The sequence below is a fragment of the Oncorhynchus gorbuscha genome, linkage group LG09, assembly GCF_021184085.1.
Source record: "Oncorhynchus gorbuscha isolate QuinsamMale2020 ecotype Even-year linkage group LG09, OgorEven_v1.0, whole genome shotgun sequence".
In the NCBI taxonomy this organism is placed as follows: Eukaryota; Metazoa; Chordata; class Actinopteri; order Salmoniformes; family Salmonidae; genus Oncorhynchus; species Oncorhynchus gorbuscha.
Window position 1 is genome coordinate 75,683,830 of NC_060181.1, and position 69,110 is coordinate 75,752,939.

At 45.1% G+C, this 69,110-nt stretch overlaps 1 protein-coding gene across 1 annotated transcript; it reads right to left on the bottom strand.

Moving 5' to 3' along the window:
• Positions 1-23,086: 23,086 nt before the first annotated feature.
• Positions 23,087-50,063, bottom strand: LOC124044075 (ephrin type-A receptor 6-like). The gene is made up of 11 exons (XM_046363473.1): positions 49,784-50,063; positions 46,371-46,479; positions 39,346-39,416; positions 37,743-37,871; positions 36,916-37,101; positions 30,550-30,611; positions 30,217-30,426; positions 29,156-29,305; positions 26,039-26,232; positions 25,765-25,914; positions 23,087-25,229 (listed from the first exon to the last, which is right to left on the bottom strand). Exons 1-11 carry the CDS (start codon positions 50,061-50,063, stop codon positions 25,115-25,117), a joined length of 1,656 nt encoding a protein of 551 aa, XP_046219429.1. The 3' UTR covers positions 23,087-25,114.
• Between the last annotated feature and the right edge of the window lie 19,047 nt (positions 50,064-69,110).

Genomic DNA, 69,110 nt, shown 5'->3' on the forward strand with positions numbered 1-69,110 from the left:
CTGAGAGGAACCTATTCATCCATACCAGCCTGGGAGGAACTTTTATTTTTCACCAGCCTGAGAGGAACCTTTATTATACACCAGCCTGAGAGGAACCTATTTATCCTTGCGAGCCTGGGAGGAACCTTTATCATACACCAGCCTGGGAGGAACCTTTATTATACACCAGCCTGAGAGGAACCTTTATTATACACCAGCCTGAGAGGAACCTATTCATCCATACCAGCCTGGGAGGAACTTTTATTATACACCAGCCTGAGAGGAACCTTTATTATACACCCGCCTGGGAGGAAACTTTATTATACACGAGCCTGAGAGGAACCTTTATTATACACCAGCCTGAGAGGAACCTTTATTATACACCAGACTGAGAGGAACCTTTATTATACACCAGCCTGAGAGGAACCTTTATTATACACCAGCCTGGGAGGAACCTTTACTATACACCAGCCTGAGAGGAACCTTTATTATACACCAGCCCGAGAGGAACCTTTATTATACACCAGCCAGAGAGGAACCTTTATTATACACCAGCCTGAGAGGAACCTTTTTATCCTTGCCAGCCTGGGAGGAACCTTTATCATACACCAGCCTGGGAGGAACCTTTATCATACACCAGCCTGGGAGGAACCTTTATTATACACCAGCCTGAGAGGAACCTATTCATCCATACCAGCCTAGGAGGAACTTTTATTTTTCACCAGCCTGAGAGGAACCTTTATTATACACCAGCCTGAGAGGAACCTATTTATCCTTGCCAGCCTGGGAGGAACCTTTATCATACACCAGCCTGGGAGGAACCTTTATCATACACCAGCCTAGGAGGAGCCTTTATTATACACCAGCCTTGGAGGAACCTTTATTTTACACCAGCCTGGGAGGAACCGTTATTATACACCAGCCTGGGAGGAACCTTTATTATACACCAACCTGAGAGGAACCTTTATTATACACCAGCCTGAGAGGAACCTTCATTATACATAATCTGAGAGGAACCTTTACTATACACCAGCCTGAGAGGAACCTTTATTATACACCAGCCCGAGAGGAACCTTTATTATACACCAGCCAGAGAGGAACCTTTATTATACACCAGCCTGAGAGGAACCTATTTATCCTTGCCAGCCTGGGAGGAACCTTTATCATACACCAGCCTGGGAGGAACCTTTATCATACACCAGCCTGGGAGGAACCTTTATTATACACCAGCCTGAGAGGAACCTATTCATCCATACCAGCCTAGGAGGAACTTTTATTTTTCACCAGCCTGGGAGGAAGTTTTATTATACACCAGCCTAGGAGGAGCCTTTATTGTACACCAGCCTGGTAGGAACCTTTATTTTACACCAGCCTGGGAGGAGCCTTTATTATACACCAGCCTGGGAGGAACCTTTATTATACACCAACCTGAGAGGAACCTTTATCATACACCAGCCTGAGAGGAACCTTTATTATACACCAGCCTGGGAGGAACCTTTATTATACACCAGCCTGGGAGGAACCTTTATTATACACCAGCCTGGGAGGAACCTTTATTATACACCAGCCTGGGAGGAACCTTTATTATACACCAGCCTGGGAGGAACTTTTGTTATACACCAGTCTGGGAGGAACCTTTATTATACACCAGCCTGAGAGGAACCTATTTATCCATACCAGCCTGGGAGGAACTTCTATTATACACCAGCCTGAGAGGAACCTTTATTATAGACCAGCCTGAGAGGAACCTTTATCATAAACCAGCCTGGGAGGAGCCTTTATTATACACTAGCCTGGGAAGAATCTTTATTATACACCAGCCTGAGAGGAGCCTTTATTATACACTAGCCTGGGAAGAACCTTTATTATACACTAGCCTGGGAGGAACCTTTATTATACACCAGCCTGAGAGGAACCTATTCATTCATATCAGCCTGGGAGGAACTTTTATTTTTCACCAGCCTGAGAGGAACCTTTATTATACACCAGCCTGAGAGGAACCTATTTATCCTTGCCAGCCTGGGAGGAACCTTTATCATACACCAGCCTGGGAGGAACCTTTATCATACACCAGCCTGGGAGGAACTTTTATTATACTCCAGCCTGGGAGGAACCTTTATTATACACCATCCTGAGAGGAACCTTTATTATACACCAGCCTGAGAGGAACCTATTCATCCATACCAGCCTGAGAGGAACCTTTATTATAGACCAGCCTGAGAGGAACCTTTATCATAAACCAGCCTGGGAGGAACCTTTATTATACACCAGCCTGGAAGGAACCTTTGTTTTCCACCAGCCTGGGAGGAACCTGTATTATACACCAGCCTGAGAGGAACCTTTATTATACACCAGCCTGAGAGGAACCTATTCATCCATACCAGCCTGGGAGGAACTTCTATTATACACCAGCCTGAGAGGAACCTTTATTATAGACCAGCCTGAGAGGAACCTTTATCATAAACCAGCCTGGGAGGAACCTTTATTATACACCAGCCTGGAAGGAACCTTTGTTTTCCACCAGCCTGGGAGGAACCTTTATTATACACCAGCCTGGGAGGAACCTCTATTATACACCAGCCTGAGAGGAGCCTTTATTATACACTAGCCTGGGAAGAACCTTTATTATACATCAGCCTGGGAGGAACCTTTATTATACATGAGCCTGAGAGGAACCTTTATTATAAACCAGCCTGAGAGGAACCTTTATTATACACCAGCCTGAGAGGAACCTTTATTATACACCAGCCTGGGAGGAACCTTTATTATACACCAGCGTGAGAGGAACCTTTATTATACACCAGCCTGAGAGGAACCTCTATTATACACCAGCCTTGGAGGAACCTTTATTATACACCAGCCTGAGAGGAACCTTTATTATACACCAGCCTGGGAGGAACCTTTATTATACACCAGCCTGGGAGGCACCGTTATTATACACCAGCCTGTGAGGAACCTTTATTATACACCAGCCTTAGAGGAACCTTTATTATACAACAGCCTGGGAGGAACCTTTATTATACACCAGCCTGGGAGGAACCGTTATTATACACGAGCCTGTGAGGAACCTTTATTATACACCGGCCTTGGAGGAACCTTTAGTATACACCAGCCTGGGAGGAACCTTTATTATACATCAGCCTGGGAGGAACCTTTATTATACACCAGCCTGAGAGGAACCTTTATCATACACCAGCCTGAGAGGAACCTTTATTATATACGAGCCTGAGAGGAACCTTTATTACACACCAGCATAAGAGGAACCTATTCATCCATATCAGCCTGGGAGGAACTATTATTTTTCACCAGCCTGAGAGGAACCTTTATTATACACCAGCCTGAGAGGAACCTATTTATCCTTGCCAGCCTGGGAGGAACCTTTATCATACACCAGCCTGGGAGGAACTTTTATTATACACCAGCCTGGGAGGAACCTTTATTATACACCAGCCTGAGAGGAACCTTTATTATACACCAGCCTGGGAGGAACCTTTATTATACACCAGCATGAGAGGAACCTTTATTATACACGAGACTGAGAGGAACCTTTATTATACACCAGCCTGAGAGGAACCTTTATTATACACCAGCCTGAGAGGAACCTATTCATCCATACCAGCCTGGGAGGAACTTTTATTATACACCAGCCTGAGAGGAACCTTTATTATACACCCGCCTGGGAGGAAACTTTATTATACACGAGCCTGAGAGGAACCTTTATTATACACCAGCCTGAGAGGAACCTTTATTATACACCAGCCTGGGAGGAACCTTTATTATACACCAGCCTGAGAGGAACCTTTATTATACACCAGACTGAGAGGAACCTTTATTATACACCAGCCATAGAGGAACCTTTATTATACTCCAGCCTGAGAGGAACCTATTCATCCATATCAGCCTGGGAGGAACTTTTATTTTTCACCAGCCTGAGAGGAACCTTTATTATACACCAGCCTGAGAGGAACCTATTTATCCTTGCCAGCCTGGGAGGAACCTTTATCATACACCAGCCTGGGAGGAACCTTTATCATACACCAGCCTGGGAGGAACTTTTATTATACTCCAGCCTGGGAGGAACCTTTATTATACACCAGCCTGAGAGGAACCTTTATTATACACCAGCCTGAGAGGAACCTATTCATCCATACCAGCCTGGGAGGAACTTCTATTATACACCAGCCTGAGAGGAACCTTTATTATAGACCAGCCTGAGAGGAACCTTTATCATAAACCAGCCTGGGAGGAACCTTTATTATACACCAGCCTGGAAGGAACCTTTGTTTTCCACCAGCCTGGGAGGAACCTTTATTATACACCAGCCTGAGAGGAACCTTTATTATACACCAGCCTGAGAGGAACCTATTCATCCATACCAGCCTGGGAGGAACTTCTATTATACACCAGCCTGAGAGGAACGTTTATTATAGACCAGCCTGAGAGGAACCTTTATCATAAACCAGCCTGGGAGGAACCTTTATTATACACCAGCCTGGAAGGAACCTTTGTTTTCCACCAGCCTGGGAGGAACCTTTATTATACACCAGCCTGGGAGGAACCTCTATTATACACCAGCCTGAGAGGAGCCTTTATTATACACTAGCCTGGGAAGAACCTTTATTATACACCAGCCTGGGAGGAACCTTTATTATACACGAGCCTGAGAGGAACCTTTATTATAAACCAGCCTGAGAGGAACCTTTATTATACACCAGCCTGAGAGGAACCTTTATTATACACCAGCCTGGGAGGAACCTTTATTATACACCAGCCTGAGAGGAACCTTTATTATACACCAGCCTGAGAGGAACCTTTATTATACACCAGCCTTGGAGGAACCTTTATTATACACCAGTCTGAGAGGAACCTTTATTATACACCAGCCTGGGAGGAACCTTTATTATACACCAGCCTGGGAGGCACCGTTATTATACACCAGCCTGTGAGGAACCTTTATTATACACCAGCCTTAGAGGAACCTTTATCATACAACAGCCTGGGAGGAACCTTTATTATACACCAGCCTGGGAGGAACCGTTATTATACACCAGCCTGTGAGGAACCTTTATTATACACCAGCCTTGGAGGAACCTTTATTATACACCAGCCTGAGAGGAACCTTTATCATACACCAGCCTGAGAGGAACCTTTATTATACACGAGCCTGAGAGGAACCTTTATTATACACCAGCATAAGAGGAACCTTTATTATACACGAGACTGAGAGGAACCTTTATTATACACCAGCCTGAGAGGAACCTTTATTATACACCAGCCTGGGAGGAACCTTTATTATACACCAGCCTGGGAGGCACCGTTATTATACACCAGCCTGTGAGGAACCTTTATTATACACCAGCCTTAGAGGAACCTTTATCATACAACAGCCTGGGAGGAACCTTTATTATACACCAGCCTGGGAGGAACCGTTATTATACACCAGCCTGTGAGGAACCTTTATTATACACCAGCCTTGGAGGAACCTTTATTATACACCAGCCTGAGAGGAACCTTTATCATACACCAGCCTGAGAGGAACCTTTATTATACACGAGCCTGAGAGGAACCTTTATTATACACCAGCATAAGAGGAACCTTTATTATACACGAGACTGAGAGGAACCTTTATTATACACCAGCCTGAGAGGAACCTTTATTATACACCAGCCCGAGAGGAACCTTTATTGTACACCAGCCAGAGAGGAACCTTTATTATACACCAGCCTGAGAGGAACCTATTTATCCTTGCCAGCCTGGGAGGAACCTTTATCATACACCAGCCTGGGAGGAACCTTTATCATACACCAGCCTGGGAGGAACCTTTATTATACACCAGCCTGAGAGGAACCTATTCATCCATACCAGCCTAGGAGGAACTTTTATTTTTCACCAGCCTGAGAGGAACCTTTATTATACACCAGCCTGAGAGGAACCTATTTATCCTTGCCAGCCTGGGAGGAACCTTTATCATACACCAGCCTGGGAGGAACCTTTATCATACACCAGCCTATTTATCCTTACCAGCCTGGGAGGAACCTTTATCATACACCAGCCTGGGAGGAACTTTTATTATACACCAGCCTAGGAGGAGCCTTTATTATACACCAGCCTTGGAGGAACCTTTATTTTACACCAGCCTGGGAGGAACCGTTATTATACACCAGCCTGGGAGGAACCTTTATTATACACCAACCTGAGAGGAACCTTTATTATACACCAGCCTGAGAGGAACCTTCATTATACATAATCTGAGAGGAACCTTTACTATACACCAGCCTGAGAGGAACCTTTATTATACACCAGCCCGAGAGGAACCTTTATTATACACCAGCCAGAGAGGAACCTTTATTATACACCAGCCTGAGAGGAACCTATTTATCCTTGCCAGCCTGGGAGGAACCTTTATCATACACCAGCCTGGGAGGAACCTTTATCATACACCAGCCTGGGAGGAACCTTTATTATACACCAGCCTGAGAGGAACCTATTCATCCATACCAGCCTAGGAGGAACTTTTATTTTTCACCAGCCTGGGAGGAAGTTTTATTATACACCAGCCTAGGAGGAGCCTTTATTGTACACCAGCCTGGTAGGAACCTTTATTTTACACCAGCCTGGGAGGAGCCTTTATTATACACCAGCCTGGGAGGAACCTTTATTATACACCAACCTGAGAGGAACCTTTATCATACACCAGCCTGAGAGGAACCTTTATTATACACCAGCCTGGGAGGAACCTTTATTATACACCAGCCTGGGAGGAACCTTTATTATACACCAGCCTGGGAGGAACCTTTATTATACACCAGCCTGAGAGGAGCCTATTTATCCTTACCAGCCTGGGAGGAACTTTTGTTATACACCAGTCTGGGAGGAACCTTTATTATACACCAGCCTGAGAGGAACCTATTTATCCTTACCAGCCTGGGAGGAACTTTTGTTATACACCAGCCTGAGATGAACCTTTATTATACACCAGCCTGAGAGGAACCTATTTATCCTTACCAGCCTGGGAGGAACCTTTATCATACACCAGCCTGGGAGGAACCTTTATTATACACCAGCCTGGGAGGAACCTTTATTATACACCAGCCTGAGAGGAACGTTTATTATACACAAGCTGAGAGGAACCTTTATTATACACCAGCCTGAGAGGAACATTTATTATACACCAGCCTGGGAGGAACCTTTATCATACACCAGCCTGGGAGGAACCTTTATTATACACCAGCCTGAGAGGAACCTATTCATCCATACCAGCCTAGGAGGAACTTTTATTTTTCACCAGCCTGGGAGGAAGTTTTATTATACACCAGCCTAGGAGGAGCCTTTATTGTACACCAGCCTGGTAGGAACCTTTATTTTACACCAGCCTGGGAGGAGCCTTTATTATACACCAGCCTGGGAGGAACCTTTATTATACACCAACCTGAGAGGAACCTTTATCATACACCAGCCTGAGAGGAACCTTTATTATACACCAGCCTGGGAGGAACCTTTATTATACACCAGCCTGGGAGGAACCTTTATTATACACCAGCCTGGGAGGAACCTTTATTATACACCAGCCTGAGAGGAGCCTATTTATCCTTACCAGCCTGGGAGGAACTTTTGTTATACACCAGTCTGGGAGGAACCTTTATTATACACCAGCCTGAGAGGAACCTATTTATCCTTACCAGCCTGGGAGGAACCTTTATCATACACCAGCCTGGGAGGAACCTTTATTATACACCAGCCTGGGAGGAACCTTTATTATACACCAGCCTGAGAGGAACGTTTATTATACACAAGCTGAGAGGAACCTTTATTATACACCAGCCTGAGAGGAACATTTATTATACACCAGCCTGGGAGGAACCTTTACTATACACCAGCCTGAGAGGAACCTTTATTATACACCAGCCAGAGAGGAACCTTTATTATACACCAGCCTGAGAGGAACCTATTCATCCATACCAGCCTGGGAGGAACTTTTATTATACACCAGCCTGAGAGGAACCTTTATTATACACCAGCCTGAGAGGAACCTATTTATCCTTGCCAGCCTGGGTGGAACCTTTATTATACACCAGCCTGGGAGGAACCTTTATTATACACCAGCCTGAGAGGAACCTTTATTATACACCAGCCTGAGAGGAACCTATTCATCCATACCAGCCTGGGAGGAACTTTTATTATACACCAGCCTGAGAGGAACCTTTATTATACACCAGCCTGAGAGGAACCTTTATTATACACCCGCCTGGGAGGAAACTTTATTATAAACGAGCCTGAGAGGAACCTTTATTATACACCAGCCTGAGAGGAACCTTTATTATACACCAGACTGAGAGGAACCTTTATTATACACCAGCCTGAGAGGAACCTTTATTATACACCAGCCTGGGAGGAACCTTTACTATACACCAGCCTGAGAGGAACCTTTATTATACACCAGCCCGAGAGGAACCTTTATTGTACACCAGCCAGAGAGGAACCTTTATTATACACCAGCCTGAGAGGAACCTATTTATCCTTGCCAGCCTGGGAGGAACCTTTATCATACACCAGCCTGGGAGGAACCTTTATCATACACCAGCCTGGGAGGAACCTTTATTATACACCAGCCTGAGAGGAACCTATTCATCCATACCAGCCTAGGAGGAACTTTTATTTTTCACCAGCCTGGGAGGAAGTTTTATTATACACCAGCCTAGGAGGAGCCTTTATTGTACACCAGCCTGGTAGGAACCTTTATTTTACACCAGCCTGGGAGGAGCCTTTATTATACACCAGCCTGGGAGGAACCTTTATTATACACCAACCTGAGAGGAACCTTTATCATACACCAGCCTGAGAGGAACCTTTATTATACACCAGCCTGGGAGGAACCTTTATTATACACCAGCCTGGGAGGAACCTTTATTATACACCAGCCTGGGAGGAACCTTTATTATACACCAGCCTGAGAGGAGCCTATTTATCCTTACCAGCCTGGGAGGAACTTTTGTTATACACCAGTCTGGGAGGAACCTTTATTATACACCAGCCTGAGAGGAACCTATTTATCCTTACCAGCCTGGGAGGAACTTTTGTTATACACCAGCCTGAGATGAACCTTTATTATACACCAGCCTGAGAGGAACCTATTTATCCTTACCAGCCTGGGAGGAACCTTTATCATACACCAGCCTGGGAGGAACCTTTATTATACACCAGCCTGGGAGGAACCTTTATTATACACCAGCCTGAGAGGAACCTTTATTATACACCAGCCTGAGAGGAACCTATTCATCCATACCAGCCTGGGAGGAACTTTTATTATACACCAGCCTGAGAGGAACCTTTATTATACACCAGCCTGAGAGGAACCTTTATTATACACCCGCCTGGGAGGAAACTTTATTATACACGAGCCTGAGAGGAACCTTTATTATACACCAGCCTGAGAGGAACCTTTATTATACACCAGACTGAGAGGAACCTTTATTATACACCAGCCTGAGAGGAACCTTTATTATACACCAGCCTGGGAGGAACCTTTACTATACACCAGCCTGAGAGGAACCTTTATTATACACCAGCCCGAGAGGAACCTTTATTGTACACCAGCCAGAGAGGAACCTTTATTATACACCAGCCTGAGAGGAACCTATTTATCCTTGCCAGCCTGGGAGGAACCTTTATCATACACCAGCCTGGGAGGAACCTTTATCATACACCAGCCTGGGAGGAACCTTTATTATACACCAGCCTGAGAGGAACCTATTCATCCATACCAGCCTAGGAGGAACTTTTATTTTTCACCAGCCTGAGAGGAACCTTTATTATACACCAGCCTGAGAGGAACCTATTTATCCTTGCCAGCCTGGGAGGAACCTTTATCATACACCAGCCTGGGAGGAACCTTTATCATACACCAGCCCGAGAGGAACCTATTTATCCTTACCAGCCTGGGAGGAGCCTTTATTATACACCAGCCTTGGAGGAACCTTTATTTTACACCAGCCTGGGAGGAACCGTTATTATACACCAGCCTGGGAGGAACCTTTATTATACACCAACCTGAGAGGAACCTTTATTATACACCAGCCTGAGAGGAACCTTCATTATACATAATCTGAGAGGAACCTTTACTATACACCAGCCTGAGAGGAACCTTTATTATACACCAGCCCGAGAGGAACCTTTATTATACACCAGCCAGAGAGGAACCTTTATTATACACCAGCCTGAGAGGAACCTATTTATCCTTGCCAGCCTGGGAGGAACCTTTATCATACACCAGCCTGGGAGGAACCTTTATCATACACCAGCCTGGGAGGAACCTTTATTATACACCAGCCTGAGAGGAACCTATTCATCCATACCAGCCTAGGAGGAACTTTTATTTTACACCAGCCTGGGAGGAGCCTTTATTACACACCAGCCTGGGAGGAACCTTTATTATACACCAACCTGAGAGGAACCTTTATCATACACCAGCCTGAGAGGAACCTTTATTATACACCAGCCTGGGAGGAACCTTTATTATACACCAGCCTGGGAGGAACTTTTGTTATACACCAGTCTGGGAGGAACCTTTATTATACACCAGCCTGAGAGGAACCTATTTATCCTTACCAGCCTGGGAGGAACTTTTGTTATACACCAGCCTCAGATGAACCTTTATTATACACCAGCCTGAGAGTGTTATGCAGGTGAATGAGGACCCAAAAGCGACTTGGCGAAAACAGAGTCTTTAATCCAGTAAAGGAAATATGCAATACTCCTAGACAAATCGGAGCGGTAAATAAAGCATAAAAAACAATTCCACTCGTAATGACGAGAACAGACTGGAGACTCGATCATAAACTGTAGGTTGCCTCGGAAGGCACTTGACCGTTAGACTCAGACACCTGCTCACCACGCAGCATCTGAGGGAAACACGAGGGCGATACAAAGACACAGCACGGTGAACAATATACAAGGATCCGACAGGACAGAAACGGAAAACAAGGGGAGAAATAGGGACTCTAATCAGGGGAAAAGATAGGGAACAGGTGTGGAAAGACTAAATGATTGATTAGGGGAATAGGAACAGCTGGGAGCAGGAACGGAACGATAGAGAGAAGAGAGAGAGGGAGGGAGAGAGAAAAAAGGGAACGAACCTAAAAAGACCAGCAGGGGGAAAACGAACAGAAGGAAAAGCAAAATGACAAGACAATATAAGACAAAACATGACAGAGAGGAACCTATTTATCCTTACCAGCCTGGGAGGAACCTTTATCATACACCAGCCTGGGAGGAACCTTTATTATACACCAGCCTGGGAGGAACCTTTATTATACACCAGCCTGAGAGGAACGTTTATTATACACAAGCTGAGAGGAACCTTTATTATACACCAGCCTGAGAGGAACATTTATTATACACCAGCCTGGGAGGAACCTTTACTATACACCAGCCTGAGATGAACCTTTATTATACACCAGCCAGAGAGGAACCTTTATTATACACCAGCCTGAGAGGAACCTATTCATCCATACCAGCCTGGGAGGAACTTTTATTTTTCACCAGCCTGAGAGGAACCTTTATTATACACCAGCCTGAGAGGAACCTATTTATCCTTGCGAGCCTGGGAGGAACCTTTATCATACACCAGCCTGGGAGGAACCTTTATTATACACCAGCCTGAGAGGAACCTTTATTATACACCAGCCTGAGAGGAACCTATTCATCCATACCAGCCTGGGAGGAACTTTTATTATACACCAGCCTGAGAGGAACCTTTATTATACACCCGCCTGGGAGGAAACTTTATTATACACGAGCCTGAGAGGAACCTTTATTATACACCAGCCTGAGAGGAACCTTTATTATACACCAGACTGAGAGGAACCTTTATTATACACCAGCCTGAGAGGAACCTTTATTATACACCAGCCTGGGAGGAACCTTTACTATACACCAGCCTGAGAGGAACCTTTATTATACACCAGCCCGAGAGGAACCTTTATTATACACCAGCCAGAGAGGAACCTTTATTATACACCAGCCTGAGAGGAACCTTTTTATCCTTGCCAGCCTGGGAGGAACCTTTATCATACACCAGCCTGGGAGGAACCTTTATCATACACCAGCCTGGGAGGAACCTTTATTATACACCAGCCTGAGAGGAACCTATTCATCCATACCAGCCTAGGAGGAACTTTTATTTTTCACCAGCCTGAGAGGAACCTTTATTATACACCAGCCTGAGAGGAACCTATTTATCCTTGCCAGCCTGGGAGGAACCTTTATCATACACCAGCCTGGGAGGAACCTTTATCATACACCAGCCTAGGAGGAGCCTTTATTATACACCAGCCTTGGAGGAACCTTTATTTTACACCAGCCTGGGAGGAACCGTTATTATACACCAGCCTGGGAGGAACCTTTATTATACACCAACCTGAGAGGAACCTTTATTATACACCAGCCTGAGAGGAACCTTCATTATACATAATCTGAGAGGAACCTTTACTATACACCAGCCTGAGAGGAACCTTTATTATACACCAGCCCGAGAGGAACCTTTATTATACACCAGCCAGAGAGGAACCTTTATTATACACCAGCCTGAGAGGAACCTATTTATCCTTGCCAGCCTGGGAGGAACCTTTATCATACACCAGCCTGGGAGGAACCTTTATCATACACCAGCCTGGGAGGAACCTTTATTATACACCAGCCTGAGAGGAACCTATTCATCCATACCAGCCTAGGAGGAACTTTTATTTTTCACCAGCCTGGGAGGAAGTTTTATTATACACCAGCCTAGGAGGAGCCTTTATTGTACACCAGCCTGGTAGGAACCTTTATTTTACACCAGCCTGGGAGGAGCCTTTATTATACACCAGCCTGGGAGGAACCTTTATTATACACCAACCTGAGAGGAACCTTTATCATACACCAGCCTGAGAGGAACCTTTATTATACACCAGCCTGGGAGGAACCTTTATTATACACCAGCCTGGGAGGAACCTTTATTATACACCAGCCTGGGAGGAACCTTTATTATACACCAGCCTGAGAGGAGCCTATTTATCCTTACCAGCCTGGGAGGAACTTTTGTTATACACCAGTCTGGGAGGAACCTTTATTATACACCAGCCTGAGAGGAACCTATTTATCCATACCAGCCTGGGAGGAACTTCTATTATACACCAGCCTGAGAGGAACCTTTATTATAGACCAGCCTGAGAGGAACCTTTATCATAAACCAGCCTGGGAGGAGCCTTTATTATACACTAGCCTGGGAAGAACCTTTATTATACACCAGCCTGAGAGGAGCCTTTATTATACACTAGCCTGGGAAGAACCTTTATTATACACTAGCCTGGGAGGAACCTTTATTATACACCAGCCTGAGAGGAACCTATTCATTCATATCAGCCTGGGAGGAACTTTTATTTTTCACCAGCCTGAGAGGAACCTTTATTATACACCAGCCTGAGAGGAACCTATTTATCCTTGCCAGCCTGGGAGGAACCTTTATCATACACCAGCCTGGGAGGAACCTTTATCATACACCAGCCTGGGAGGAACTTTTATTATACTCCAGCCTGGGAGGAACCTTTATTATACACCATCCTGAGAGGAACCTTTATTATACACCAGCCTGAGAGGAACCTATTCATCCATACCAGCCTGAGAGGAACCTTTATTATAGACCAGCCTGAGAGGAACCTTTATCATAAACCAGCCTGGGAGGAACCTTTATTATACACCAGCCTGGAAGGAACCTTTGTTTTCCACCAGCCTGGGAGGAACCTGTATTATACACCAGCCTGAGAGGAACCTTTATTATACACCAGCCTGAGAGGAACCTATTCATCCATACCAGCCTGGGAGGAACTTTTATTATACTCCAGCCTGGGAGGAACCTTTATTATACACCAGCCTGAGAGGAACCTTTATTATACACCAGCCTGGGAGGAACCTTTATTATACACCAGCCTGGGAGGAACCTTTATTATACACCAGCCTGGGAGGAACCTTTATTATACACCAGCCTGAGAGGAGCCTATTTATCCTTACCAGCCTGGGAGGAACTTTTGTTATACACCAGTCTGGGAGGAACCTTTATTATACACCAGCCTGAGAGGAACCTATTTATCCTTACCAGCCTGGGAGGAACTTTTGTTATACACCAGCCTGAGATGAACCTTTATTATACACCAGCCTGAGAGGAACCTATTTATCCTTGCCAGCCTGGGAGGAACCTTTATCATACACCAGCCTGGGAGGAACCTTTATCATACACCAGCCTGGGAGGAACTTTTATTATACTCCAGCCTGGGAGGAACCTTTATTATACACCATCCTGAGAGGAACCTTTATTATACACCAGCCTGAGAGGAACCTATTCATCCATACCAGCCTGAGAGGAACCTTTATTATAGACCAGCCTGAGAGGAACCTTTATCATAAACCAGCCTGGGAGGAACCTTTATTATACACCAGCCTGGAAGGAACCTTTGTTTTCCACCAGCCTGGGAGGAACCTTTATTATACACCAGCCTGAGAGGAACCTTTATTATACACCAGCCTGAGAGGAACCTATTCATCCATACCAGCCTGGGAGGAACTTTTATTATACACCAGCCTGGGAGGAACCTTTATTATACACCAGCCTGAGAGGAACCTTTATTATACACCAGCCTGGGAGGAACCTTTATTATACACCAGCCTGGGAGGAACCTTTATTATACACCAGCCTGGGAGGAACCTTTATTATACACCAGCCTGAGAGGAGCCTATTTATCCTTACCAGCCTGGGAGGAACTTTTGTTATACACCAGTCTGGGAGGAACCTTTATTATACACCAGCCTGAGAGGAACCTATTTATCCTTACCAGCCTGGGAGGAACTTTTGTTATACACCAGCCTGAGATGAACCTTTATTATACACCAGCCTGAGAGGAACCTATTTATCCTTACCAGCCTGGGAGGAACCTTTATCATACACCAGCCTGGGAGGAACCTTTATTATACACCAGCCTGGGAGGAACCTTTATTATACACCAGCCTGAGAGGAACCTTTATTATACACCAGCCTGAGAGGAACCTATTCATCCATACCAGCCTGGGAGGAACTTTTTATTATACACCAGCCTGAGAGGAACCTTTATTATACACCAGCCTGAGAGGAACCTTTATTATACACCAGCCTGGGAGGAAACTTTATTATACACGAGCCTGAGAGGAACCTTTATTATACACCAGCCTGAGAGGAACCTTTATTATACACCAGACTGAGAGGAACCTTTATTATACACCAGCCTGAGAGGAACCTTTATTATACACCAGCCTGGGAGGAACCTTTACTATACACCAGCCTGAGAGGAACCTTTATTATACACCAGCCCGAGAGGAACCTTTATTGTACACCAGCCAGAGAGGAACCTTTATTATACACCAGCCTGAGAGGAACCTATTTATCCTTGCCAGCCTGGGAGGAACCTTTATCATACACCAGCCTGGGAGGAACCTTTATCATACACCAGCCTGGGAGGAACCTTTATTATACACCAGCCTGAGAGGAACCTATTCATCCATACCAGCCTAGGAGGAACTTTTATTTTTCACCAGCCTGAGAGGAACCTTTATTATACACCAGCCTGAGAGGAACCTATTTATCCTTGCCAGCCTGGGAGGAACCTTTATCATACACCAGCCTGGGAGGAACCTTTATCATACACCAGCCCGAGAGGAACCTATTTATCCTTACCAGCCTGGGAGGAGCCTTTATTATACACCAGCCTTGGAGGAACCTTTATTTTACACCAGCCTGGGAGGAACCGTTATTATACACCAGCCTGGGAGGAACCTTTATTATACACCAACCTGAGAGGAACCTTTATTATACACCAGCCTGAGAGGAACCTTCATTATACATAATCTGAGAGGAACCTTTACTATACACCAGCCTGAGAGGAACCTTTATTATACACCAGCCCGAGAGGAACCTTTATTATACACCAGCCAGAGAGGAACCTTTATTATACACCAGCCTGAGAGGAACCTATTTATCCTTGCCAGCCTGGGAGGAACCTTTATCATACACCAGCCTGGGAGGAACCTTTATCATACACCAGCCTGGGAGGAACCTTTATTATACACCAGCCTGAGAGGAACCTATTCATCCATACCAGCCTAGGAGGAACTTTTATTTTACACCAGCCTGGGAGGAGCCTTTATTACACACCAGCCTGGGAGGAACCTTTATTATACACCAACCTGAGAGGAACCTTTATCATACACCAGCCTGAGAGGAACCTTTATTATACACCAGCCTGGGAGGAACCTTTATTATACACCAGCCTGGGAGGAACTTTTGTTATACACCAGTCTGGGAGGAACCTTTATTATACACCAGCCTGAGAGGAACCTATTTATCCTTACCAGCCTGGGAGGAACTTTTATTATACACCAGCCTCAGATGAACCTTTATTATACACCAGCCTGAGAGTGTTATGCAGGTGAATGAGGACCCAAAAGCGACTTGGCGAAAACAGAGTCTTTAATCCAGTAAAGGAAATATGCAATACTCTAGACAAATCGGAGCGGTAAATAAAGCATAAAAAACAATTCCACTCGTAATGACGAGAACAGACTGGAGACTCGATCATAAACTGTAGGTTGCCTCGGGAAGGCACTTGACCGTAGCAGACTCAGACACCTGCTCACCACGCAGCATCTGAGGAAACACGACATTACAGGGCGATACAAAGACACAGCACTGAACAATATACAAGGATCCGACAGGAAGAAACGGAAAACAAGGGGAGAAATTCTAATCAGGGGAAAAGATAGGGAACAGGTGTGGAAAGACTAAATGATTGATTAGGGAATAGGAACAGCTGGGAGCAGGAACGGAACGATAGAGAGAAGAGAGAGAGAGGGAGAGAGAAAAAAGGGAACGAACCTAAAAAGACCAGCAGGGGGAAAACGAACAGAAGGAAAAGCAAAATGACAAGACAATATAAGACAAAACATGACAGAGAGGAACCTATTTATCCTTACCAGCCTGGGAGGAACCTTTATCATACACCAGCCTGGGAGGAACCTTTATTATACACCAGCCTGGGAGGAACCTTTATTATACACCAGCCTGAGAGGAACGTTTATTATACACAAGCTGAGAGGAACCTTTATTATACACCAGCCTGGGAGGAACATTTATTATACACCAGCCTGGGAGGAACCTTTACTATACACCAGCCTGAGATGAACCTTTATTATACACCAGCCAGAGAGGAACCTTTATTATACACCAGCCTGAGAGGAACCTATTCATCCATACCAGCCTGGGAGGAACTTTTATTTTTCACCAGCCTGAGAGGAACCTTTATTATACACCAGCCTGAGAGGAACCTATTTATCCTTGCGAGCCTGGGAGGAACCTTTATCATACACCAGCCTGGGAGGAACCTTTATTATACACCAGCCTGAGAGGAACCTTTATTATACACCAGCCTGAGAGGAACCTATTCATCCATACCAGCCTGGGAGGAACTTTTATTATACACCAGCCTGAGAGGAACCTTTATTATACACCCGCCTGGGAGGAAACTTTATTATACACGAGCCTGAGAGGAACCTTTATTATACACCAGCCTGAGAGGAACCTTTATTATACACCAGACTGAGAGGAACCTTTATTATACACCAGCCTGAGAGGAACCTTTATTATACACCAGCCTGGGAGGAACCTTTACTATACACCAGCCTGAGAGGAACCTTTATTATACACCAGCCCGAGAGGAACCTTTATTATACACCAGCCAGAGAGGAACCTTTATTATACACCAGCCTGAGAGGAACCTTTTTATCCTTGCCAGCCTGGGAGGAACCTTTATCATACACCAGCCTGGGAGGAACCTTTATCATACACCAGCCTGGGAGGAACCTTTATTATACACCAGCCTGAGAGGAACCTATTCATCCATACCAGCCTAGGAGGAACTTTTATTTTTCACCAGCCTGAGAGGAACCTTTATTATACACCAGCCTGAGAGGAACCTATTTATCCTTGCCAGCCTGGGAGGAACCTTTATCATACACCAGCCTGGGAGGAACCTTTATCATACACCAGCCTAGGAGGAGCCTTTATTATACACCAGCCTTGGAGGAACCTTTATTTTACACCAGCCTGGGAGGAACCGTTATTATACACCAACCTGAGAGGAACCTTTATTATACACCAGCCTGAGAGGAACCTTCATTATACATAATCTGAGAGGAACCTTTACTATACACCAGCCTGAGAGGAACCTTTATTATACACCAGCCCGAGAGGAACCTTTATTATACACCAGCCAGAGAGGAACCTTTATTATACACCAGCCTGAGAGGAACCTATTTATCCTTGCCAGCCTGGGAGGAACCTTTATCATACACCAGCCTGGGAGGAACCTTTATCATACACCAGCCTGGGAGGAACCTTTATTATACACCAGCCTGAGAGGAACCTATTCATCCATACCAGCCTAGGAGGAACTTTTATTTTCACCAGCCTGGGAGGAAGTTTTATTATACACCAGCCTAGGAGGAGCCTTTATTGTACACCAGCCTGGTAGGAACCTTTATTTTACACCAGCCTGGGAGGAGCCTTTATTATACACCAGCCTGGGAGGAACCTTTATTATACACCAACCTGAGAGGAACCTTTATCATACACCAGCCTGAGAGGAACCTTTATTATACACCAGCCTGGGAGGAACCTTTATTATACACCAGCCTGGGAGGAACCTTTGTTATACACCAGTCTGGGAGGAACCTTTATTATACACCAGCCTGAGAGGAACCTATTTATCCTTACCAGCCTGGGAGGAACTTTTGTTATACACCAGTCTGGGAGGAACCTTTATTATACACCAGCCTGAGAGGAACCTATTTATCCATACCAGCCTGGGAGGAACTTCTATTATACACCAGCCTGAGAGGAACCTTTATTATAGACCAGCCTGAGAGGAACCTTTATCATAAACCAGCCTGGGAGGAGCCTTTATTATACACTAGCCTGGGAAGAACCTTTATTATACACCAGCCTGAGAGGAGCCTTTATTATACACTAGCCTGGGAAGAACCTTTATTATACACTAGCCTGGGAGGAACCTTTATTATACACCAGCCTGAGAGGAACCTATTCATTCATATCAGCCTGGGAGGAACTTTATTTTTCACCAGCCTGAGAGGAACCTTTATTATACACCAGCCTGAGAGGAACCTATTTATCCTTGCCAGCCTGGGAGGAACCTTTATCATACACCAGCCTGGGAGGAACCTTTATCATACACCAGCCTGGGAGGAACTTTTATTATACTCCAGCCTGGGAGGAACCTTTATTATACACCATCCTGAGAGGAACCTTTATTATACACCAGCCTGAGAGGAACCTATTCATCCATACCAGCCTGAGAGGAACCTTTATTATAGACCAGCCTGAGAGGAACCTTTATCATAAACCAGCCTGGGAGGAACCTTTATTATACACCAGCCTGGAAGGAACCTTTGTTTTCCACCAGCCTGGGAGGAACCTGTATTATACACCAGCCTGAGAGGAACCTTTATTATACACCAGCCTGAGAGGAACCTATTCATCCATACCAGCCTGGGAGGAACTTCTATTATACACCAGCCTGAGAGGAACCTTTATTATAGACCAGCCTGAGAGGAACCTTTATCATAAACCAGCCTGGGAGGAACCTTTATTATACACCAGCCTGGAAGGAACCTTTGTTTTCCACCAGCCTGGGAGGAACCTTTATTATACACCAGCCTGGGAGGAACCTCTATTATACACCAGCCTGAGAGGAGCCTTTATTATACACTAGCCTGGGAAGAACCTTTATTATACATCAGCCTGGGAGGAACCTTTATTATACACGAGCCTGAGAGGAACCTTTATTATAAACCAGCCTGAGAGGAACCTTTATTATACACCAGCCTGAGAGGAACCTTTATTATACACCAGCCTGGGAGGAACCTTTATTATACACCAGCGTGAGAGGAACCTTTATTATACACCAGCCTGAGAGGAACCTCTATTATACACCAGCCTTGGAGGAACCTTTATTATACACCAGCCTGAGAGGAACCTTTATTATACACCAGCCTGGGAGGAACCTTTATTATACACCAGCCTGGGAGGCACCGTTATTATACACCAGCCTGTGAGGAACCTTTATTATACACCAGCCTTAGAGGAACCTTTATTATACAACAGCCTGGGAGGAACCTTTATTATACACCAGTCTGGGAGGAACCGTTATTATACACCAGCCTGAGAGGAACCTTTATCATACACCAGCCTGAGAGGAACCTTTATTATATACGAGCCTGAGAGGAACCTTTATTACACACCAGCATAAGAGGAACCTATTCATCCATATCAGCCTGGGAGGAACTATTATTTTTCACCAGCCTGAGAGGAACCTTTATTATACACCAGCCTGAGAGGAACCTATTTATCCTTGCCAGCCTGGGAGGAACCTTTATCATACACCAGCCTGGGAGGAACTTTTATTATACACCAGCCTGGGAGGAACCTTTATTATACACCAGCCTGAGAGGAACCTTTATTATACACCAGCCTGGGAGGAACCTTTATTATACACCAGCATGAGAGGAACCTTTATTATACACGAGACTGAGAGGAACCTTTATTATACACCAGCCTGAGAGGGAACCTTTATTATACACCAGCCTGAGAGGAACCTATTCATCCATACCAGCCTGGGAGGAACTTTTATTATACACCAGCCTGAGAGGAACCTTTATTATACACCCGCCTGGGAGGAAACTTTATTATACACCAGCCTGAGAGGAACCTTTATTATACACCAGCCTGAGAGGAACCTTTATTATACACCAGCCTGGGAGGAACCTTTATTATACACCAGCCTGAGAGGAACCTTTATTATACACCAGACTGAGAGGAACCTTTATTATACACCAGCCATGAGAGGAACCTTTATTATACTCCAGCCTGAGAGGAACCTATTCATCCATATCAGCCTGGGAGGAACTTTTATTTTTCACCAGCCTGAGAGAGAACCTTTATTATACACCAGCCTGAGAGGAACCTATTTATCCTTGCCAGCCTGGGAGGAACCTTTATCATACACCAGCCTGGGAGGAACCTTTATCATACACCAGCCTGGGAGGAACCTTTATTATACACCAGCCTGGGAGGAACCTTTATTATACACCCGCCTGAGAGGAACCTTTATTATACACCATCCTGAGAGGAACCTATTCATCCATACCAGCCTGGGAGGAACTTTATTATACACCAGCCTGAGAGGAACCTTTATTATAGACCAGCCTGAGAGGAACCTTTATCATACACCAGTCTGGGAGGAACCTTTATTATACACCAGCCTGGAAGGAACCTTTGTTATACACCAGCCTGGGAGGAACCTTTATTATACACCCGCCTGAGAGGAACCTTTATTATACACCATCCTGAGAGGAACCTATTCATCCATACCAGCCTGGGAGGAACTTCTATTATACACCATCCTGAGAGGAACCTTTATTATAGACCAGCCTGAGAGGAACCTTTATCATACACCAGTCTGGGAGGAACCTTTATTATACACCACCCTGGGAGGAACCTTTGTTATACACCAGCCTGGGAGGAACCTTTATTATACACCAGCCTGGGAGGAACCTTTATTATACACCAGCCTGAGAGGAGCCTTTATTGTACACCAGCCTGGGAAGAACCTTTATTATACACCAGCCTGGGAGGAACCTTTATTATACACCAGCCTGAGAGGAGCCTTTATTATAAACCAGCCTGAGAGGAACCTTTATTATACACCAGCCTGAGAGGAACCTTTATTATACACCAGCCTGGGAGGAACCTTTATTATACACCAGCCTGAGAGGAACCTTTATTATACACCAGCCTGAGAGGAACCTTTATTATACACCAGCCTGGGAGGAACCTTTATTATACACCAGCCTGAGAGGGACCTTTATTATACACCAGCCTGGGAGGAACCTTTATTATACACCAGCCTGGGAGGAACTGTTATTATACACCAGCCTGTGAGGAACCTTTATTATACACCAGCCTTAGAGGAACCTTTATCATACAACAGCCTGGGAGGAACCTTTATTATACACCAGCCTGGGAGGAACCGTTATTATACACCAGCCTGGGAGGAACCTTTATTATACACCAGCCTGGAGGAACCTTTATTATACACCAGCCTTAGAGGAACCTTTATCATACACCAGCCTGGTAGGAACCTTTATTATACACGAGCCTGAGAGGAACCTTTATTATACACCAGCATAAGAGGAACCTTTATTATACACGAGACTGAGAGGAACCTTTATTATACACCGGCCTTGGAGGAACCTTTAGTATACACCAGCCTGGGAGGAACCTTTATTATACACCAGCCTGGGAGGAAGCTATTCATCCTTCCCATCCTGCGATTGTGTTAGTTAGATGAATATGCAGCTTGCTATATTAGCCCATTGGTCTGGAGAAAATAGCTAGCTAAGCAGTTAGTGAAAGTAGCAGCTGTACTTGCTGCATTAGGTAGTTAGATTAAAAACATTAGCTAAATAGCCAGCAAGTTAATTTAGCTCCTTTAAAAAGGTAACTAACCAGCAAAGCAGTTTAGCAAATCTACAGTATATGTCAGCCTGTATCATTTGGAAATAGTCTAGCCATTTCAGTGTTTTTGGATGCCATGTGCTTACCTTTTTTATGTGCTAGCTGTGAATGTCACTGTGGAAAATTGTTATTTTTGCTGGAGCGGGCTTGCACGTTTGCTACTGTATTTGAATTTGATTGGCTGATGTGGAAGAATGGGAGTAGTTGCTTCAACAAGGGCTGCCTCACAGGCTGCTTTGAGGGCAAAAAAAAGTACCTTGTGCCACTGGCAGACACAAGACTTCCAGCCATGTTCAACCAAATACTCTTCTCATGGGGAGTCATAGTGTGATGGAACAGTACCGGGGGAGGCATCATCTAATAAAACAGTTCCATTAAACTATGCATCAGAACACACTTTACATGCAATGAAACAGTCAGTAATAAAAACACTACTTCTAACCACCAGAACTGTTCTTTATTTGCAAATAAATATCTGCTTTAAACTGCGTCTTACAGTGTGCAAGATCTACCACGTCTCTCTGGAAATGATAGAAAAATAAAATACAAGAATTATAAGTATACTTGTACTTTGTACAAAAGAGCATTCTCCCGTTGCTCAGCAAGACAGTAAGACATGCTAAACAGCCTGATCTAATCTTTCCTTCCAGGAGGAGGGAAGTGTGTGTGTTTGTGTGTGTGTCCTCCCCTCTGAGGGACACCTGAACGCTCTGTCTGTGAACAGCTGCTGGACAGGTGAGCTCCATTTAGAAGTTGTTCCGAACCACAGATCTAGGATCAGCTTAGCGTACCTCAATTCTTACCTCAACCATTAGGGGGTAAAATATTAAACTGATGTTAGATCAGTGTCTGGGGGCAAATTCCTCCTACTCTGTACAGCAGTGAAGGCTGGTTGGAGGAGTTATAGGAGGACTGGCTCATTGTAATGGTTGGAATGGAATTTTGGAATGGAGTGAAATGGGGTTCCAAGTATGTTTGATACCGTTCCATTGATACCATTCCAGTGAGCCCGTCCTCCTATAGCTCCTCCCACCAGCCTCCACTGCCGTACAGGCTCCTCAGGTACACTCCTTCTCCAGAACATACTGAACATCCAGAACATATTGTAGGTGTGTGTGTGTGACCGACTGGGTTTGAACCTGGGTCGTCTGTGCTCCACAAGACTATGTTAGCCTGCCGAGTTAAAGCCTAAGCATTAGCTAATGCAAGTCTTCAAGTTTCAGGCATATGCTTTTTGTGGTTCACCGAACCACCTACGTTAGTGTGGATCTGGAGAGGCTCATGGCTTATTATAATGCTGTTGAGGGCCTTCTAGAGACAAAGAGATATTACACTGGCGTTTCTGTCTCTATGTGTCTGTCAACCTGCAGAACATACCTCTGTCTCTCTCTATCTTGGAATACACGTGAGTCTTGACCACAAAAAACACATAATGAAACCAACTACTATATGCTCAACAGCCTTGAGTCCCCCTCATACTACATATTGTACATTATTTTCCAGCAACTTCCATAAGTCTTTAGCATTGCCAGACCGCCCTGTGTAGTTGGCATGTTAGCATGTTACACAGTCTGTTGAGGTTTGCTGACAATCTGCTCTCAATGTCTGTAGGTCCATAAGAGAGTATCATTTATGTATTTCTCTTATCTTAGTTACTGAGACGACTGCATATATTGCTGATTTCGATAAAATGGTAAATAAAGAGATAACATCCAGATTTACTAGGGCGCTCACATACAGGACTGCACATATATAAATATTAGTTTAGGATTATAATCCATAAATTGTCTATACACTTAAAACATTCAGAAATCCTCTGCACTTCAAAAACTGTCTCTTCATTTTCTTCAAGTATTAGCATACCCAGATACTCTGGAGAGGTTAAATCATGTAACAAGAATACCTTATGATGACGCTTACTTATCAAACTCCAAAATAATTCACATCATATTATTTAAGGACAATCCTTTTGATTGCTCATCTGTTAGCAGCTACATCATGGTCACAAAAACATGGAGAGAAAATGTACATTCCCAAGTTCTACTGTATAATAAGTAGTGATGCTGCAACAAGGCATAAATTCCCCAGGGGGAGCCAGGGGCAGTGTGTCTCTCAGAGTCCTGTCTCTGCTGTTCTGTCTCTGGCTGGAGCAGGTTCAGGTGTACAAAACAGTCTGGCTTTATTGAGGTTCTGCATTGAGGTCCAAATGTGTGGTAGTCTGTCTGAGAGAGGCCTCCAGGCTGAGACGGTCTGTCTGTCTGTCTGTCTGTCTGTCTGTCTGTCTGTCTGTCTGTCTGTCTGTCTGTCTGTCTGTCTGTCTGTCTGTCTGTCTGTCTGTCTGTCTGTCTGTCTGTCTGTCTGTCTGTCTGTCTGTCTGTCTGTCTGTCTGTCTGTCTGTCTGTCTGTCTGTCTGTCTGTCTGTCTGTCTGTCTGAGGGGTGAAGACTGAGGCACAGGCTGTGGCTGTCTGTCCGTCTGTTCTAAGGTCTCATACATGGAAGCCCTTCTCCTGTTGGTGTAGTAGCTGCAGTCGGAGGGTCTGTATGCTGCTGACGATCCTCCTCTGGTGGCCAATCAACACCACCCCGGTCCTTCGCACATCTCTAGGGGGAGAGAGAAGACACACACACACACACACACACACACACACACACACACACACACACACACACACACACACACACACACACACACACACACACACACACACACACACACACACACACACACACACACACACACACACACACACACACACACACACACACACACAATTGGTTAAGGGAAATTGTTGGGTTAACTTAAGGTAAGGAAGGATAAGTTTGGGAGGCAGTGCCAGAGTAATGTTTAGTTGAAGTTAGAGTAACATTAGGGTAATGTTTAGTTGACGTTAGAGAAACGTTAGGGTAATGTTTAGTTGACGTTAGAGAAACGTTAGGGTAATGTTTAGTTGAAGTTAGAGTAACATTAGGGTAATATTTAGTTGAAGTTAGAGTAACGTTAGGGTAATGTTTAGTTGAAGTTAGAGTAACGTTAGGGTAATATTTAGTTGAGTTAGAGTAGCATCAGAGTAATGTTTATTTGAAGTTGGAGTAACATCAGAGTAATGTTTAAGATAGTGAACAGTCCTCCACTCACTCAATGCTCATCTGGGCCACAGAGTCCAGTGTGCTGAATCCTGCTGCCACAAAGCTGCTCTTGTATTGGCTCATCTTGATGGAATCCAGCCAATCCCCGATGGAGATGAACATGGGGTAGTCCACCACCTCTCCTGGGGACTCTGCTAGACTGACAGATGGATCAAACAAAATAGAATATAATAAGAACTAAAAACTTTCACTTGCAAGTGAAATTAGTGCCATCAGTAGCTCTGGATAAGAGTGTCTGTTAAATGAAATGAATGTAATTGTACCCCTGTATATCTTCCACCAGAGCCAGCAGGCTGCTGGGGTTCCTGATCAGCTTATCCAGGAAGGAGACCACATCAGTGAACTTGGGCCTCTGGCTCCTCTCCTTCTGCCAGCAGTGTAGCATCAGCTGGTGTAGAACCACGGGGCAGCCCATAGGAGCAGGGAGACGGTAGCCCTCCTCTATGGACAGGATCACCTAGGGGTGGATGAAGGGAGAGAGTCAGTACACACACTCTTCGCTTCATGTCATCCAGCCATTATGTCTCTACAACGCCAGTATTATCTGAGCTACAGTAAGCATGTCTCTAGGGTGTGTTAGAGGGCTGTGTGAATATAACAGCCCCTACAGCGAGCCTGTAGCCTTGATGTCTTCTCTGAGCCCTGACGGGTGAGGCAGGATGGGGCTGAGGGGTGAGGAGGGAGTGAGGAAGGGGTGAGGAGGCAGAGACAGCAGAAGTCAAGGATTGGCGGTGGCGTTTGTCTTGGAAAGCACTTCTAAGCAATTCCCCAGCATCACAAATCCCCATGAAGCTAGGGGCTGTGTGTGTATGCCATGTGAGGTGCTGATGGGGATTACCAAGGAGCTTTCACACTCCACAGGGAGACGGGACGAATCCCCTCCATCTATCCTCCAATTGACCGAAGACCGTGAGGTCACTCAGACAGGTTCTGAATCCACAACTTTTAAACCCCTTCGTTGGCCAGTGGCTCTCCCTTCACATCTCCCTCAGTATGTCGGTCTTTCTGTCTCTCCGTCTACACTGCAATCTCAAAGCTTCAGAGCAAAACACTCCACAGAAACGGCCAACTGCTTTCTTCTGGAAATTGGGAAGAGTTGGAACGGTGGAGTTGTTGGGGCTGTATTTCTAGACCTGAAGAAAGGTTTTGATACTGTTAACCATGAGGTTCTCATCACAAAACTGTCCAAGTTCAACTTTTCCCCTGATGCCTTGAGATGGATGAAATCATACCTTGAAGGCAGAACCCAGTGTATCAGGGTGATTAATGAGCTTTAATGAGCTCAAGTTGGTATCCGATTTCATGTACCTTGGCATCTTACTTGATTCCAACCTCTCTTTTAAAACGCTGGTGAAAAAGGTAACTCAAATAACCAAATTCAACCTAGCTAATTTCCGATTCAAATGAAATTGTTTGACTACAGAGGTAGCAAAACTGTACTTCAAATCTATGATACTTCACAACTTAACATACTGCTTGACTAGTTGGTCCCAAGCTTGCTGTACAACATTATAACCTATTCAGTCTGTCTACAAACAGGCTCTCAAAGTGCTTGATAGGAAGCCCAATAGCCATCATCACTGTTACATCCTCAGAAAGCATGAGATCCTGAGTTGGGAAAATCTTGTGCAATACGCTGACGTATGTCTTGTATTCAAGATCCTAAATGGCCTGGCTCCTCCCCCTCCACTCAGTATTTTTGTTAAACAGAAAACCCAAAAGATCGACAAGGTCTGCCATGAGAGGTGACTGTATAGTTCCCAAGGAAAAACACATTAGGTTAATCTGCTTTCTCTGTGAGAGCTTCCCATGTCTGGAACACACTGCCATCAGACACATACAACTGTACCACCTATCACATCTTCACAAAAACATAAAGACACGGCTAAAGGCCAATCAGACTTGTGAAAATAATCCCTAGCTGTGTATTGCTGCTTTCCATGTTGTCTGTTGTCTCTATCTTGTGAGGTGTGGAAACACTTTGTTGCTTTTATGTATTTTGTTTTGTTGCTTGTTCTATGTTTCTCTGTCTGCATGCTACGTGTTGCTTGCACTATGTTCTCTGTCTGCATGCTACGTGTTGCTTGTTATATGTTTCTCTGTCTGCATGCTACATGTTGCTTGCTCTATGATCTCTGTCTGCATGCTACATGTTGCTTGCTCTATGATCTCTGTCTGCATGCTACATGTTGCTTGCTCTATGTTTCTCTGTCTGCATGCTACATGTTGCTTGCTCTATGATCTCTGTCTGCATGCTACATGTTGCTTGCTCTATGATCTCTGTCTGCATGCTACATGTTGCTTGCTCTATGATCTCTGTCTGCATGCTACATGTTGCTTGCTCTATGATCTCTGTCTGCATGCTACATGTTGCTTGCTCTATGATCTCTGTCTGCATGCTACATGTTGCTTGCTCTATGATCTCTGTCTGCATGCTACATGTTGCTTGCTCTATGATCTCTGTCTGCATGCTACATGTTGCTTGCTCTATGATCTCTGTCTGCATGCTACATGTTGCTTGTTCCATGTTGGTCTGTCTGCGTGCTATGTGTTGCTTGTTCTATGTTTCTCTGTCTGTGTGCTACGTGTTGCTTGTTCTATGTTGGTCTGTCTGCGTGCTATGTGTTGCTTGTTCTATGTTTCTCTGTCTGTGTGCTATGTGTTGCTTGTTCTATGTTTCTCTGTGTGTGTGCTAAGTGTTGCTTGTTCTATGTTTGTCTGTTTGCGTGCTACGTGTTGCTTGTTCTATTTTGATCTGCATTGAAATTGTTTTTAATAACCTGCCCAGGGACTGGCTAAAAACAGTCCCTTTTACTGTAACGTTGACTCAAACTCAACTCATACAGTATGGAGATTCATAAGAAAGGACTTTCACAATCCCCATTAAGACTCCCAGGTTAACACCATAGAACTCGCCAGCTTGTTGTCCTAAAACATGCAAATGAGTTACCTTTGGTTCGGTCGGCTATTCCTATGGGGGAAATGAATAGGAAAAGAGTGTGGTTTTGGGATAAACACAGAAAATAGGCTTTGGAGATCTTATATGTTATGTTCCATGAGATAATATCAGCCAGTTAACATGAACTTTCTGAATTATGAAGCCTTTAAGTACTTTATGTGCTTGTTTTGATTACATAAATGCTTCACAATTCACAAAAAGTGACGTTAGCTGATGAAGATTACAGCATACAACAACACCTATAAGATTTCCTAAGCCTATGTTTATCACAGACGTAATTTGCGTCATTTATTCAAAAACTGTACAAAAAAAACATGAATTTCCCCATAGGCTTTGGAAAAAGAACCATGGTGGAGTTAGTGTCTACAAAAAGACGCCATTACTATTGCTCTCTATAGTGAAGACCTCATTCACAACTCACGTCCTGATTGGACATCTCCCAGTAAGGCCGCTCCCCGTATGACATCACTTCCCACATGACGATTCCGTAGCTCCAGGCGTCGCTGGCTGATGAGAACTTCCTGTAGGAGATGGCCTCTGGAGCTGTCCACCTGATAGGAATCTTACCTCCCTGTTCTCACACACACACACACACACACACACACACACACACACACACACACACACACACACACACACACACACACACACACACACACACACACACACACACACACACACACACACACACACACACACACACACACACACACACACACACACACACACACACACACACACACACACACACAGGTTCCATCTGCTTTGTAACAATACATGCTTGAGGAAATATGTGCAATTTATAGACCATATGCTACAGTCTCACAGTGTGATTGCACTTTTCTGAAGTCTCTTTAGATGTACACACACATTTTCACAGTTTGAGACTTTGTGTCAAGGTACAAGTAAAAGCTCTGAGGTGCTTTAACAGCAGAACTAACCTCCCTCCTCTCTCCCTTTCCCTCTCTTTCTCCCCCACTCTCTTAAAATGAGGGCAGAGTAAAATCACCAGTCGGCACAAATCCTTAGCATGTATTCTGGCTGTAACCCAACCCCCTGCCCCCTAGCCCTACCAAACCAAAGTCCTTCCAAGTGGAAAATGGTTTACAGACCCGTGAGTGCCCCCAAAAGCAACATGTCCTATTCTGTTCTCTCCCTCTTTCTCTCCCCTCTCTCTTTTCCAGACCCCAGAAAGCACCACTTCCCCTCAGCGTGACTCTGTAACCCAGAGAATAGAGGTCACCAGGAGGCCAGGCAGTCAGAGAAGCGCTTTAACTTTCCACTGAAACACTGTGTAAGTGTTTTCTTTGAAGCATACAGCCTATACACTCCAGAAAGAGGATAAAAAGAACAACAGAGGATTTATGGAGGTTTTGCAGGGAAATAAATAAAAGTAGCAACATATGACTTGTGTTTCTCTTGTTTGTGTTTGTGTAGGGGTAATTTAGGAGTTAGAGGTCAGGGGTTAGAGATCATAGTTACCGTGGTGGTGTAAGCAGCCTCTGGGTCGTCCTCCAGGACTCTGGACAGGCCGAAGTCAGACACCTTACACACCAGGTTGCTGTTGACCAGAATGTTGCGGGCAGCCAGGTCTCTGTGGACGTAGCCCATGTCAGACAGGTACTTCATGCCCGATGCAATGCCACGCAGCATGCCCACCAACTGGATCACTGTAAACTGGCCATCATGCGTCTAATAAAGAGAGGGATACAAGAGAGAGAGCTTTTCATTTGTGATGTCTATTTGTTTGTTTAGAATTGAAAATAAATAAACAATAAAGAAAAATAAAGAAAACAATTGTTCTTCGCTTCTCACCCTCAGGAAAGAGTCCAGAGATCCATTCTCCATGTACTCCACCACAATCATCACAGGTCTGCCTGAAATCACAGCACACAGCACCACCAGGTCAGTCAGATCCCAGCAAACATGACTCCATTGGCCCCATCTGGGTGTTCGGTGGGCACGGACTAGCCCACATCATGCCCACACCAGCCCAACACGGACTAGTCCACATCAGCCCAACACAGGCTAGCCCACATCAGCCCAACACAGGCTAGTCCACATCAGCCCAACACAGGCTAGCCCACACCAGCCCAACACGGACTAGTCCACATCAGCCCAACACAGGCTAGCCCACACCAGCCCAACACAGGCTAGTCCACATCAGCCCAACACAGGCTAGCCCACACCAGCCCAACACAGGCTAGCCACACCAGTCTAACACAGGCTAGCCCACACCAGTCTAACACAGGCTAGCCCACACCAGTCTAACACAGGCTAGCCCACACCAGTCCAACACAGGCTAGCCCACACCAGCCCAACACAGGCTAGCCCACACCAGCCCAACACAGGCTAGCCCACACCAGTCTAACACAGGCTAGCCCACACCAGTCTAACACAGGCTAGCCCACACCAGTCTAACAGAGGCTAGCCCACACCAGTCTAACAGAGGCTAGCCCACACCAGTTCAACACAGGCTAGCCCACACCAGTCCAACACAGGCTAGCCCACACCAGTCGAACACAGGCTAGCCCACACCAGTCTAACACAAGCTAGCCCACACCATTCTAACAGAGGCTAGCCCACACCAGTCTAACACAGGCTAGCCCACACCAAGCCCAGCTACTTCATAATGTAGAGGCGATGACTCATTAGCATATGTGGGGGCATGGCTTGCTAATACCCCAATTCATGTTGTTAAGTTAAAAAAGAATTCAAGATAAAAATTGCTGACACCATTCAAAACAATTAACTTTAAAGCCAATTATCTCATAATCATATTTTTTCAGATAGAACCTTACAGTTTGAAGTTCACAAGGTATTTTGGTGAAATCGTTACTGAGAGTGTCGTTCCAGTTTAAGTGTTCCGTTGTGTGACATCAACAAATGAATGATATTGTTCACTGCCAATGACAAAGTCTGTAACAACTTTGTTGTTTTTCATTCCAGTTCTCTGCTGCCTGTGACTGGAACGAATTGCAAAAATCGCTGAAGTTGGAGACTTATCTCCCTCACCAATTTCAAACATCTGCTATCTGAGCAGCTTACCGACCGCTGCAGCTGTACATAGTCTATCGGTAAATAGCCCACCCAATTTTACCTACCTCATCCCCATACTGTTTTTATTTATTTTTCTGCTCTTTTGCACACCAATATCTCTACCTGTACATGACCATCTGATCATTTATCACTCCAGTGTTAATCTGAAAATGTTTAATTATTTGCCTACCTCCTCATGCCTTTTGCACACAGTGTATATAGACTCTCTTTTTGTCTACTGTGTTATTGACTTGTTAATTGTTTATTCCAAGTGTAACTCTGTGTTGTCTGTTCACACTGCTATGCTTTATCTTGGCCAGGTTGCAATTGCAAATGAGAACTTGTTCTCAACTAGCCTACCTGGTTAAATAAAGGAGAAATAAAAAATAAATAAATAAATAAAAATGTTTTTCTGAAATGACATACCTGGATGGCAAACCAACAGGGTGGGCTTGTCACAGGTGAGAGACGGGCCACCTGCTTTGGGGCCAATGTAAAGCTGATGAGCAAAGGTTCATTTGTCCAATGTGGGCAGCCTACCTACATAGATCCAATATTTTAATCAGCATTAGGCCCACATCATGACAATGTGGGCATGTTTGTTGGGAAAAGATGGGCTTATTTCAGGCAAAGTGAGGGCTGCCCTCAGCAGATATGGGCTGCCCTCACCAGATATGGGCTGCCCTCACCAGATATGGGCTGCCCTCAGCAGATATGGGCTGCCCTCACCAGATATGGGCTGCCCTCACCAGATATGGGCTGCCCTCACCAGATATGGGCTGCCCTCACCAGATATGGGCTGCCCTCAGCAGATATGGGCTGCCCTCAGCAGATATGGGCTGCCCTCACCAGATATGGGCTGCCCTCACCAGATATGGGCTGCCCTCAGCAGATATGGGCTGCCCTCAGCAGATATGGGCTGCCCTCACCAGATATGGGCTGCCCTCACCAGATATGGGCTGCCCTCACCAGATATGGGCTGCCCTCAGCAGATATGGGCTGCCCTCAGCAGATATGGGCTGCCCTCAGCAGATATGGGCTGCCCTCAGCAGATATGGGCTGCCCTCAGCAGATATGGGCTGCCCTCACCAGATATGGGCTGCCCTCACCAGATATGGGCTGCCCTCAGCAGATATGGGCTGCCCTCACCAGATATGGGCTGCCCTCACCAGATATGGGCTGCCCTCAGCAGATATGGGCTGCCCTCACCAGATATGGGCTGCCCTCACCAGATATGGGCTGCCCTCACCAGATATGGGCTGCCCTCACCAGATATGGGCTGCCCTCACCAGATATGGGCTGCCCTCACCAGATATGGGCTGCCCTCAGCAGATATGGGCTGCCCTCACCAGATATGGGCTGCCCTCACCAGATATGGGCTGCCCTCAGCAGATATGGGCTGCCCTCACCAGATATGGGCTGCCCTCAGCAGATATGGGCTGCCCTCACCAGATATGGGCTGCCCTCACCAGATATGGGCTGCCCTCACCAGATATGGGCTGCCCTCACCAGATATGGGCTGCCCTCACCAGATATGGGCTGCCCTCAGCAGATATGGGCTGCCCTCACCAGATATGGGCTGCCCGCACTGGGCCAATACCTTGGGGACCAATGTGGAGCCGACGAGCAAAGGCAAAACAGAGCAAAGGCAAAAAAGCCTAAGTGGGGCCAATATTTTTGCCCCCATTGGGGACACATCATGCCAATGTGGACATGTTTGCTGGAATATGTAAGAGATATGGCTAACAAGCCTGCACACCCAGTAGGTCTCCAGGACTGGAGTTGGAGAACCTTGCTCTACAGTAATACTACTATAATCCCAAACAGAAGTTATCTTCTGCATACTGGGTAGATCACCATTGTGTCAATAGAAGAGTGTAAGGAAGAGTTTCCCTGTGTTTCATTAACCCCTGTTTGCTGAAGGACTCAGAGTGGAGTCACTCTCTCCATACAGTGGTTAATAAGAGATTAACCACAGGATAGAATACATACTTTATTCTCCATTTTTGTGTTATATGGAAATTTGTCCCAACCCCCACAGCCACTCAAACGTTGAGAGGAAGTAATCCATGGTACAGCACCATTGGAGCAGATTGGGGTTTAAATCTAAGGGTTGGTACTCTCTCTAGCCTCTAGGCTACCTGCTGGCCCCATTTGCATTAGCACGGTGTTTCACAGTCAGAGTCTATGGGCCTGGGGAGAGGTTAGCGTTAGCCTTTAGCATTAGCATGCTGTTCCCGGTCAGAGTCTATGGGCCTGGGGAGAGATTAGCGTTAGCCTTTAGTATTAGCATGCTGTTCCCGGTCAGAGTCTATGGGCCTGGGGTGAGATTAGCGTTTCCCTTTAGCATTAGCATGCTGCTCCTGGTCAGAGTCTATGGGCCTGGGGAGAGATTAGCCTTAGCATGCTGGTTCACTGTGAGGGTCTATAGGCCTGGGGAGAGTGGACAGTAATCCACCACTGGATTAATTAACATCCTGTTTGATTAACAGCCTGATCTAATTACTGGCCACTGTTATCACTCTTTAGTCACACCGGAGGGGAGGAGAGGGAGACAGGCGGGAGGTCAAGGGAATAGAAGGTAAGGGCAGAGAGATAGAGAGGGGGAGCTGGGCTTGAGGAGTAAGGACATAAGAGAGAAGTAGAACAGGGGTTGAAGACAGAGGTCTCCCCCTGCCTCCCATGGGTTCACCCATCTCCTCTCTGTGGTCCCCCAGTGGGTGAGTGTGCTGCAGACTGCACTAATTACAGGATTACACACAACACTGTTGAGGGAGAAAGAGAGAGAAAGAGAGAAAGAGAGAAAGAGAGAAAGAGAGCTATGGGCAATCTAATATAGTTTAATAATGGATTAAAGACAGCAGACAGATGTGTTCCATTAGAAATCATACGGCCAAATCCATAAAACTACACATTTATAATAAAACAACGTTTTTCAGAGCCCATTGATTTGTGTGTAGCCCATCAAGGACACAGAGTGAGTGTCATGGCTCCATGGTAATGAATGAGAGTGAACACTATAGGAAACCCCACTGTTCAAACTCATCAGACATTTCACAGCCCCTGATCCACACAGACAGCTGACTGGTTCTGCCAATCGCTCGTTTAGACACGCTAAAGAGACATTCTGTTTATTCCTTCCAGTATCCTGTTAATCTGGGTAATTGGCCCAACAGACTGGCAGTAACGACAGGCCCGCTGTGAGGCTGTAATATCGGAATATCAAATCTGAGATGAGAAAAGAAACGGGATGGGAGGTTAAAAAGCGTGACCCCGCCATGGTTGAATTAGAACTAGGCCTCATTGTCATGGTTACTCCGTTTCCTGTCAAATGTGCTATTTCAATTGCATCACACTTTCTGGAGGACTTAGTTTCAGTTAACAAATAGCCATTTCAGTGAAGTGAAATAACCTTGGCGCTGATATCCCTGGCCTGCTATTTGACTCCGGTGACTCAGTTAGCCAGCCAGGACCTGAATGGAGCTCTGTGGGGGAGACGGCCAGGCAGAGAGAGAGAAGAAGTGGTGAATGGAGCAGCAGGCTTGCAGAGTTCAGGGGCTGTCTGTCCATGGTGTTGACCAAATTATACTTCTCTCTCTATCAGGTCAGCAGCTGAGAATCAGTGTGGACCAGGCCTGCTGCCTTCTCTACATAAATACCTCTCTCTCTTCTCTCTCTCTTTCTCTACAGAAGACCATCCATAGAAAAGAATGAAAGTGTCAAGTGGTGATGAGTGTGGAGCTTTACCTGGTGTTTCTGTTCAGGTAAGATACAGTCACACCCTGATACCTCTCTCTTTTAATGAGTCTCTGAAGAGGTTGAGGAGAAAACAACAGATGGAGAGAGACAGAGGGAGAAAAAGAGAGAGAAAGGGAGAGAAGAGTGTCTGAGAGTAAAGACAGAGATATAGTTGGGAGAAAACGATGGAGAAAGTGACAGTGTGTGTGGAGTAGCTATAGAACAGTAGACTAGTGTGGAATGGCTGCTCGGCATTGTGCTGTAGTGTGTGTGGAGTCGCTATAGAACAGTAGACTAGTGTGGAATGGCTGCTAGGCATTGTGCTGTAGTGTGTGTGGAGTCGCTACAGAACAGTAGACTAGTGTGGAATGGCTGCTAGGCATTGTGCTGTAGTGTGTGTGGAGTCGCTACAGAACAGTAGACTAGTGTGGAATGGCTGCTCGGCATTGTGCTGTAGTGTGTGTGGAGTCGCTACAGAACAGTAGACTAGTGTGGAATGGCTGCTTGGCATTGTGCTGTAGTGTGTGTGGAGTCGCTACAGAACAGTAGACTAGTGTGTGGTCCTGTGTAGCTCATTTGGTAGAGCATGGCACTTGTAACGCCAGGGTAGTGGGTTCGATCCCCGGGACCACCCATACGTAGAATGTATGCACACATGACTGTAAGTCGCTTTGGATAAAAGCGTCTGCTAAATGGCATATATTATTATTATTATTATATATTTAGTGTGGAATGGCTGCTCGGCATTGTGCTGTAGTGTGTGTGGAGTCGCTGTAGACTAGTGTAGAATGGCTGCTCGGCATTGTGCTGTAGTGTGTGTGGAGTCGCTACAGAACAGTAGACTAGTGTGGAATGGCTGCTCGGCATTGTGCTGTAGTGTGTGTGGAGTCGCTACAGAACAGTAGACTAGTGTGGAATAGCTGCTCGGCATTGTGCTGTAGTGTGTGTGGAGTCGCTACAGAACAGTAGACTAGTGTGGAATGGCTGCTCGGCATTGTGCTGTAGTGTGTGTGGAGTCGCTGCAGAACAGTAGACTAGTGTAGAATGGCTGCTCGGCATTGTGCTGTAGTGTGTGTGGAGTCGCTACAGAACAGTAGACTAGTGTGGAATGGCTGCTCGGCATTGTGCTGTAGTGTGTGTGGAGTCGCTACAGAACAGTAGACTAGTGTGGAATGGCTGCTCGGCATTGTGCTGTAGTGTGTGTGGAGTCGCTACAGAACAGTAGACTAGTGTGGAATGGCTGCTCGGCATTGTGCTGTAGTGTGTGTGGGATATAAAGCCATATGCAGCCATGGGGAATGGCTGGTTGTATTGACTCACTCCCTGTGTCAGAGGCAGCTATCCCACATAAAGACACACTTCCATCTGTCTATCTGTCCATGCAATTCCCATGATCCTCCTTACTTTTGGTGACCACGCCCTCCAGCCTGATGATGTTTGGGTGGTCAAACTGTCCCATGATGCTGGCCTCTCGGAGGAAGTCCCGCCTCTGGCGCTCCACGTAGCCGCCCTTCAGTGTCTTTATCGCCACGGCGATCTCCCTCTTCCCCGGTATCCGCAGACGACCGCTACACACCTCCCCGAACTCACCTGGAACGCGCGAGCACACACACACACACACACACACACACACACACACACACACACACACACACACACACACACACACACACACACACACACACACACACACACACACACACACACACACACACACACACACACACAGTACCAATATGAAACCACTGGTGGGCACTGTTGCAGTGCAGAGACAACTCCACAACACATTTAACTCTCTGAATGATTAAACTCTCTAGAACAACCCTGCAATCTATTCATAGTCTCTCCTCAGTTCTCTAAAACTCTAACACTTTTAATTTCCCCCCTGTGAGGGTGTGTGTGTGTTAGGCTTTTAGATTGTTATACTGAGCAGAGAGAAATGACACTTAAATCAGGTGCTGGGAGAGAGAGCATAAGCTTTCTACTGTACAGGAGAGATATGATTAACTTCCTTTCTGTAAAATGAAAACAGATTGCTTCATATGGCATATTACACTATGTTAATATCACACCCAAATGCCAGACCCTTTCACACCCAGTAGGGTATATATAGAGCACACTGTCTAAAGGAGCTTCTGTAATGGTAGAGAATAAACACTACTGTATATATATTGTTACCATACATTGCTTGTTCTTTCCATGCCAATGATAATTGAGGATAGTGCGCCAACCTGCTCCAATAACTCTTTCTATGCGGATCCGGGTCGGGTCAATCTCTTTGGCAAACTCATGGACAGCCTGGGTAGGATCCTCATAGGTGTCTGGATCTACATAGGCCTTTACTCCCGGGAACGGGAGAGCTGAGAGAGGACAAGAAAAGACAGACAAAACAAGAGAAGCGAAAAGAGGAGAAGAGAAGAAGATAATGAATTCCAGGGACAAAGGTCAAGAGAAGAGAGACTGGTTTCTGACTTTGGTTACTTTGCTACCTGCCTCCTTCTGCCTTTCTTGTCTTTGCTAACCTCTAGCTGTGAGATATCAGTCTCTCTCTCTTTCCAAACAGAGCAATCCATGGTCATACCAAACAGAGCTCCAGCAGTAACCTGAAGACAGAATCAACCTCGAAAACAGCCACTTCTGGACGAAACTAAACTCTGAAGGTTGGAAAGATACATCAATATATCACTGGAGAGAAAGAGAAGGAGGAAGAAAGAGAACAAAATAGAGAAGTAGGAGGAAAGTGAAGAGGAGAAGGTGTCCTCTGTCCTCCACCGATGAGCAGGGCAAGGATAGCTCCGAGACACATAGACAGTCTGTATGGAGTCAAGGCAAGCTGTTAACAGAGAGGGAGGGAGAGAGAGAGGAGGAAGATATACTCACTAGGCAGTAAGAGGCCCTGCCAGCCTGACTCTCCTGGGTGTGTTTTCAATCTCAGAGCTCATCCTGCTGTCTGTCTGTTCCTTTATCACTGGCCTCAACACCCCCCCATCCCTTTCACCCTCCCCCTCTCTATCTCCTTCTCCTTCCGAGTCATTTCCCTTTTTGTCTATCTGCACCTTTCTCTTCATGCATCACCCCGCCTTACCCCTTCTTACCCTTTCCCTCTCTACCCCCCCTCTCATCACAGGGATAAAACAGTGGAGGTGGAGAGAGAAAGAGCTGTAACTAGATTCAGCCAAAAGGCAGGACACATAGAGGACTTCAAATGGATTTTGAAGAGGAAAGAAGTATGCAGGAGAGGAGGGAGAGAGAGAGAAAGAGAGTGAATGAGAGAGAGGGATAGGTGGAGGTGTTTCAGAGCGTTTTGTTCTGTGGATATGTTTAAAGGTGCCTATGTATCACTCCTTCTGACATCCCTCCCTCCCTCTCCCTCCCTCTTGCTCTCTGTCTGTAGTGTAAAACTGAGAGAGGGGTGTTACCAATCTCTCAAAGCCTGCTACGGCCAGGGGTTAGGGACACACTTCATCCACATTCATATCTAAACGAATAGAGGCTTGGAAATGGCAGACATGGTTAGAATTGATTGTATGCAAATCGTCCACACAACGTTTCTCTCCAGGGTAGTTCTCTTTAGCATGAAATGGACAGAGAAGCTCAATAACGTAAAGTGTTTGCGTGGAAAATCTATTTTAAGCTTTAAGTCTCGCCACAGTTTATCTTCATCTTTCAACACACAAACTCACAGAAGGCTGAAATAATCATATTCAATTTGTCTGTACACCTCGAATTGATACAATTTAGAGAAGTGATGTGAGTCTGTGACAGAAAGAGAGAGATGGAGAGAAGACAAGTAGAGAAGGAGAAAAGAAACCAACACAGAAAGAGAAGTCCTACCATGTCCACTCTGATAGTTGGTCCTCCTCTTCTCCTCTGAGCTCATCTTGGATTTGATGTACCACTGACACCTGGGAGACACAATGACACATTCTGTTACAAGGAACAAGGTTATGAAAAACCACATGCTAAAACTGAAGGAGTTCACCTTGTCCATAGAGAGATGAACTAAACCAAACTTGGTCTTTTATCTGTGTGTGTTTGCCAGGGATGGCTTGTAGAGTGGTGTGACAATTTTTTCATCAGAGAAACTTTGATCAACACATTTTTATTTATACGTTGGATTCGCCAGCGCAGTCATGTGTGTTTTAATGTGTTTGGGTGTGTATGCATTGGTTAATCACCGCTCCTAACACACTCACACTCTGCCAGATGGGCTGAGCTATTCATAGCCCCCTCTTAGCTCAAACACCACTCTCTTTTAAACAGCCTCTCCCCACACACAAGATAAACACACACACACACAGCGTGGAGAAGATCACAGGTTCACACACCAGCCAGTCAACTTCATTAGCTTTATCATGCTGGAGGAACAGGAAGTAATTAACATCTTGTCTACAGATCTACAGGAGAGAGAGAGAGAGAGAGAGAGAGAGAGAGAGAGAGAGAGAGAGAGAGAGAGAGAGAGAGAGAGAGAGAGAGAGAGCGAGAGCGAGAGATGGAGAGAGATAGAGAAGGGGAAGAGAGAAAGAGAGAGAGAGGAGGGGAGAGGGGGAGGGAGAGGGAGAGAGAGAGAAGGGGAGGGAGGGAGAGAGAGAGAGAGGTAAGGTTTATCTATAGTGGTGATTAGATAATTAGGTGACTATTAACAGACACACAGAGGATGTAGCTGTGGCCACCATGCCCCACGGCAGAGTAGGGGAGAACTAGAAAGTGATAGAGACAGAAGAGGAAGTCAGTGCTGGCACCAGTCTGAGAGCTCCATAAAAGAGAAGAGATAAACAGATAGTGAGGCAAATACATGGAGAGAAACACACACACACACACACACACACACACACACACACACACACACACACACACACACACACACACACACACACACACACACACACACACACACACACACACACACACACACACACACACACACACACACACACACACACACACACACACACACACACACACACACACTAATGAGGCTGAGGTGTGTGTGAGTGTGTGTGTGTGTGTGTGTGTGTGTGTGTGTGTGTGTGTGTGTGTGTGTGTGTGTGTGTGTGTGTGTGTGTGTGTGTGTGTGTGTGTGTGTGTGTGTGTGTGTGTGTGTGTGTGTGTGGTATTAGTGAGAGACAGCTTGTCAGCTGGTGTTGGCAGAGTGACAGATAGGAACTGACAGATTTCACCTGGATGAGGAGCAGAGAGAGGAGGAGAGGGGAGGAGAGAGGAGGAGAGGAGGAGAGGGGAGGAGAGATGAGGAGATAGGAGGAGAGGGGAGGAGAGAGGAGGAGAGAGGAGGAAAGGGGAGGAGAGAGGAGAAGAGAGGGGAGTAGAGGGGAGGAGAGAGGAGGAGAGGGGAGGAGAGAGGAGGAGAGAGGGGAGTAGAGGGGAGGAGAGAGGAGTAGAGAAGAGGAGAGGGGAGTAGAGGGGAGGAGAGAGGAGTAGAGAGGAGGAGAGGGAGTAGAGGGGAGGAGAGAGGAGGAGAGGGGAGGAGAGAGGGAGGAGAGAGGGGAGTAGAGGGGAGGAGAGAGGAGTAGAGAGGAGGAGGGGGAGTAGAGGGGAGGAGATAGGAGGAGAGAGGAGTAGAGAGGAGGAGAGAGGGGAGTAGAGGGGAGGAGAGAGGAGGAGAGGGGAGGAGAGAGGAGGGGAGAGGGGAGTAGAGGGGAGGAGAGAGGAGTAGAGAGGAGGAGAGGGGAGGAGAGCGTCAGGGGCTTGGTTAGCCAATTTTTTAAAGTTGAAAAGTGAAAGTTCTCCATTGTCCATGAGTCTGACATTAAGAAGGTTTAAATGACGCTGATTGGGATGAGTCAGAGGCCGAAGCAATCAGCACACTCATTACTGAGCGGGGAGGGGTCAGCGTGGGAGTGCACAAGCCTGCATGTTGGTGTGTGTGTGTGTGTTTGTGAGTGACTGTGGTTTCCAGTTAGCCAGATCAGAGAGGCTATCAGAGCGCTGGATATCAGTGGGTTGCCAGGTTGGGATCCTGCTGTGTGAGGTCTGAGGCCTGGACACTGACAGAGAAGAGATAGCAACGAAGATAGAGGAGCAGAAGAGAGGGAGAGGGTTATAGGGAGAAGAGGAGGAGAAGATAGAAGAGGAGCAGAGTAGGACGAGAACAGACAAGATGAGAGAACAGGAGAGGAGGATTTGTGTAATGCCAGTAGCCCTCCAGTGATGGGGTCAGTGTGTTGATTAAAGCTACAATCCTGTCCTTCATCAGACCAGTCCAGCACCACTCTATCACTGACTCACTGGCTTTCATGTCTTGCTGCTGAAAAGAAGGCACACACAGACACACACAAAGGCTGAATACACACACACACAAAAAGACAGAGGCCCACTCTTAAAGGTGTCCTCAGAAAGCAGGGTAAAGGATAGTGTTGCGGCTCTGAGGCTTTACGAGGATATTCAGGAACACACAAGCACACCTACCCACCTCTCGATATCAAATCCTGCCTTTAATCTAAAAGTCAATGTAAATCAACATCCTCTCTCCCCTAATATTCACTGAGTCATTACTACATGCTGAAAGTGAAATTTCATATTCATCCTCTCCAGCACCACATCAACATAGAGTATGTGAAAAGGGCGTGTTCCAATGTTTTGTAGTAAAAAATCATAATCAACTCAGTTAGTAGCCAATGCCAACTCATAATTGGTTCAAATCACAGGATGCACACCGATGATGTCATTGGAAACTCTTATCTTCCTCCGTATTTTTCACTACAAAACCAACAAACGTGACATTTTCACATATGTTGGTGTTGGGGTGGTGCTGGAGATGATGAGCGGAGGAGAGAGGGATAAGAGGATGAGAGGAAAAAGACGAGAGAGGCGAGAAAGGAGAGTGTTGAAAGAGAAAGATAACCCTGAAGATGAAGTGGAGAGCAGCAGTGTGTGTTTAGAGTAGGCTGTATGAAGGCTGTAAAGTACAGAGATAAACCCACTCCTACACAGGCCAGATGGTCACATATACATACACAGATCTACAGTTCCTTTGGAAAGTATTCAGACCCCTTGACTTTTTACCACATTCAATTGATGAGGGGAAAAAACTATTTAATACATTTTTGTTAGGTTACAGCCTTATGCAAAAATGTATTCAATCATTTCCCCCCTCACCAATCTACACACAATACCACATAATGACAAAGCAAAAACAGGTTTTTAGAAATGTTTGCTAATTTATTTAAAAAAAAACTGAAATATCACATTTACATACAGTGGGGCAAAAAAGTATTTAGTCAGCCACCAATTGTGCAAGTTCTCCCACTTAAAAAGATGAGAGAGGCCTGTAATTTTCATCATAGGTACACTTCAACTATGACAGACGAAATGAGAAAAAAAATCTTCAGAAAATCACATTGTAGGATTATTTAATGAATTTATTTGCAAATTATGGTGGAAAATAAGTATTTGGTCACCTACAAACAAGCAAGATTTCTGGCTCTCACAGACCTGTAACTTCTTCTTTAAGAGGCTCCCCTGTCCTCCACTCATTACCTGTATTACTGGCACCTGTTTGAACTTGTTATCAGTGTAAAAGACACCTGTCCACAACCTCAAACAGTCACACTCCAAACTCCACTATGGCCAAGACCAAAGAGCTGTCAAAGGACACCAGAAACAAAATTGTAGACCTGCACCAGGCTGGAAAGACTGCATCTGCAATAGGTAAGCAGCTTGGTTTGAAGAAATCAACTGTGGGAGCAATTATTAGGAAATGGAAGACATACAAGAGCACTGATAATCTCCCTCGATCTGGGGCTCCACGCAAGATCTCACCCCGTGGGGTCAAAATGATCACAAGAACGGTGAGCAAAAATCCCAGAACCACTCGGGGGGACCTAGTGAATGACCTGCAGAGAGCTGGGACCAAAGTAACAAAGCCTACCATCAGTAACACACTACGCGGCCATTGGGAGAATGTCATATGGTCAGATGAAACCAAAATAAAACTTTTTGGTAAAAACTCAACTCGTCGTGTTTGGAGGACAAAGAATGCTGAGTTGCATCCAAAGAACACCATACCTACTGTGAAGCATGGGGGTGGAAACATCATGCTTTGGGGCTGTTTTTCTGCAAAGGGACCAGGATGACTGATCCGTGTAAAGGAAAGAATGAATGGGGCCATGTATCGTGAGATTTTGAGTGAAAACCTCCTTCCACCAGCAAGGGCATTGAAGATGAAACGTGGCTGGGTCTTTCAGCATGACAATTATCCCAAACACATCGCCTGGGCTACGAAGGAGTGGCTTCGTAAGAAGCATTTCAAGGTCCTGCAGTGGCCTAACCAGTCTCCAGATCTCAACCCCATAGAAAATCTTTGGAGGGAGTTGAAAGTCCGTGTTGTCCAGCAACAGCCCCAAAACATCACTGCTCTAGAGGAGATCTGCATGGAAGAATGGGCCAAAATACCAGCAACAGTGTGTGAAAACCTTGTGAAGACTTACAGGAAAGGTTTGACCTCCGTCATTGCCAACAAAGGGTATAAAACAAAGTATTGAGATAAACTTTTGTTATTGACCAAATACTTATTTTCCACCATAATTTGCAAATAAATTCATAAAAAATCCTACAATGTGATTTTATGGATTTTTTTTCTAATTTTGTCTGTCATAGTTGAAGTGTACCTATGATGAAAATTACAGGCCTCTCTCATCTTTTTAAGTCGGAGAACTTGCACAATTGGTGGTTGACTAAATACTTTTTGCCCCACTAAAGTATTCAGACCCTTTACTCAGTACTTTGTTGAAGCACCTTTGGCAGCCATTACAGCCTTGAGTCTTCCAGCTTGACACACCTGTATTTGGAGTTTCTCCTATTCTTCTTTGCAGATCCTCTCAAGATTTGTCAGGTCAGGGGAGCGCTGTTGCACAGCTATTGTCAGGGCTCTCCAGAGATGTTCAAGTCCGGTCTCTGGCTGGGCCACTCAAGGACATTCAGAGACTTGTCCCGAAGCAACTCCTGCGTTGTCTCAGCTCTCTCTCTCCCTCTCTCTCCCTCTCTCTCCCTCTCTCTCCCTCTCTCTCTGAGCACTCTGCAACAGGTTTTCATCAAGGATCTCTCTGTACTTTGCTCCATTCATCTTTGTCTCAATCCTGACTAGTCTCCCAGTCACTACCACTGAAAAATATCCCCACCGCCTGATGCTGCTACCAACATGCTTCACCGTAGGGATGGTGCCAGGTTCCCACCAGACGTGACGCTTGGCATTCAGGCCAAAGTGTTCAATCTTGGTTCATCAGACCAAACAATCTTGTTTCTCATGGTCTGAGAGTCTTCAGGTGGGACTCCAAGAGGGCTGTTATGTGTCTTCCGTCTGGCTACTTTACCAAAAAGGCCTGATTGGTGGAGTGCTGCAAAGATGGTTGTACTTCTGGAAGATTCTCCTATCTCCACAGAGGAACTCTAGAGCTCTGCCAGAGTGACCATCGGGTTCTTGGTCACCTCCCTGAACAAGGCCCTTCTCCCCCGATTGCTCAGTTTGATGGCGGAGCTTCAATGCTGCAGAATTGTTTTGATACCCTTCCCCAGATCTGTGCCTCAATAGAATTCTGGCTCAGAGCTCTACAAACAATTCCTTCGACCTCATGGCTTGGTTTTTGCTCTGACATGCACTGTCAACTGTGGGACCTTATATAGACAGGTGTGTGCCTTTCCAGATCATGTCCAATCAATTGAATTTACCACAGGTGGACTCCAATCTAGTTGGAGAAATATCTCAAGGGTGATCAATGGAAACAGGATGCACATGAGCTCAATTTCGAGTCTTATAGCAAAGGGTCTGAATACTTATGTAAATAAGGTCTTTCTGTTTTGTATTTTTTGTTTAAATGTGCAAAAATGTCTAAAAAACTGTTTTTCACTTTGTCATTATGGGGTGTTGTGTGTAGATTGCTGAGGATTAAAACATTTTTTTTTTTGAGAATAAGGCTGTAATGTAACAAAATGTGGAAAAAGTCAGGGGGTCTGAACACTTTCCGAAGGCACTGTATACATGAGGATAGAGGGACAGGAACATGCACAGTTCTGCTTTTAACTGGTTCTTGTTTGAAGCTACGTCTCTGTTCACAGTGTCTCAGTTCTCTCCACATACAAGCTTTTCAGAACAGATAGAACAGAGAGAGAGAGAGAGGCTCACACCTACACAGATTGAAAGGTCATCTCAAAGGTTTCATCACACACTGAAACATCCTACTTTTAACTGTTCTTTAAGTACTTTTATAACTGTTGTACTTTTCTGTGTGCAATGCCCAATACAGTTGTATTACTGTATGTAGGTCTCTCAGTAAAGAGGGAGCTGTCCACATTTAGTGCTGTCCATGGTGCTGAATTCTTATTCAGTCCTGTCTGCGGTGCTGGTTGTTGTCTGTGGTGCTGTTTGTTGTCTGCGGTGCTGGTTGTTGTCTGTGGTGCTGGTTGTTGTCTGTGGTGCTGGTTGTTGTCTGTGGTGCTGGTTGTTGTCTGTGGTGCTGGCTGTTGTCTGTGGTGCTGGTTGTTGTCTGTGGTGCTGGTTGTTGTCTGTGGTGCTGGTTGTTGTCTGTGGTGCTGGTTGTTGTCTGTGGTGCTGGCTGTTGTCTGTGGTGCTGGTTGTTGTCTGTGGTGCTGGTTGTTGTCTGTGGTGCTGGCTGTTGTCTGTGGTGCTGGTTGTTGTCTGTGGTGCTGGTTGTTGTCTGTGGTGCTGGTTGTTGTCTGTGGTGCTGGTTGTTGTCTGTGGTGCTGGCTGTTGTCTGTGGTGCTGGTTGTTGTCTGTGGTGCTGGTTGTTGTCTGTGGTGCTGGTTGTTGTCTGATGACCTATTAGTCCCTTGGGACATCTCCCAAGTCCCCAGGAAATCTGTGTGTGTGTGTGTATTCATCTTACCGTCCGGTGATGAGGAAGAAGAGGGTGAGGATGATGAGGAGAGTGAAGCCACCCACGGCTGCCGTGACGATCACCAACACTTGTCCCTGGTCTGAAGCCATGTCCGACGCTACAGGGAGGGGACAAATTAATTGATTGTATATTGATTGGTGATTTACAATTCTAAACTGGGTAGTTTGCGTTCTGGATGTGAAACGGCTGAAATCTGTGGTATATTATAAATTATAAATTGGGTGGTTGGAGCCCTGAATACTGATTGACTGAATGCACGGGTATAACAAAATATATACCACGGCTAAGGGCTGTATCCAGGCACTCAGCTTTGCCTCCGGCAGTATTGTTTGAGTGTACACATACAGCCATATCCCTTGTAGAGAGGTGACATCACAAAGACTATATACATTCATATGATTAAGTCAGAAATGTTTTTGCAAGACAATTTTTTATTTAAAAATAATAATAATTGTACCCCCTTTTTCTCCACAATTACGTGGTGTCCAATTGTTAGTAGTTACTATCTTGTCTCATCGCTACAACTCCCGTACGGGCTCGGGAGAGACGAAGGTCAAGAGTCATGCGTCCTCCAAAATAAAACCCAACCAAGCCGCACTGCTTCTTAACACAGCGCTCATCCAACACGGAAGACAACCTCACCAATGTGTCGGAGGAAACACCGTGCACCTAGCAACCTGGTCAGCATGCACTGCGCCCGGCCCGCCACAGGAATCACTAGTGCGCAATGAGACAAGAATATCCCTACCGGCCAAACCCTCCCTAACCCGGACAACGCAAGGCCAATTGTGTGTCACCCCATGGACCTCCCGGTCGTGGCCGGTTGCGACAGAGCCTGGGCTCAAACCCAGAGTATCTGGTTGCACAGCTGGCACTGCGATGCAGTGCCTTAGACCACTGCGCCACCCAGGAGTCCCAAGACAATTTAATTACACAACTATTTCTATTTCTTTTTCTAAAAGCATTTCATTCTGAACAGAACCAATATTTTATTAGTTTCGTTTCATTGTTCTGACCAGAAAAATACAGTTTTGAACTGGTTCGCACCAAAAAGAAAGTAATGGTTTATATTGTTTCCTTCTAACCCTTTGATGTTAATAATTTTTTATATTTCACTCAACGTTAAATTACTTTACTAATGAAGAGAGCAGCTTGCTATGGAGCGGGAAAGCTATGTACATGCATTGGACAGACAAGGTGACAGACAAGGTGTGAGATGCGGCTGAAAACATTCAGGTGAGGAGAGCGCTGGGCATGATCCGCTGGGCATCTTGTTGTTATGACATGCATTATCTGAATTAGGCCAAGATAATTATACCTTGGAGTGGCTTCTATGAAGGAACTTTGAATGTCTTTAAACCTGGCTTAACTAACGTTGGACCAGAGCTAGCCATTGACCATGACTCTCAGTTCCATTACATAACACATAATGAGAGCTAGACCACAGCTAGTTAACAAGCTTGTGTGTGCAGAGCGGCACCAGAAGTAAAGTAAAAACACATCTTACCTTTTTGTAGTTAATTAATCGAATGTGAAACCTGATAACTATATTATCCTTAATTTAAGGCTTGAAAAAGTTAATCCATTCTTCTCTACTTAAAAGTCTCTCTCCCTAATTTCTGAATCACGCCTATAATGTCAGTAGCTGCAGTAGACTATGCATGCTCTGGAGGGAGGGCAGATATCCTACACACACTGGCAAATATTTTCAGTTCACAGACAGGCAGACACTGAAATAAGTTTCTGAGTGACAGTGAGGGCTTTACATAGGTGCTTTGTTAATTTTTTTTGTGGGACTGGAAAAAAAAAAGTCTGGAACGTAAAATAATTTTATTAACTGGTTCCCATGCTTTTAAAATAACTATTCTGTTCCGGAACAGTATATATCACTTTCGTTCTCGGTTCTGGTTCTGTTTCTCAAAATATATATATATTTTTTGGATTTTGGTTCTGTTCCGTGAATCGGTTCCAACAAAAATCACTTTTATTAGTAATAATATAAATTGTTAGTATTAACTGACTTGAATTCAATATGGAGAGATTGTTGAACTCTTTGTCTGAAAAACAACCATCTTTTAGAAGGAATAATTTACATGCTTGGTGACATTTAATTAATATTAATCATTCAAGAAATTTGCATTTAGTCTCTGATCATTTGCCTAAATTGGCCCCATTTGATATTCATGATTTTCCCTTCTCTCTGTCTCTTTACAGGACTAACAAATCCCACATAATAATTGAAAGATGATGGCTATTAGCAAACTTATTTCTACAATATTTCAAACTTAATGAATATGAATTGGAGATCAGGATGTGTGGCCCCCAAAGCAGACCCAAATATGAGAGAGAGAGAGAGAGAGAGAGAGGGAGAGAGAGGGAGAGAGAGAGAGGGAGAGAGAGGGAGAGAGAGAGAGCTGTGAGCGTGTGTGTGCGTGTTTTTATGTGACTTTCGGAGGGAATATAGTTGAAAGTGTGTGTCTACGCGTGGTTGTATGAGGGTCGGAGCATGTGTGTATGTGTGTGAGAATGTATGTGTGTGTAGCTGGGGATGGGTCTAGACAGAGGTACGTGAAGAGAGGAACAGCTGATCTGAGGGTTAGATGACTTTACAGGACCGTTCTCCTAACTAACGATTCACATACTGTTTAACACACACTCTGAAGCCTTAAGTAACCAGACGGGCCTGATTAATGCTGCACTAATGGGACCGAGGTGAGCGTGTGTGTATGTGTCTGAAATTGGGGAATCTAAAGGGCTGTAATGAGAGGGATTATGTAAGGGATGGGTAGAGATGGAAGGAGAGGCAGAGCAGGTAGGGAGAGACAAGGTAAAAGCAGGAAGCGAGGGATAAAGGTGAAAGAAGGAAGAGAGTGCAGGAAAGGGGAGGGAGAGGAGGGTATTTTCTCCTAGATAAAAGGGCAGAACAAAGTCAGGCCCGGACTATCTGATCCACTAGATAAAGAAAGCTCTTCAGCTGGATAGATGAGAGGACAGGGAGAAAAGAGGAGAGGTCAAGAGACCAGATCAGCAGTTAGAGTGGGCCGGCGCTGACCGGTACATATTTCTACTGCTTGAGTTCTAGCACCTCTTCTAAAATACGTCTGCTAAAATATATAGAAGACCTGGTACAGTCAAATTACAGTGAGAACCCTGACAAGAACTGTCATCAGGACAGAAAAACAAACACACGTCTGGCTCTGTTAGAATTCAGCATGATCACCGTGAGGGAGGAAATTAAAGCCTCTCTAAAAGTCAATAGAAATACAACCAACATCACCAGCACATTGACGAGTTCATGTATTGCTGTTTTAATTGATTACATCTAGGGTTAAGTGTTTGGGGTCAAGGGTTAAGTGTTATGTGTCATGAAACAGACACAGAGGGAGTTAAGAGGTACTTACTGTCGTCCGTGGTCTCATACTCGTATTTGGGGCTGTAGGCGCTGTGTCCAGAGGAGGTGCGTGTTCTCAGGCTGAAGATGTAGCAGGTGGAGGGCTTTAACCCTGTGATGACCACACTGGGGGCTTTGGTCCGCGTCGACGAGTAGCTCAACTCCTCATGTTCCTTCTCGTAGTACTTGACCTCATAGTCGACCACCAGGAGGGAGGTCTGTTCTGGCTCCAGCCACGACAGGGCAATGCTGTTCTGAGATGCCCAGTCCTTCTTCAGCACGCCCACCATAAAGGGACCTGGAGGGGCCGATTGGAGAGATCGTTAGAGGTCACGGGTTCAACTACTAACATTTAATCTCATTAGAGATGGAAGGCTGACACTAGCTTCTGATTATATGCTTAAGCATAATGAATATGTTTCATCATTTCACATGAAAGGCTTTGCTTTCCCAGTAAAAGCCTGGAGCATCCATGCTCAATCATCTATAAATTAATAGAAAATATATATAATCTACCATAATTATTTAGACCACAGTTACAGTGCTAAGGGTGTCACTGTCATCTATGGATCCTTCAGTGACAGCAGGTCTACCACGGAGGAGCGGTTAGTTAGCTGTGTTTATTTAAATCATATTAGCCGTGTGCTGACTACATTAGTTCTGTGCAAATATTGGCCCAGGGCTTTACTACAGCAGTCAACAGGTGATATCAGCCTCTCACTAATTAATATCTCATTAACTCAACGTGGTAAAGAGTTGGCTAAGATTTATCTACATACATACCGGTATTATTAAAACCCTTCAAAATAGATGTTGAACATGTTCTATTTGGGTTTGTACCAGGGTACCGTGTCTCATGGCCAAGAGAGGTGATAGATGACGGCAGCATGATGATGTCCAATAGGTACAGGACATGAGTCCCTGTCCTAACATTCTTAAATAGCCAATCAACATCAATCTAAATAGTCCAAAATAGTCCAAAAAGTAGGCCTAATCAACTGGACATTAGTGGCTACAAATGCTGTACACCACTCAACATGTTTCTAGTGGTTAGGAGAGTAGGCCTAATCAACTGGACATTAGTGGCTACAAATGCTGTACACCACTCAACATGTTTCTAGTGGTTATGAGAGTAGGCCTAATCAACTGGACATTAGTGGCTACAAATGCTGTACACCACTCAACATGTTTCTAGTGGTTATGAGAGTAGGCCTAATCAACTGGACATTAGTGGCTACAAATGCTGTACACCACTCAACATGTTTCTAGTGGTTATGAGAGTAGGCCTAATCAACTGGACATTAGTGGCTACAAATGCTGTACACCACTCAACATGTTTCTAGTGGTTAGGAGAGTAGGCCTAAACAAACGCAATGGGAAAGTTTGAATGGAGGGGAAATGGTGCTCTACAGTCACGTGAAGATGATGATGGAAGAAAGGAAATCAAATACCAAACCACTTTACTGACTTTACATTCATTTGGTTAACGAGTCTGTCTATAACTGACCTCACATTCATTTGGTTGACGAGTCTGTCTATAACTGACCTCACATTCATTTGGTTAACGAGTCTGTCTATAACTGACCTCACATTCATTTGGTTAACGAGTCTGTCTATAACTGACCTCACATTCATTTGGTTAACGAGTCTGTCTATAACTGACCTCACATTCATTTGGTTAACGAGTCTGTCTATAACTGACCTCACATTCATTTGGTTGACGAGTCTGTCTATAACTGACCTCACATTCATTTGGTTAACGAGTCTGTCTATAACTGACCTCACATTCATTTGGTTAACGAGTCTGTCTATAACTGACCTTACATTCATTTGGTTAACGAGTCTGTCTATAACTGACCTCACATTCATTTGGTTAACGAGTCTGTCTATAACTGACCTCACATTCATTTGGTTAACGAGTCTGTCTATAACTGACCTCACATTCATTTGGTTGACGAGTCTGTCTATAACTGACCTCACATTCATTTGGTTAACGAGTCTGTCTATAACTGACCTCGCATTCATTTGGTTAACGAGTCTGTCTATAACTGACCTCACATTCATTTGGTTAACGAGTCTGTCTATAACTGACCTCACATTCATTTGGTTAACGAGTCTGTCTATAACTGACCTTACATTCATTTGGTTGACGAGTCTGTCTATAACTGACCTCACATTCATTTGGTTAACAAGTCTGTCTATAACTGACCTCGCATTCATTTGGTTAACGAGTCTGTCTATAACTGACCTCACATTCATTTGGTTAACGAGTCTGTCTATAACTGACCTCACATTCATTTGGTTAACGAGTCTGTCTATAACTGACCTCACATTCATTTGGTTGACGAGTCTGTCTATAACTGACCTCACATTCATTTGGTTGACGAGTCTGTCTATAACTGACCTCACATTCATTTGGTTAACGAGTCTGTCTATAACTGACCTCACATTCATTTGGTTAACGAGTCTGTCTATAACTGACCTCACATTCATTTGGTTAACGAGTCTGTCTATAACTGACCTCACATTCATTTGGTTAACGAGTCTGTCTATAACTGACCTCACATTCATTTGGTTAACGAGTCTGTCTATAACTGACCTCGCATTCATTTGGTTAACGAGTCTGTCTATAACTGACCTCACATTCATTTGGTTAACGTGTCTGTCTATAACTGACCTCACATTCATTTGGTTGACGAGTCTGTCTATAACTGACCTCACATTCATTTGGTTGACGAGTCTGTCTATAACTGACCTCACATTCATTTGGTTAACGAGTCTGTCTATAACTGACCTTACATTCATTTGGTTGACGGGTCTGTCTATAACTGACCTTACATTCATTTGGTTAACGAGTCTGTCTATAACTGACCTTACATTCATTTGGTTGACGGGTCTGTCTATAACTGACCTCACATTCATTTGTTTAACGAGTCTGTCTATAACTGACCTCACATTCATTTGGTTAACGAGTCTGTCTATAACTGACCTCACATTCATTTGGTTAACGAGTCTGTCTATAACTGACCTCACATTCATTTGGTTAACGAGTCTGTCTATAACTGACCTCACATTCATTTGGTTAACGAGTCTGTCTATAACTGACCTCACATTCATTTGGTTAACGAGTCTGTCTATAACTGACCTCACATTCATTTGGTTAACGAGTCTGTCTATAACTGACCTCACATTCATTTGGTTAACGAGTCTGTCTATAACTGACCTCACATTCATTTGGTTAACGAGTCTGTCTATAACTGACCTCGCATTCATTTGGTTAACGAGTCTGTCTATAACAGACCTCACATTCATTTGGTTAACGAGTCTGTCTATAACTGACCTCACATTCATTTGGTTAACGAGTCTGTCTATAACTGACCTCGCATTCATTTGGTTAACGAGTCTGTCTATAACTGACCTCACATTCATTTGGTTAACGTGTCTGTCTATAACTGACCTCACATTCATTTGGTTGACGAGTCTGTCTATAACTGACCTCACATTCATTTGGTTGACGAGTCTGTCTATAACTGACCTCACATTCATTTGGTTAACGAGTCTGTCTATAACTGACCTTACATTCATTTGGTTGACGGGTCTTAATCTTAATCTTAAGGCTTAATCTTAATCCTAAACCCTGCTGGTCTTCTCTGTGAGAGGGAAGCCCTCTCCATCTCCTTCCTGCTCCTCTACAGGATTCAGGCCCTGGGCTGACTGGAGGCTGACTGGAGGTCAAGTGAAGGTGGTGCTGTCTGGTCCTGGGGCTTGCAGGGCTGAGCAGAGGTTTCTGGCTGGACTGTATGGGGTTGGTGTGTAGAATGCAGGGCTGCAGCTGTGGTATATGCTGTGTTAGGCAGGGCTGGAGTAGTGCTGAGAGACCCACTGCCACAGGGCTGATAAGGAGAGCTCAGGCCAGCTTGGAGCCTCCCTCATCCCTACCCCTTCCCTCTCTCTTTCGTCCCTTCCTGCTTCCTGTCTCCATTTTAATGTGCTTAATGCTTAAAACTTCTACATTTATTTCAGCCCCATCAGTAACGTGACTGGTGGATGTTTACTATAGTAATATCAACTTCATGACACTGTGGCATTTCCAGCAGGCAGTTTAGTTTTGTGAGCTGAAGCTAATTCTGCCTCCTGATCTATTTCAATGCTTGGTTTGTTCATAATAATGAGGAACATAATAACCTTTTAAATGTGAGTAAATCGTGCCAAATGATAGTTAAAATGGAACAACAACATAATATCATGGCTGATTGAAATTAACCGATTTATTTAGCATAATGAGTCAGCCGAAAGGGCATTTTGTCTCTCTCTCCTCTCTCTCAAAATAATATCACTTCTCATAACACCCACAGTAACACATACACACAGATGACAATTATTATTTCACAGTATTATTAGATATTACATCTCACATGGTTGCTGTTTGCTTGGTGTGTCTGTGTGTGTGTTATTGTTGTCCCTTGTATATTAGCTGATTTATCTCAATGGGGTGTTATCACCCACAAATCTGTAGATAAATAAAATCTAAGTGAGCAAATGACTCTGTCCAAAGTAGTTTAGTTTGGCTATAAGTGACACACACACACACACACACACACACACACACACACACACACACACACACACACACACACACACACACACACACACACACACACACACACACACACACACACACACACACACACACACACACACACACACACACACACACACACACACACACACACACACACACACAGCGAGCAGAGTTTAACTGCTGTAGCGTCTAGCTCAGTCAGGGGGCCAGCATCTGCTGCTAGCATATTGGCCTCTGATAGGGAACAATAAACACAGCATAAATACAATCTCCCCAGCCTGCATGATTACAATCACACTCCTACTGCTGCAGAGCACCATGTAACACACACAACACATTTGTTTAGAAGAGTTAAGCTGGAGCACACGGTTATGCTCATGGCAGGGTACGGTGGCCAACAGAGTTGGCAGATACAACATAGAAAGCAACCCTGAGAAGAAACAACTAACATAATATGTTAGCTCTCAATATAGCACCTAATGTATAGTAGCTTCCAGGATATTCATTCTAATTCACACCAGACATAGGGCAAAATCCTCTTATCCTTCCTCATGCACTACATTTGTTTTGTGATGGGATGAAGCCAACATTTTGTTTATTGAAAATGTATATTGAAAGTTATGTGCAAAGCAGCTCTGAACATGTTTTCAAAATGAAGGTGGAATTGAAGAGAGAAGAATGTATGTAATTTCTTTAAGGAATATAGATTCCTCACTCACTTCTACAAACACGTCTCCTGTGCCACTAGGGGCGCTAAAACACTACACCACTTTTATTCTACACAAAGAAACACATACAAAGCCCACTCTCCCTTCGGCAAATCAGACCGCGACTTTATCCTCCTGCTTCCTGTTTACAAACAAAAGCTGAAACAGGAAGAACCAGTTACGGGCTCAATATGGAAGAGGTCCGATGAAGCAGACGTGAGGCTACAAGACTGTTTTGCTCGTATAGACTGAGATATGCTCTGGGATTCAGGACCGCAGTGGAGAAGGTGGAAAGTTTCACGTTCCTCGGCGTGAAAACTGCCGATCTGCAGCCAACAAGGCAGAGTTCATCTCAGCCTATGCCTCCCTCCAGTCCCTCGACTTCTTGGCACTGACAGAAACATGGATCACCACAGATAACACTGCTACTCCTACTGCTCTCTCTTCGTCCGCCCACGTGTTCTCGCACACCCCGAGAGCTTCTGGTCAGCGGGGTGGTGGCATCGGGATCCTTATCTCTTCCAAGTGGTCATTCTACAGTTTGATTTGATTTGAAGTTACCTGCCCTCCAAGGAAGGACAAAAAAAATCTCCCCTTACCCATCTGTCTATCGCCTCCTTTGAATTTCATGCTGTCACAGTTACCAGCCCTTTCAAGCTTAACATCCTTATCATTTATCGCCCTCCAGGTCCCCTCGGAGAGTTCATCAATGAGCTTGATGCCTTGATAAGCTCCTTTCCTGAGGATGGCTCACCTCTCACAGTTCTGGGCGACTTTAACCTCCCCACGTCTACCTTTGACTCATTCCTCTCTGCCTCCTTCTTTCCACTCCTCTCCTCTTTTGACCTCACCCTCTCACCTTCCCCCTACTCACAAGGCAGGCAATACGCTCGACCTCATCTTTACTAGATGCTGTTTTTCCACTAACCTCATTGCAACTCCCCTCCAAGTCTCCGACCACTACCTTGTATCCTTTTCCCTCTCGCTCTCATCCAACACTTCCCACACTGCCCCTACTCGGATGGTATCGCGCCGTCCCAACCTTCGCTCTCTCTCCCCCGCTACTCTCTCCTCTTCCATCCTATCATCTCTTCCCTCTGCTCAAACCTTCTCCAACCTATCTCCTGATTCTGCCTCCTCAACCCTCCTCTCCTCCCTTTCTGCATCCTTTGACTCTCTATGTCCCCTATCTTCCAGGCCGGCTCGGTCCTCCCCTCCCGCTCCGTGGCTTGACGACTCATTGCGAGCTCACAGAACAGGGCTCCGGGCAGCCGAGCGGAAATGGAGGAAAACTCGCCTCCCTGCGGACCTGGCATCCTTTCACTCCCTCCTCTCTACATTTTCCTCCTCTGTCTCTGCTGCTAAAGCCACTTTCTACCACTCTAAATTCCAAGCATCTGCCTCTAACCCTAGGAAGCTCTTTGCCACCTTCTCCTCCCTCCTGAATCCTCCTCCCCCCTCCCCCCTCCTCCCTCTCTGCAGATGACTTCGTCAACCATTTTGAAAAGAAGGTCGACGACATCCGATCCTCGTTTGCTAAGTCAAACGACACCGCTGGTTCTGCTCACAGTGCCCTACCCTGATACCCTTGCTCTGACCTCTTTCTCCCTCTCTCTCCAGATGAAATCTCGCGTATATTGTGACGGCCGGCCGCCCAACAACCTGCCCGCTTGACCCTATCCCCTCCTCTCTTCTCCAGACCATTTCCGGAGACCTTCTCCCTTACCTCACCTCGCTCATCAACTTATCCCTGACCGCTGGCTACGTCCCTTCCGTCTTCAAGAGAGCGAGAGTTGCACCCCTTCTGAAAAAACCTACACTCGATCCCTCCGATGTCAACAACTACAGACCAGTATCCCTTCTTTCTTTTCTCTCCAAAACTCTTGAACGTGCCGTCCTTGGTCAGCTCTCCCGCTATCTCTCTCAGAATGACCTTCTTGATCCAAATCAGTCAGGTTTCAAGACTAGTCATTCAACTGAGACTGCTCTTCTCTGTATCACGGAGGCGCTCCGCACCGCTAAAGCTAACTCTCTCTCCTCTGCTCTCATCCTTCTAGACCTATCGTCTGCCTTCGATACTGTGAACCATCAGATCCTCCTCTCCACCCTCTCCGAGTTGGGCATCTCCGGCGTGGCCCACGCTTGGATTGCGTCCTACCTGACAGGTCGCTCCTACCAGGTGGCGTGGCGAGAATCTGTCTCCTCACCATGCGCTCTCACCACTGGTGTCCCCCAGGGCTCTGTTCTAGGCCCTCTCCTATTCTCGCTATACACCAAGTCACTTGGCTCTGTCATAACCTCACATGGTCTCTCCTATCATTGCTATGCAGACGACACACAATTAATCTTCTCCTTTCCCCCTTCTGATGACCAGGTGGCGAATCGCATCTCTGCATGTCTGGCAGACATATCAGTGTGGATGACGGATCACCACCTCAAGCTGAACTTCGGCAAGACGGAGCTGCTCTTCCTCCCGGGGAAGGACTGCCCGTTCCATGATCTCGCCATCACGGTTGACAACTCCATTGTGTCCTCCTCCCAGAGCGCTAAGAACCTTGGCGTGATCCTGGACAACACCCTGTCGTTCTCAACTAACATCAAGGCGGTGGCCCGTTCCTGTAGGTTCATGCTCTACAACATCCGCAGAGTACGACCCTGCCTCACACAGGAAGCGGCACAGGTCCTAATCCAGGCACTTGTCATCTCCCGTCTGGATTACTGCAACTCGCTGTTGGCTGGGCTCCCTGCCTGTGCCATTAAACCCTACAACTCATCCAGAACGCCGCAGCCCGTCTGGTGTTCAACCTTCCCAAGTTCTCTCACGTCACCCCGCTCCTCCACTCTCTCCACTGGCTTCCAGTTGAAGCTCGCATCCGCTACAAGACCATGGTGCTTGCCTACGGAGCTGTGAGGGGAACGGCACCTCAGTACCTCCAGGCTCTGATCAGGCCCTACACCCAAATAAGGGCACTGCGTTCATCCACCTCTGGCCTGCTCGCCTCCCTACCACTGAGGAAGTACAGTTCCCGCTCAGCCCAGTCAAAACTGTTCGCTGCTCTGGCTCCCCAATGGTGGAACAAACTCCCTCACGACGCCAGGACAGCGGAATCAATCACCACCTTCCGGAGACACCTGAAACCCCACCTCTTTAAGGAATACCTAGGATAGGATAAAGTAATCCTTCTCACCCCCCCCCGGAATAAAATATGTAGATGCACTATTGTAAAGTGGCTGTTCCACTGGATGTCATAAGGTGAATGCACCAATTTGTAAGTCGCTCTGGATAAGAGCGTCTGCTAAATGACTTAAATGTAAATGTAAATGTACACATCACTGGCGATCTGAAATGGTCCACCCACACAGACAGCGTGGTGAAGAAGGCACAACAGCGCCTCTTCAACCTCAGGAGGCTGAAGACATTTGGCTAGGCCCCTAAAACAGATGCACCATTGAGAGCATCCTGTTGGGCTGAATCACCGCCTGGTACGGCAACTGCACCATCCGCAACCGCAGGGCTCTCCAGAGGGTAGTGAGGTCTGCACAACGCATCACCAGGGGCAAACTATGACGCGTCAAAGTCTAACACTTGTTGTATTTGCCACATGCGCCAAATACAGTTTGATTTGATTTGAAGCTACCTGCCCTCCAAGACACATACAGCACCCGATGTCACAGGAAGGACAAAAATAAAATGAAGGACATCAACCACCTGAGCCAGTGCCTGTTCACCCCACTATCATCCAGAAGGCAAGGTCAGTACAGGTGCATCAAAGCTGGGACCGAGATACTAAAAAAAAGCTTCTATCTCAAGGCAATCAGACTGTTAAATAGCCATCACTAGCCGGCTTCCACCCGGTTATGCAACCCTGCAGCTTAGAGGCTGCTTCCCTATATACAGGACCAGCCAAAAGTTTGGACACACCTACTCATTCAAAGGTGTTTATTTAATTAGACTTTTGTACATTGTAGAATAATAGCGAGTACTTCAAAACTATGAAATAACACATATGGAATCATGTATTAACCAAAAGGTGTTAAACAAATCAAAATATATTTTTGATTCTTCAAAGTAGTCAGTCACCCTTTGCCTTGATGACAGCTTTGCACACTCTTGGCATTCTCTCAACCAGCTTCACCTGGAATGCTTTTCCAACAGTCTTGAAGGAGTTCCCACATATGCTAAGCACTGGTTGGCTGCTTTTCCTTCACTCTGCGGTCCAACTCATCACAAACCATCTCAATTGGGTTGAAGTTGGGTGATTGTGGAGGCTTGGTCAAATAGCCCTTAAAAGCCTGGAGATGTGTTGGGTCATTGTCCTGTTGAAAAGCAAATGATAGTCCCACTAAGCCCAAACCAGATAGGATGGCGTATCGCTGCAGAATGCAATGGTAGCCATGCTGGTTCAGTGTGCCTTGAATTCTAAATAAATCACTGACAGTGTCACCAGCAAAGCACTCCCACACCATCACACCTCCTCCTCCATGCTTCACAGTGGGAACTACACATGCAGAGATCACAAAGATACGGCAGTTGGAAGCACAAATCTCACATTTGGACTCATCAGACCAAAGGAGAGATTTCCATCGGTCTAATGTCCATTGCTTGTGTTTCTTTTTTTTGCAGCAATTTGACCATGAAGGCCTGATTCACACAGTCTCCTCTGAACAGTTGATGTTGAGATGTGTCTGTTACTTGAGCTCTGTGAATCAATTATTTGGGCTGCAATTTCTGAGGCTGGTAACTCTAATGAACTTATCCTCTGCAGCAGAGGTAAGTCTGGGTCATAATGAGAGCCAGTCTCATCATAGCACTTGATGGTTTTTGCGACGGCACTTGAAGAAACTTTAAACGTTATTGAAATGTCAAAGTTCTTGACCTTCATGTCTTAAATTAATGATGAACTGTAATTTCTCTTTATTTATTTGAACTGTTCTTGCCATAATATGGACTTGGTCTTTTACCAAATAGGGCTATCTTCAATATACCACCCCTACCTTGTCACAACACAACTGATTGGCTCAAATGCATTAAGAAGGAAATACATTTAACAAATGTACTTTTAACAAGGCACACCTGTTAATTGAAATGCATTCCAGGTGACTACCTCATGAAGCTGGTTGAGAGAATGCCAAGAGTGTGAAAGGGGAAGCTACTTTGAAGAATCTCAAATAGAAAAGATATTTGGATTCCTTTTTGGTTACTACATGATTCCATATGTGTTATGAGTAAGAGTGTCCTAACTTTTGACTGGTACTGTACATAAACTTGGAATCACTGGCCACTTTAATCATGGAAAACTAGTCACTTTAATAATGTTTAAATAAAGTTGACATTCTGCTTTACTCATCTCATATGTATATACTGTATTTTAGTCATTGCCACTCCGACAGTGCTCAATCTAATATTTTCTTCTTTTACTTTTAGATTTGTGTGTATTGTTGTAAATTGTTAGATATTACTGCACTGTTGGAGCTAGGAACACAAGCATTTCGCTACAAACGCAATAACATCTGCTAAATATGTGTATATGACCAATAAAATTTGATTTGATTTGATCTATACCCGGCGGTTTCAGAGGAAGGCCTTAAAATGTGTCTAAGACTCCAGCCACCCAAGTCATAGACTGTTAAATGTTTAGTAATTTAGCAGACACTCTTATCCAGAGCAACTTACAGTAGTGAGTTCATACATTTCATACTTATTTTTTATCCCTTTACTGGTGGGACTTGAACCAACAACCCTGGCGTTACGAGCCACACAGGATGTTCTCTCTGCTACCGTATGGCGAGCAGTACAGATGCACCAAGTCTAGAACCAACAGGACCCTGAACAGCTTCTAGCCCCAAGCCATAATACTACTAAACAGAAAATATTCACCCATTTTGAATGTTATATTGTTTTTGTGCATCTCTGAGCAATGTTCTATCGATTCCCAGGGTAATTTCATGTTTTCACGTGTATCTGAGCTATTGCCGCTCAAGAAGGCAGAAATTTGGCCGGTAAAACATAGCATTGCGATAAAGACACTTCAAACTACAGTGGAAGTCAATAGTAATACGACTTTTAGATTACGAAAATGTTGATCATACATGAAGATTTCAATACTAGGTCGATGTCATAACGCAGAAGGTTGTCTTCTCTTGAATGAACCATTCATCATATTTTATTTAACATTTCTACCTGGAGAAATGTGTAATTTAACAGAGTTTTCTCCTATTTGTCTGCCTCTTCAGTCCAAGGTGTTGTTGAGAACATCAGACTCCACTCTGCAAGGCACATCGATCTGCAGGTTGAACATGGTGAGAATGTAGATTCCTAAATTGATAGTGCAGCTTGTTTAGGCGATTTGACAGCTAACTAGCTACTTCACATGCTGATATTGACTTTTGTATTAATGTGTGTAGCTACGTTAGCTAGCCAACCAGCCGATAGAGAGAGCGTTGCATTGAGTTGTGGGTTTTGTAGTCGATTTGAGCTGCAACAGATAACTACAACGATTTTCACATGTTGCTACCAACCTTATTATATGACAAAATTAAACATTTGTTCACAAAAAATATTGTTCTCACATATGTATTAATTATAGGAATGAGTGTATTTTTCCACGAATCCCTTAACTAAATAGCTACCCAGACTATCCGCATTGACCCACTTTGCACAAACTCTTTTGACTCATCACATAAGCTGCTGCTACTGCTACTTTCCTGTTGCCTAGTCACTCTACCCCTACCTATATGTACATATCTACCTCAATTACCTCATTCTCCTGCATATCGACTCAGTATTGGTACCCAGTGAATAGCGAAGTTATCGTTAATTTTCTACATTTTTCCCTTAGTATTGTTGGGAAGGGCCCGGCCCGTAAGTCAGCATTTCACTGTTAGTCTACACTTGTTGTTTACGAAGAATGTGACATATAAAATTTGATTTGATTCGTAAGCAAGCATTTCACGGTAAAGTCTACACCTGTTGTATTCAGCGCATGTGACAAATTATACAGCTTTCAAAATCCACAGTACACACTCTCTCTCTCTCTCTCTCTGTCTGTGTGTGTCGGAGGAGAAAGATTGGAAACCCATTAGAATCACCGGTCAATTAGTGGGAGCGATGGATGGATTTTCCAGTCTAGTGTAGTTAAGCTCCCAGTAAAGGAATGTTGTCTCATTACAGCAGTTTGACCCTTGTATGGTTTTAATGAGCTTGCCTTGCCCCAAGGCCTCCATTAACACTTTAGAAAATCAATGACTTCTGTATTGATGCTATACTGTACCAGGCTTAAACAATGTAAAAACGTTAGGTTACTGAGGGAATGAGGAGAGGGAGAAGGAGAGAGAGAAAGAGGGGGAAGAAGAGAGCAATGGGAGAGAGAGGAAGGGATGGAAGAAGGAAGACCAAGGTGGTTGATGAAAACGTGTTTGAGAAAAACAACAAGGACACGTCAATATGTCTAATTGTTTTGTTGCTACCCTGACATAATGATGCTTTAGATTCTACCCCAGGAGGGAATATGGAGAGCGATAACCTTTTTGGAGGACACACACATACACACACACACACACACCAAACCAATCTCTGCCGTCAATTCTATTTGCTTATGAGGGGTTCTGTGTTGCTCTAGGGAGCTGAGAGAGGGAATGGACTTTATTCATACATGATGTAGGTTCCAGTGGGACCTAAGGTAATCATTAAGACCAATGTGACATTCCGAGAGTGTTTAGTGTGTGTTTGTGTGTGTGTACAGTATACAGTCTGTTTGTGTTTGACTCTCCCTTAGGCAAGGTCACCTCTCACAACAGTCTTCTGAACCAAACCAAACACAGCCTGCATCTCTGGAGCCTCTAACCTCATTACCAGCCGAAGTCAACCCCACTGCATGGTGGGTGGTCTATGGACAGTTTTGGACCCGTGGCGTAAACACAGTAACCCTGGTGCTCTGACAGAGGTCATGTCCCTGTGGGGCCAAACATCCTGATGCTAATTGTGGGGTTTATGATTGGATAAAGGCAATTAGCCAGGGTTATGATTGGCTAAACTCTATCAGCGAGGGTTAATGAGTATATTGTGTTCGTCCAATAGGCTTTGACCTCTGTGTTCAACCACCTAGACACAGCATGGAGAGAGGAGCCCTCAGGTCTTTATCAGATTAGTCTGGCCTGTGTGTGTGTTCTATAGTTCAACTCACCTAAGGAGTTAATGATTACCCACTAAATTTCTTCGACTTTTAGAGTGCAGTCCTGTACTTTCTTTTCCCTTCTGCCTGCTTTTTTGTTCCCTACCGTTTTCCCTTAATCTTTCCATAGCGTTTAGCTTACTGTCTGCATTTCTCCATTGGTCCTATTCCTCTTTCCATTACTGAAAGGACAGCATTTTATTTTCTTCCATGAATAGTAAAACTGTCCTCATCTCCCCTGAACCAATCAGCTTATTGATATGCCACACCTGTCAGGTGGATGGATTATCTTGGATCCGTTAATTTTTTCCTCGATCCGGACTAGTCTCCCAGTCACTGCCGCTGAAAAACAACCCCCAGCATGATGCTGCCACCACCATGCTTCACCATAGGGATGGTGCCAGGTGTTCTCCAGACGTGACACTTGGCATTCAGTCCAAAGAGTTCAATCTTGGTTCATCAGACCAGAAAATCTTGTTTCTCATGGTCTGGGAGTCCTTTAGGCGCTTTTGGCAAACTCCAAGCAGGTTGTCATGTGCCTTTTACTGAGGAGTGGCTTCCATCTGGCCACTCTACCATAAAGGTCTGATTGGTGGAGTGCTGCAGAGATGGTTGTCCTTCTGGAAGGTTCTCCCATCTCCATAGAGGTACTCTGGAGCTCTGTCAGAGTGACCATCGGGTTTTTGGTCACCTCCCTGACCAAGGCCCTTATCCACCGATTGCTCATTTTGGCCAGGCAGCCAGCTCTAGGAAGAGTGTTGGTGGTTCCAAACTTCTTCCATTTAAGAATTATTTTTGGCCATTGTGTACCTTCAATGCTGCAGAATGTTTTTGCACCCTTCCCCAGATCTGTGCCTCAACACAATCCTGTGTCGGAGCTTTAAGTACAATTCCAAATCATGTCCAATCAATTGAATTTACCACAGGTGGACTCCAATCAAGTTGTAGAGTCGTCTCAAGGATGATCAATGGAAACAGGATGCACCTGAGCTCAATTTTGAGTCTCATAGCAAAGGGTCTGAATACTTATGAAAAATAAAGCATGTTTTTACTTGCAAACAAATCCAAAAACCTGTTTTCACTTTGTCATTATCAAGTATTGATGAGAAAAAACATTTAATTTATACATTTTTGAACAAGGCTATAACATAACAAAATGCGGAAAAAGTCAAGGGCCTGAATACTTTCTGAATGCCCTGTATATCCACTAGTTCTAATGTGTCCACGATATTCATCATTTCCCTAAGTGCATGAGGGTGATAGTTTCTGGTGTGATTTCCTTTATGATCCATTGGGGTACTTAAAACTGTATTATAATCTCCCACCATAATAATAGTCGTGTTGCTTGTGACCTCGATAGATTAATCTATCATTTTGAAAGAAGTATGGATCATTCTCATTTGTACCATATAGATATGTTTATCGTCCAAAAGCATATTAAAAATGTTCCATCTTTCTTTCTAATCTGTTTGGACAGTTTGCACATTGGGATCAAAATTGTTTTTAATTCTCCTAAATGGCGCAGTGGTCTAAGGCACTGCATCGCAGTCCTAACTGTGCCACTAGAGATCCTGGTTCGTGTCCAGGCTCTGTTGCAGCCGGCTGCGACCTGGAGACCCATGGGGCGGTGCAATATTGGCCCAGCGTTGTCTGGGTTAGGGGAGAGTTTAACCGGCAGGGACGTCCTTGTCCCATCATGCTGTAGCGACTCCTTTGGCGGGTTGGGCACAAAGCATGCTGACATGATCTAAATTATACTTACCATAAAAAGGATTACAATAATGAGATGCATCCACCAATCCAAAGAAAGGATAGACGGGAGCTAGACAGCCTGACGTGCCGCTTTGTGGACAACGACTCCCATTGTTAGGGCAGAGAGACATGTATCTAGTCAGTATATCCATCATCTTTAGCTGTCCCCAAAGGAGAACCCTTTTTGGTTCCACGTAGTACCCTCTTGGGTTCCATGTGGAACCCTCTGTGGAAAGGATTCTACAGTACCTGGAACCAAAAGGGTTCTACCTGGAACCAAAAATAGCTATTAAAAAATCTGAACCATTTTAGGTTCGAGACAGCAGCTTTTCCTCTAAGAGTGTAGACTGTAACAGTTGGACTGATAATGTAAAGGTGAAGTCTGCTTAGACTAACAGTAGAAGTCTTCTCTCAGCGTAAAGAGTGTAGACTGTAACAGTTGGACTGATAATGTAAAGGTGAAGTCTGCTTAGACTAACAGTAGAAGTCTTCTCTCAGCGTAAAGAGTGTAGACTGTAACAGTTGGAATGATAATGTAAGTGTTAAGTCTGCTTAGACTAACAGTAGAAGTCTTCTCTCAGCGTAAAGTGTGTATATTGTAACAGTACGCTGACTGTATATCTCAGCAGATGCCAGCTCTAGATCATCTGCTGAGCCCAGAGAGCCAGCCTGCCGCAGTTAACAGGTCATTAACAACATCAGTCATACTACAAAAAGAACAACCAAGGGAGGGGAGAGAGGGAATGATAAAAGGAGGGAGGCCAGATGACAACTATTCTCTCTTTATCTGAGTAAAATTTGAGCTAGATCATGGACTACCCTGTTGCTCGTGACAATGTGTGTGGCTTTTCTAACCTCTCCCCCAGCTCCTGTCATGGTAGACTGCATGCCCTGGCTGACACCAGAATCCCCAGTCGTTAATAGGGTCAACTTCCTGATCTGTGTGTGTCTTTAATAGGGTCGTAGTGACATCCCGATCCCCTTGTTTCTCTCTAATAGTATTCTGGAAAGCCAATGATCTGTATGAAGGACAGTTAAACCAGCTCTGAACTGGCCCTGTTACAATCAATACTCATTTACCTCCTCCTCTCTTCTCTTTCAACATCCTCCTCCTTTCCTCCTCTCTTTCTCTCCAGTAATTAATGAGAAGAATAGAACTATTTCTTCACTGACAATTTATGTCCATCTCCATCCCACTGCTGCTTAAGAGCTTTATTGGAGAACAGACACATACAGGCACATACACACACACTGCCCTGAGCAGGTGATGAGAGAAAGAGACAGACAGACAGACACGCACAAACACACACTGCCCTGAGCTGGTGATGAGAGAAAGAGACAGACAGACAGACACGCACAAACACACACTGCCCTGAGCTGGTGATGAGAGAAAGAGACAGACAGACACGCACAAACACACACTGCCCTGAGCTGGTGACAAGAGAGAGAGAGAGAGAGAGAGAGAGAGAGAGAGAGAGAGAGAGAGACAGAGACAGAGACAGAGACAGAGACAGAGACAGAGACAGAGACAGACAGACAGACACGCACAAACACACACTGCCCTGAGCTGGTGACGAGAGAGAGAGAGAGAGAGAGAGAGAGAGAGAGAGAGAGAGAGAGAGAGAGAGAGAGAGAGAGAGAGAGACAGAGAGAGACAGAGACAGACAGACACGCACAAACACACACTGCCCTGAGCTGGTGATGAGAGAAGGAGACAGACAGACAGACACGCACAAACACACACTGCCCTGAGCTGGTGATGAGAGAAAGAGACAGACAGACAGACACGCACAAACACACACTGCCCTGAGCTGGTGATGAGAGAAAGAGACAGACAGACACGCACAAAGAGAGACAGACAGACAGACAGACAGACAGACAGACAGACAGACAGACAGACAGACAGACAGACAGACAGACAGACAGACAGACAGACAGACAGACAGACAGACAGACAGACAGACAGACAGACAGACAGACAGACAGACAGACATGCACAAACACACACTGCATTGAGCTGGTGATGAGAGAGAGAGAGAGAGAGAGAGAGAGACAGACAGACAGACAGACAGACAGACAGACAGACAGACAGACAGACAGACAGACAGACAGACAGACACAAACACACACTGCCCTGAGCTGGTGCTGTGATAAGGAGAGAGAGAGAGAGAGAGAGAGAGAGAGAGAGAGAGAGAGAGAGAGAGAGAGAGAGAGAGAGAATGAAAGAAGGAAAGAAGGAAAGAAGGAAAGAAGGAAAGAAGGAAAGAAAGAAAGAAAGAAAGAAAGAAAGAAAGAAAGAAAGAAAGAAAGAAAGAAAGAAAGAAAGAAAGAGAGGCCTAACACTGTGTGATGAGGTGAATTAGGGTGTGATTCTGTCAGCTGCTACATGTGGAATTAAAGGACAAATTGTATTCATTAGGAAATAGCTGTTATTCACAACAGGATTCCTTACCTAGAGGAATGAAAGAGAGAAAAAACCCTGATGGTTCCCTGACCCTCCCTCCTCTTATTTCCCTCTCCTCTCCTCTCCTCTCCTCTCCTCTCCTCTCCTCTCCTCTCCTCTCCTCTCCTCTCCTCTCCTCTCCTCTCCTCTCCTCTCCTCTCCTCTCCTCTCCTCTCCTCTCCTCTCCTCTCCTCTCCTCTCCTCCACTCTAAACTCCTCTACACTACTCTCCTCTACTCTCTTCTCCTCTCCTCTACACTACTCTAATCTCCTCTACTCTCCGTTACTCTCTTCTCCTCCAGTCCTCGCTTCTCCTCTACACTACTCTAAGCTCCTCTACTCTAAGCTCCTCACCTATCCACTACTCCCCTCTCCTCTACACTACTCTAAGCTTCTCTACTCTACTCTAAGCTCCCCTCCTCTACTCTGAGCTCCTCTACACTACTCTAAGCTTCTCTACTCTACTCTAAGCTCTTCTCCTCTACACTACTCTAAGCTTCTCTACTCTACTCTAAGCTCCTCTCCTATCCGCTACTCCCCTCTCCTCTAAACTACTCTAAGCTTCTCTACTCTACTCTAAGCTCCTCTCCTCTACTCTAAGCTCCTGTACACTACTCTAAGGTCATCTCCTCTACTCTACTTTACTTTAAGCTCCTCTACACTATTCTAAGCTTCTATACTTTACTCTAAGCTCCTCTCCCCTCCTCTACTCTAAGCTCCTCTCCACTACTCTAAGCTCCTCTCCTCTACTCTACTCTAAGTGCCTCTCCTCTCCTCTACTCTAAACTCCTCTACACTACTCTAATCTCCAATATTATACTCTAATCTCCTCTACTCTAAGATCCTACACACTACTCTAAACTCCTCTACACTACTCTAAGCTCCTCTACTCTACTCTGAGCTTCTCTACACTACTCTAAACTCCTCTACTCTACACTACTCTAAGCTCCTCTCCTCTACACTACTCTAAGCTCATCTCCTCTACACTACTCTAAGCTCCTCTACACTACTCTAAGCTCCTCTCCTCTACACTACTCTAAGCTCCTCTCCACTCCTCTACTCTAAACTCCTCTCCTCTACTCTAAGCTCCTCTCCTCTACACGACTCTAAGCTCCTCTCCTCTCCTCTACTCTAAGCTCCTCTCCTATCCACTACTCTCCTCTATATTCCGCTCCTCTCCTCTCTGAGGTGTTCAGCTGAACAGCAGGAGTGCTGAGAAGGAAGGGAAGTATCAACAGTATAAATAGCAGGTCTGTTAAACAATTGAAACATGAGCTCTTCAAAACACTACTGCAGCACAGTATCAACAGTATAAATAGCTAGATAGCTGGCCCACGCTGCCACTCTGCTCTATCTCACTCTGTGTGATGAAGTGTTGGGTAACAGTCTCTCTCTCTCTCTGCCTCATCTCACTCTGTGTACTGTAGTGTTGGGTAACAGTCTCTCTCTCTCTCTCTCTGCCTCATCTCACTCTGTGTACTGTAGTGTTGGGTAACAGTCTCTCTCTCTCTCTCTGCCTCATCTCACTCTGTGTACTGTAGTGTTGGGTAACAGTCTCTCTCTCTCTCTCTCTCACTCTGCCTCATCTCATCTCACTCTGTGTGATGAAGTGTTGGGTATCATTCTCTCTCTCTCTCTCTGCCTCATCTGACCCTGTGTACTGTAGTGTTGGGTAACAGTCT

What these genes read in the sequence shown, in the direction of transcription:
- LOC124044075 (XM_046363473.1), bottom strand. Translation starts at nt 50,063, where the DNA reads ATGGTGGGCGTGCTGAAGAAGGACTGGGCATCTCAGAACAGCATTGCC. An exon ending in CTCTGGACTCTTTCCTGAGG is followed by an intron (nt 30,427 to 30,549) that starts GTGAGAAGCGAA and finishes TCTCTTTATTAG; the next exon opens with ACGCATGATGGCCAGTTTAC. An exon ending in CTGGTGGAAGATATACAGGG is followed by an intron (nt 25,915 to 26,038) that starts GTACAATTACAT and finishes TCCATCTGTCAG; the next exon opens with TCTAGCAGAGTCCCCAGGAG.